At 37.0% G+C, this 66,210-nt stretch overlaps 1 protein-coding gene and 1 non-coding gene across 3 annotated transcripts; both read right to left on the bottom strand.

Annotated features, from left to right (window-relative positions):
- Nucleotides 1–6,406: 6,406 nt before the first annotated feature.
- Nucleotides 6,407–13,822, bottom strand: IFNE (interferon epsilon). Of its 2 annotated transcripts, XM_005660060.4 has the most exons (2): nt 9,284–13,822; nt 6,407–6,737 (listed from the first exon to the last, which is right to left on the bottom strand). In XM_005660060.4, the coding sequence occupies exon 1, from the start codon at nt 9,901–9,903 to the stop codon at nt 9,322–9,324; it is 582 nt and encodes a 193-aa protein (XP_005660117.1). In that variant the 5' UTR covers nt 9,904–13,822; the 3' UTR covers nt 6,407–6,737; nt 9,284–9,321. The 2 variants fall into 2 exon arrangements, with proteins under 2 accessions (XP_005660117.1, NP_001098780.1); NM_001105310.1 differs by lacking the exon at nt 6,407–6,737 and having other exon boundaries at nt 9,322–9,903.
- Nucleotides 13,823–34,700: 20,878 nt separating this feature from the next.
- Nucleotides 34,701–34,778, bottom strand: MIR31 (microRNA mir-31). Its single transcript, NR_128414.1, has one exon. It is a non-coding gene; the product is annotated as a microRNA mir-31 (primary transcript).
- Nucleotides 34,779–66,210: the final 31,432 nt, after the last annotated feature.

Raw genomic sequence — 66,210 nt, 5'->3', positions numbered from 1 at the left:
GAGAGGCCAGGGATCAAACCCGTATCCTCTTGGATACTAGTCTGGTACATTACTGCTGAGCCATAATGGGAACTCATGGATGTTTTTTTGTTTTGTTTTGTCTTTTTAGGGCCACACCCAAGGCATATGGAGGTTCCCAGGCTAGGGCTTGAATCAGAGCTGTAGCTGCTACCACAGCCACACCAACATGGGATCTGAGCTGTGCCTGCGACCTACACCACAACTCATGGCCATGCCAGATCCTTAACCCACTGAGAGAGGCCAGGGATTGAACCTGCATCCTCATGGGTGCTAGTCAGATTTGTTTCTGCTGAGCCACGACGGGAATTCCTGGACAGACTTGTTTTTAATTTGTGTATTAAAACTTGTTTCTCATTTCCTTTTGAATTTGGGCTTCATATCACTCAGGAAGAGCTTTCCCATCTGAAAATTTAAAAACTTTTTCATACACATTTTTTTCTAGTATTTAATACTTTGTTTTTGTTTCATATATTTATAACCATAAGTAGTCAGTGAATTACTATTTTCACTTAACAGATGGATGACCTAAGATGTAGAAAGGCAGAGTAACAAGCTCATAGCCATAAAGTGATGTATAGCAGAGCTGTTATTGACCCAGGTGATCTGCCTTCAGAGCCAACCCTTTTATTTCTTCCTATGTACATCAAATTTCATTTTCTGTATGTGGGAGACTTGGAATCTAATTATTTTCCCAGAGAGCATATTTTCCCAACATTTATTGAATCAAACTTTCCCCATTTAGTTTAAAAACAACCATTATTCAATTATTAGTCCTCATATATACACGAGTATATGCCAGGAATATTAAGGCAATTTATTTATTTTTGTGCCAGTACCAACTTTAAAAATTCCAATTAAAAACATTTTCTTTCTCTTTAAATAAAAATCTATACATGTCTCAATAAAAAAATATGTTTTTGCAAAAGAATATGAAAATACAATTCAGATTGTTTTTGGAATCAAAACTTAGAACAAAATTTAACATCCATCTTTCCCAGGCTCTTCTATCTGGAATCTGCTCACCCCATCCCACACCCTATCATTCCAGCCCCCGCACTGCAGAACTCCTCCAGACGCTTCCCCTTTATCTCTCTTTCTCTAAATCCCTAAAGACCCTCTCTTCAAATCTTCTCTGACTACATGGAGAGTTGTCTATTTTCTCATTCCTGCCACTGCTTTGCTGGATCCATTTTTCTATTCATCTCCCAATTGTTCTCTTCCTTTATATTATGAAAATTGTTCTATATTTTTCTGGTGCAATTTCTGCATTCCTTTCTATACTTTATAAATGCACATAGTGCAGTAGAGCATAGACCAAAAACTAAGTAGGGAAATGTACAGTCTTTCTCACTGCATACCTGAGAGGGAGAGGCTATAAATACTCATTCACTTTTTGCTTTGTTCCTGTTAATATTTCAATGTACATGAATTTGTATATAGCTTATATCATATATTTAAATAAATGAAATGAGGACTTGGAGCTGACGAGTCAGGTATCATAGAAGGTCTATGTGCAATTCTGACTCACAGCTCCCATTGCAGGGCACTGCTCAGCGTACTTGAGGTAATTCTGACAGCTGTCCTGGAAGGTTGGATCCTAGTCCCCTTCTCTTCCATTGACATGGCATGGACCTCAGTTTTTGTGGTCTGATCTCTACTCTTGAGAACAGATCCCTGAGTGTTATTCTCAATAGTATTAGGATAGTAAATTCCTCTTCTTTGTTCTGGGGCTACCAAGCCACATTGTTTGTATGGATATGAGAAAGAGTCAACATTCAACCTCACATGAAGATGCCTGGGGTCTCTTTCTTTATCCTTAATTTTCCTTATTTCCTTTTTATGAGTTTGTTTGTTTTTTTGTTTGTGTCTTTTGTCCTTTTAGGGCCACACCTGTGGCATATGGAGGTTCCCAGGATAGGGGTCTAATTGGAGCTGCAGCTGCCAGCCTATGCCAGAGCCATAGCAACGCCAGATCTGAGCCATGTCTGCGAACCACACCACAGCTCACAGCAACACCAGATCCTCAACCCACTGAGCGAGGCCAAGGATCGAACCCGCAACCCCATGGTTCCTAGTCAGATTCGTCTCTGCTGTGCCACGATGGGAGCTCCTCGAGTTCTTTTAATGAAGTCCCTCCTGCTTTCCACTCTGATATCCACCCAGAGACTATATTTACTAACTTTCATTTAGAGGCTCATTCCTTGGAAGGTCCTCTAACCTTCTAATATAGGTTCCTCACTGCACAGAAAGGCGGCCCACTCCTTTCCCCCTCTCTTGCCCTAATAAATCCCCAGCTGTCTACCTGCTGACGAGACTCAGTGAGGTATTTTTCCATCCAGGTTTTATCCCAAAGCGCATGAGACCCACTATGTTGCAAGGCTGAAAATCTGTTGGTGCTGCTGATAGAGGACATGGTGGCCTGGTCTTTTGTCCATGGCTAACTATCTTCCATCAGCCCTTGAGGGATCTGAAGTCTTTCCTATCTAGTACGAGAGATCGAGATTATCACTTGGTACAGAAGCTGTGAGGTCTCCTTCTTTTCCAGATTATACCCCTGAGTCTAAGCCCAGCTCAGGGAGAACTGAGGCTGGATTAGAGCTAGTACCCTGGTGGAGATATATCTCTTTCTTCAAAAATATGTTTTTATTAGGTATGGGTTTTGTAGTTTACTCAATGTATATTCAGGATATGAAATCATCATCCGAAATGCACAAATATATTTATATATTATATTCTACATTTTTCCCTCATGCACTGAAGATACCTAGCTTGAGGCATTTTAAATAGTGTGCCCTTGGATTCATACCAGTGTGGCTTGTGTCAGGGTCTTAGAGTGGGCTCAGAGGGATCCATTTGCAGGGATGACAAGAGGCCTCTTATGAAAAACTCATCCTGTGGAGTGGGAGTTTGGGGTTAGCAGATGCAAACTATTACATTTAGAATGGATAAATAGTAAGGTCCTACTGTATAGCACAGGGAACTACATCTAATCTCCCGGGATAGGCTACAATGGGAAATAATATAAAAAAGAATATATATACATATATATGTATATATATATGTGAGAGAGAGAATATACATGCATGACTGAGACACTTTGCTATATAGCAGAAATCTGCATAATACCGTAAATGAACTATACTTAAAACAAAAGAAGAAGAAGAACAGCAACAACCCATCCTGGAGTTCCCTGGTGACCTAGTGGTTAAGGATTCTGAGTTGTCACTGCTGTGGCTTGGGTTTGATCCATGGCCCAGCAAATTCTGCATGCCGTGGCCATGACCAAGAAAGAAAGGAAGAAAAGAAGACAAGAAAAAAGGAAGGAAGGAAGGAAGATGAATCTATCCTGAGGACCACAATCTGGTCCAATCACAATAATTCTGCTTTGGCCATGTGATGTGACACTGGGATCTCCTGTGGCTCGACCCTTATAATCAAGCGCCTGAATATTGTGAAAGATAAGGACAGTTATTGGGGAGGGTTTAAGCTGATTTTTTATTTTTAAGGTCAGGTATTAGTTGCACAAGACAGTACATGACAACCTGAGAGGAATGCTTTGGCGAAGAAATTTTTCCTCTGGAATCTTACATTCTACCCCATGTGTATATAATGCTGCATGTGGTTTCTGATGTTTAAGGCCTCAGATATGAGCCCCAATGCTCCAGGGAACTCTGTGCCTAGATCTTACAGGGCGAATCTACTGGTGGCTTCTCTAACACTCTTTTCCACAGGACTCTTGATCTTGTATCTTCTGAGACAATTTTCCTGTAGAACACTACAACTGAATTCCTATATATATCCAAACTCATCTCTTTGCCCTTCCAATTTCATTCTATGGTAGAAATCCACTTAGCCTGAGGCATTTTGGGGATATTATTTTATTTATTTCAGCTCTTGGATGCTATCTCACCTGTAGATTGTGTCCTCTTTGGTAACCATAAGTTTTTTGAAGTTTGTGATCCTATTTCTTTTCTGAAAATAAATTCATTTGTATCTTTTTTAGATTCCACATACAAGTGATATCATATGATGTTTGTCTTTTACTAACTTCACCTAGTATGATAGTTTCTAGGTCCACCCATGTTGCTGCATTATTTCATTTTTTATGTCCGAGTAATATTCTATTGTATGTATATACCACATCTTCTTCATCCATTCCTCTGTTGATGGACATTTAGTGGCCACCCATTGTGGACAATAACAAGTCAAGTTGCCTTTTGAATAGAACAATGGGAAGAGTGTTGTGCCTTATTTAACTACAAAATTGAGCCACTTAACCGTTTGTATGTAATGTTTTCATAATTTTTTCCAACATATTACGTTTTCTATATACTGAACAAAAGTTTCAAGTTAGTACCAGTGGTTTCTATATTACTTGGCAGTTGAAAGCATGACTAACCATTACCAGGCTGACAGGGATCAGAGGCCCATGGAGAGTGGATTCAGAAAGGATTGTCTAAGGACCAGAAGAATCAGAAGAGAGGCTCCTGCCTGGACTTCTGCCCTACATGGCATGGTGTTATTTTATTTTGCCCTTAATATACAAGGATAAAAACCACTCTTTCATCAGAGAAAGACAGATACTTCACTTTCTTATTCCAAGCAGTAGCTTATTCAAATATCCCACCCAGAAAAAGTAGAGAAACTGAAGATCAAAAATTAAAACTCTTAGCAGACGCATGAAAACAAGACTTTCTCATTTCTAGACACTCTCCTCACATATACAACCGCCCATGGTACGTATATACCCCCTTTTTTTTTTTTTTTTTTTTTTTTTTGCTGCACTTGCAGCATGTGGAGGTTCCTGGGTCAGGGACTGAACCTGAGCCACTGCAGTGACAATGCTAGATCCTTAACCCCACTGTGACACAAGGGAACTCCCTATCTCTTCTTTCTTATAACACTACATTTAAAATTTCTTCATTGATTTTATATATATATATATATATATATATATATATATATATATATATATATATTGCTTTTTTAGGGCCGCACCTGCAGCATATAGAAGTTCCCAGCCTTGGGGTTGAATTGGAGCTATGGCTGCTGGCCTATGCCACAGCCACAGCAACACAGGATCTGAGCCACAACTGTGTCCTACACCACAGTTCAGAGCAATGCTAGATCCTTAACCCACTGAGTGAGGGCAGGCATCAAACCCACATCCTCATAGATCCTCGTCAGGTTTGTTACTGCTGAGCTGAGACGGGAACTCCCTGATTCAATATTAGGATTGCCCCTGTTATATGCTCAAGAATGTACAAGGTAAACAGATAAGGAGTAATTTCCCTACCATGAAGTAGGTCATATTCTAGTTGGAAGATAAGTAATGGATTACAGTAGAATGTAGTTTGTGACATGATAAAAGTTGTGATCTAGGGGGGCACAAATAGATGCAGATAAGTCAAACTATAAGGGCTTCCTGTGAAGGGAAAATTTTTAAATGAGTCATGAATAGCATGAATGATATATTAACACATACTAGGGGAAAAAATTTTCCAGGCCAAGTTAAGAGAATGTAAGTTTGGGTTTTCTATGGCCCTAAATGGAAGTTCTGTATGCTTTGCTACTGGAGGTCAAGTATTGAGAAAACAGACTCTGCAACAAAAATTACCACACAAGGAATTTATTAGGGAGTACTATGGGATTAACACTTAAAGGAAGATAATCCAGGATGATTGAGCACAGGGTGAGCTGTAGTGCAGTTGCAAAGTGGTCTTAGCCAATCACAGTGGGGGGCTCTGAAGCCACCATGACCTTTGGAGGTGGAGTGAGGGGTCTGAGCCTTTAAACCTCCACATGGACCAGTCATTGGACACAGGCAGACTCGAGGAAAGGGGGGAAAACATGGACTAAGTGCCAAAATCAATTCCAGTAATGTACCCCAAATCTCTTTATTTACCAAAATCTACACATCTCAGTAGAGATTACAAGATCACTCACCATCTTCCACCTTGGAATCCTCTATCTTTCAGAAATTTGGTTTCCTTTATGCCCACAACATAATCTTTGTCCAAGCAGTTATTGCTAGGGTTGCAGTTTTCATTTCATTCAAACATAGGAAGATTAGAAACTCTTACAGAAAGAAATTTAGTTTGGAGTATTTTCCTTAAAAGGCAGTTATTGTCCTGGGATGTATCTGGGATATTATAATCTCTACATACATCATTTTTCTTTCTTTCTTCTTCTAAATGGCTGTACTTTCAGCATATGGAAATTCCCAAGCTGGGGTCAATACTTTCATCATTGTCATTATTATAATTCCCAGTGATATTGCACAATGCTGTTCAGTTGTAGAGAACACAATGCAGGCTTTAGCGTCAGACAGACTTGGGAGGGAATCTTTGCTCTGGCATTTGCTTAGCTCTGTGGCTTGCTGTGGTTTTCTTTTCTTTTCTTTTTTTTTTTTAAGGCAAGTTACGTACTTCACTTTTTTTTTTTTTTGTCTTTTGTGGTACCCACGGCATATGGAGGTTCCCAGGCTAGGGGTCTAATCAAAACTGTTGCTGCTGGCCTACAGAAGAGCCACAGCAATACCAGATCTGAGCCACGTCTGCGACCTACACCACAGCTCATGGCAATGTCAGATCCTTAACCCATTGAGAAAGGCCAGGGATTGAACCCTCAACCTCATGGTTTCTAGTTGGATTCATTTCCACTGCGCCAAGATGGGAACTCCACATATTTCACTTCTAAAGTCTTGTTCTCCTCACCTGAGGAAAGAAGATAATGATAATAACTGAAACGACCTTGTAAGATGAATTTGAGACTTGAATAACATGTTCAATGATGGATTTGCTTCTGAAAAGTTCCTGGTTGAAAGCAAACAAACAACATTCTACAGACATGAGAAGCAAATGATCTGTAAACACCATCAGGCTGAGCACGGTATTTCTCCTTTCTCCACTTCCCTACCTCCGTGTGAACTTGAAGGTAAGCAGGTCAACCCCTGGGCTGATATGTGAAATTGACAAAGACTTATTCCTGACTGCCCAGCCGCTGCTTCCTCAGCCCTTCCACCATTGTAGCTGAACTTGCTTCAGTCTCAGGATCCTATCTGGTTCCTTCTCCTTCCTTTCAAGCCAAATCTGGATGCACCAATCAATAGTTAATACACTTAGACTAATTAAACTGAAATGGGATATGTTCCTCGGCAAGCTTTTATATCCAGTGATGACTTTTACCTAGAATTATACAGTGAATCTGAAGCAGGTTATGACATAAAGTAGTGGAACAAGCACCAGATTTGGGGGCCAAGGTCCTGCTTTTTACGTTGGGCAAAAGTCGCTGTGACTGTGGGAAAGTCAACAACCTTCAGTGAATTTCAGTTTCTCTGGCCTCACTTTGTTCCATGACAATTTGGGGGTGCTCCTGGCTGAAAGAGCTGGAATCCCTGTATCACCAGCATCTCCTGGGAGCAAGAACCCTCTTCTTTGGCATGGACCCCCTGCTGTCTAGGCCTCCTGCTCCTATCCAGCCTTCCTCGTAGCCACCCCAAGGGCAGGCTGGCTCAGTTCTATTTTTTCTAACCTTCAATTAACACTTCCTTTCACCAACAAGACTTCTTCATACACACTTCTGATTACTGTGACTTGTTACACATTAATTTATTATTTTAATTTATAACATTTAAATGATTAAAAATTAAAATATAAAAATATGCTGTAATGCCTCTTCCACCCTGTCTTCCTCCTTTAGTCTCTCCCCCACTCCATTCCACCTAATACAGGTTATTATTGTAATTTCTTTCTTTCTTTTTTTTTTTTTTTGTCTTTTTGTCTTTTGTTGTTGTTGTTGCTATTTCTTGGGCCACTCCCGTGGCATATGGAGGTTCCCAAGCTAGGGGTTGAATCGGAGCTGTAGCCACCGGCCTAAGCCAGAGCCACAGCAACGCGGGATCCGAGCCGCGTCTGCAACCTACACCACAGCTCACGGCAATGCCGGATCGTTAACCCACTGAGCAAGGGCAGGGACCGAACCCGCAACCTCATGGTTCCTAGTCGGATTCGTTAACCACTGCGCCACGACGGGAACTCCTGTAATTTATTTCTTAAATATTCTTTATTTATTCATACATAAGTAGGGTAAAATATAAAATCTGTTTTACATTTTAATCTCATATTTAGCCTTTTATATATACCAGCATCTTGCCTATTTTTTACCTTTTTTTCAGTATAGGAAGAGCACCCTTATTCTTCTCTCCAGCTGAAAGTGTTCCTTTGTGTGAATATAATGGAAGGACTTGGGTGGTTTCCTTTTTTTTTTTTAATTTAATGGCTGCACTGGCAGCATGTGGAAGTTCCTAGGCTAGGGGGTCACATAGGAATTGCAACTGAGGTCTGCACCACAGCCACAGCAACACTGGATCGAGCTGCATCTGTGATCTACACTGCAGCTTGTGGCAATGCTGGATGCTTAACCCACTGAGCCACAACAAGAGCTCCAGTTTCCTGTCTTTTGATATTATAAATAATGTTGCAATGAATAATTCTGTATGCAGGTCATTTCACATAGATACAAGACCTACACTTGATGGATAAAAGACTATATGCATCTATAGTTTTAATAGATTTCACCAAATTGCCTCCACAGAGATGGTACCAATTTCCAGTGCTCTGGCAAATTATAAAAGCATCTTTCCTCAAAGACTCCATAAGAGCGTTTTTAAAATCAACCTTTGGGGTTTAACCTGTCTGATAGGTTATAAATGACATGTTATTCACTTTTAAGTTGTATTTGTTATTGTTATGAGTGAGGTTAAACATCTTTTCATGAATTTATTTTTTCCTCTACAAACTACTTGTTCATGTTCTTTGGGCTGACTTCTATTGTGTTGCCTGTAAGAAATACTGCCTATAATGATATTTTCAGATTTTGTGATACCAATCATTCCTAGCATTTCTCATGGTTCCTACCAATTTCTGGAAAATAAAGAAATCACTGGGATGGATATCCTATCATAAGGAAAGTATTACTAGAGTGGAGACATATCTCATTATATCTACTTAGCCAAGTTTTATGAAAATATACCCATTTGAAGAACAATTATGACATATTAATGAATCATTTCAACTCATGAAAATCTCAGATGAATAGAAAATACAAAGTCACCATTACAAAATAAAAACAGTTGTAGTCAATATGCATCATTTTAAAGCACAAATCAATATACATATACACAAAATCAAAGCAATATTACTATTTTAAGACAAAAAGAAGTAAACAGTGCTGGGGGAAATCCAACCACCCTTCCACCTACCCCTATGCTTTTAAAGTCTGTAGTTGGCTCCACATGGTTCAAGGTTCCATTCCTTGTTTGCTCAGTTTTCCCGTGAGTTGGAACACAAAGAATAGGCACCGGTTGATTTCTACTCGGACAATGGTCCAGGCACAGCTGCTGTAGTCCTGGTTTTCCAGGTAATCACGGATCCTTTGGAAATACATTTTAACCTGTAACGTAAGGTTCTCACTACACAAGGTGTCACTTTTCTGCTCTGCCTGCAGTCTCATGAGTGCTTCTAGGTATTCCAGCTGTTGATGAAGTTCAACAAGGAACTCTTCCATGTGGCTTTCCTCCCAACCATCCAGAGAAATAACTGCCCTGAAGAGGCTGAAGATCTGCTGAAGCATCTCATGAAGAATGGCCAGTGCTTGTTGTTTCTGGTACTGGTGAGGATTCATAGACTTCTGGGGAAGCAGGAAGTTTTTCCGGTGTGGCAGACACTGCTGAATTGATGAGGTCTGCAATTTATTCAAGAGTTTTAAACTCTCTCTGTTCACTCTCCTTTGTTGGGAAAGAACCAGTTTCAGTTCGCGGGAGAAGCCAGTGGAAGAAGCCAGCAGTACCAACATGATTTCAAAGAAAGACTTGTTGATCATGGTGAAGGTCAAATATTCCACTTATCTCAGTGCTGATTTGATAAAGCTCCAACTGTAGTGAATACTTGTCTTTAGTGCATCCCAGATTATTCTGGAAGGTGTTCTCTTCTGTAGTTTTGTTTTCTAATGCTGTCATATCTCCAAGTTTACACATTAGACTTTCTGGTTCTCTTTTCATAGTGTTCATGGGACATTTCCTCCACTTCCCCCATTGTGTCGGGTGTTTGAGGAAGTAATCAAAAGAACTTGCTTTCTTTGTATGTGCTCGCTGAGACAATTACAGACCAGTCATCCAAAATGTTCTTCTATTACTCTCATTGTTCATTATACATAAAGTTTCACTCAACACAATATGCTTTCTAAATATTTAGTCAAACTTATTAAAGTTCTCTTCTTGAGAATTTTTTTTTTAAAGAAGTCTTCCATGGAGTTATATTTATCAGAGGCTTAGCAGCACCTGTACTACTCTCAGGGGCAAAAATTAAAATCCATATAGGCTACTGTTAAACAAGAAAAATTTAACTGAGTAAATACAAAGGTTAAGTTGGCTCCACCAAGCTGTAGAAAAGGAGAAGTTTTTAAAGGGAGAAAAGGGCAGAAAAAAGAAAATTATTAGCAAAGAATGTATTGTTTCAGGAAAGGCTACCTTCCTGAGGGGAACAGAGGGGCCTACATGGCAGATGACCTCACTAGAGCTGACCAGGTGATTCTAAATTGACTGGTTAAAGGTTACATTCCTGGGGTGTTGAAACTACAATTAAGTTAGGTATTAAATCTTGGTATGCTGACATGGAGTTTAGCACAAGTAACTCCATTTTGGCTGTCTCCTTTTTAATACTACTAAATTTAAAACCACAAAAACTGTAAATTTGCACAAATGGTAGAGCAAATTAATCTTAAGATATGTATCAGCAATCTTAAATTGTTTTGAATCTTATCCAAGCAGCTTAATACCTAAGATTCTAGCCTGTGGAAGTAATATGAAAGGGAAACACTATCAAAAGAAGGTTATTTCAAAATTATTACAACTACAGAATATTAGAAACAGTTTATCAGTCCTACAATAGGGGTATGATTAAATAAATGCTGGTAAATCTACATAATGAAATGCTATGTAAACACTACAAATGATAAAATTATATGTAAGAAGAGTATGGGGGCAGTTGGTTAGTCTATATTCCCTACAGTACCAATAACAATAGTAAATCAATGTGACAACTTTATATTAGTAATGCTTCTTGAATTACAAATTTCCATTTTCATATTATAATTCCTCCAGAATAAACCCCAACATACCTTTTGAATCTTACTTCTCATCGTTGCTTCAAATGTAGTGTGAGGATACCTGAATTCCACATAAAATCAATGAATGGCTCACTATTAATACAATTAACACTTGTGTGTTGTGTGTTTATTAATGATATTTTTTTCTCTCCGAAACATTGCTTGTTACCTCTTTCTTCCCCAATACCTGTCTGTCCAAGGACTAAGGACTATTTCTCCTTCAGGGCTTAGATCTTTTCCCAAGAAGCTCTAATCACTCCTCTGGATTCTCCCACCACTTTGCACCTTTTAAGACACTTTTCTTCCTTTGTCTTATGTATGGCTGTTTACCTGTCTTACAACCTTCTAACGTTAAAACCTCTTCAGACTATGGAATAAATGCTTATCTTTTTTTACCTTCTATACAACTGTGGTATGAGCTTAATAAACCTGTGTTGACTTTGAGTGAATCAATGTGCTCTATCATAAAGTAATTGAAGACTTTGCATATTATACTTGACCATTTCTCTGCAGGCAGTTGGATGATTCCCAAATGTTGAAAAGAGACTGTAAACATGTAGAGTCTCTTTATCAACCAGCTTAGCTCTATGTTGGTGTCGCTTAGTCTCGTATTAATAAGCTGAAATAAACTGAGTTAGCTTGCTCCATGGGTGAATCTTTTCTTAGGCAAAAGTTTAACTACATCGATCAAAAGGTTTCTAATATTCTGGGTGCTGCAGAAATTTGAACTTCCAGATTTATTAAAGTCAAATTACAGAAATCTCTCATCTGAGCTAACAAGGTAAACAGGCTTTAAGCTGATGTCAAGGAGTGGGAGTTGGGAAGAAAAGAAAACTTCATACCAAGTTGGACACGGTAATAACTCTGTTCAAAGAGAGGCTATGTCATGTTAAACCCTGGGCTGGTGACAACAAACTTAACATCTAAGCTATGCATAGTTTGTACTAGATATTGTTCAGTAAAGCATGTCTTTTTTGAAAAATTTTATATCTTTTTATTTGATCAAAAATTACCTAGTAATTTAATTAAAGTTACTGGTTATTTGACATCTATACATAGTGTTCCTCTGCTTGGGACCATGGTGTCCATCAGGCTGACAAATGTCTGAATATTTCATTCAATTCACATCTCCTAGGGCGGCTATTAACTTTACAAAGAGACTCATGACCAAAGGGCTCTGTTCTTTCCTACTGGATTCTAGAGAAGACAACTGCTTCAGGTAAGGATAGAGAAAAAGAAGGCACTCTGTTACAGTTTAGCATATGAATAATGGAATTTGGATTTTGAAGTCAAAAAGACCTGGAGTAGAATACTCTCTTTACTATCCATCTACCTGCTGGTTGTGTGACTTTGTAGAGGTTATTTACTCAATTCCTTTCTGCCTCAGTTTTTTCATCTCCAGTTTGAGGTTTAGCAGATAAAAAGATTGTAAATAAAAATCTAGTATGATGCCTAAACTATGATAAATTATGGCAAATATTTGGTATTTACTATGGTAAATAACTAATGAGTATTAGTTTACCTAAATGACTAAATCAGCCACATTCTTCCTGAGGATTCATATACAGTTATGGCAAAGTATTTTTACAGGTAGAAGAGAAGATAGAAATTAAAAATTGGACATTTTTATCTTCTTGTGGATCTTTTGAGGAATACCTGAGGAGCTCTAACCTTCTGAAAGGGTCTAATCTCCCTATATCTGAATAATTTTTATTATGGCAGCAACTCCACTAATGTTTTTGAAATTTCTTCTCTTCTTTCTCCTCTTTCTTCTCCTCTCCCTCCCCCTCCCTCTTCCCTGATTCTATTCTCAAAAGAGACCTATGGTAATTTACAACACACAAAATAAATAATACTGTTTTGCTAACATTCTGATTAATCTGTCTAGACAACAGATTTCTGAACTGATCTCAACATAAATCTACAAATCTTTAATGCAGAGCTTCAGGAAAACTCTGTAAGGATAAATGACAATAATCTCTAATCTGCAGCCAAGAATTTCATGTTGTTCTCATTCAATTGACTATAATAATATAAAACTGTATTGTTTAATTTTCAAATGCTTGAGGATTTTCTAGATATTATTCTGTTATGATTTCTAATTTGAATTTTCTATGGTCAAAGAATATAGTTTAAATTTATTGAGATTTATTTTATAGCTCAGAATATAGTCTATCTTGGTGAATGTCCCATGTGAACTCAGAAGAATTATATTTAACTTTTGTTAGTTGGGCTGTTCTATAAATAGTAATTAGGAAAATTTGGTTGACAGTATTGTTGACATTTTCTATGCTCTTTCTATCATTGGTTCTATCAGCTATCAAGAGAGACACCTTGAAATCTTCAACTGTAATTTTGGATTTTCTACATTTTTTTTTCCAGTTCTATCAGTTTTTGAGGATATATATAGTCTTTTTTTTTAGGACCACATCCATGGCATATGGAGGTTCCCCGGCTAGGGATTGAATTGGAGCTACAGCTGCCGCCCTATACCAGGATCCAAGCTACAGCCACAGCAACCCAGGATCCAAGCCACCTCTGCGACCTACACCACAGCTCATGGCAATGCTGGATCCTTAACCCACTGAGCGAGGCAGGGATCGAACTGGCAACCTCATGGTTCCTAGTTGGATTCATTAACCACTGCGCCATGACGAGAACTCCTGCTTCGTATATTTTTAAACTCTGTTATTAGGTACATTACATTTAAAATGATGTCCTCTTGATATATGGACCCTTTTATTTTGAAATGTCCCTCTTTATTCTTGGCACTATTCTTTATTCTGAAATCAACTTTAACTCATATACTCACTCTTTCTTTTGATTAGTGGTTGCATGGCATAGCTTCTTGTATCCTTTTACTTTTAACCTATACATTTTTTTAAATATTGAAAGTAAGTTTCTTATATGTGGCATATAGTTGGACCTTGCTTTTTATACAATCTGACAGTGTCATCTTTTTATTGTAGTGTTTGAGCCATTTCCATTTAATGTGATTATAAATATGTCTCGATTAACATCTACCATTTTCTATTTTTCTAATTGCCAGTATGTCCTTTTTCCTTATTTTAGATTGATTTTTTTTTTTTTTTTTTTTTAGATTGATTTTTTTTGGCCACACTTGCAGCATGTGGAAGTTCCCAGGTCAGGGGTCAAACCCCAGGCCACAGCAGCAACCAGAGCCACTGCAGTGACAATGCTGGATTCTTATCCCACTGTGCCACAAGGAACACCTTCTTTTAGACTGACTTTTTAAATAGGTCATTATTTTTATTTAGACTGATTTTTTAAAAAAACAACTCCTCTTTATCTCCACCATTGGCTTATTAGCTATGCCACTTTTTTTTTCATTTTTATAATAGGGTTTAAATTTTTATTTTATTTAATTTATTTATTTTTTGGATGTGCCCACATCATGCAGAAGTTCCCGGGCTAGGAACTGAACCTGAGCCGCAGCAATAACTTGAGCCACAGCAGTGACAACTCTGAGTCCTCAACCACTAGGCCACCAGGGAACTTTTATATTTTAACATTTTATAGTTTACTTTCAAATAATATTATATATACTTAAAGATATTATAACAATATACTTCTACCTCATCCCTTTCATTCTTTGTGCTATTGTTGTCAGATATTTTCATGGGTTTTAAACCTCACATACACTGATATTATATTTGTCTTTTAAACAGTCAATTATATTGTAAGGAAATTTTGAAAATCTTTCTTCTATATATACTCATGTATTTACTATTTAACTAACCATACTTAACCTTTATCATATATTGACCCACATAGCTACCATTTCCAATGGTCTTCATTCCTTTTAGTAGATCTGAATTTCTGTCTGGTATCATTTTCCTTCTTTTTTAAAATTTATTTTTATTAAAAATTTGTTTTCTCCTTCTTGAATAACTTGCATTTTTTATGGCCACACCTGCAATATATGGAGGTTCCCAGGCTAGGGGTCAAATTGGAGCTGCAGCTGCTGGCCTATGCCACAGCCACAGCAATGACAGATCTGAGTCTAAGTAATTGATCTTATGCTGCCATCCTTTGGTTGAATTTAAAATACCTTCCAATTAAAAAATACATTACAGTCTTGGGTAATTCATAGATCACAAATTAGCTACAAACTCCAGAAGTCCCGTGTATAGATATCTGTATCTCTATATCTCAGTCTCAGTCCCTGTCTCTTTTCTTTTTAATATTTTTCCCTGCAATATCTAGCTACCCCTCTGAATCCAAACTCTGATTTATCAACTCAGTGAGACCACTAGTCTGTTTGGTTTTCTACCACCTTCTTGTGCTACAGCGTAGAAACTTTTTACACACAATAAGCAGTAGCAATAAAAGGGCTAATGATATTTATTTCCCTTTTCTCAAGGATCATTATCCTTGATAAGGGAAGGGTAAGGATCATTATCCATTATGCTTCCTATTACCCAATGTCTGAAAGTTATTGTTTCATATGTCTTTTCTTGTTTTTTAGTTGTTTAAAGTGGGAGGATAAATCAAGTCATTCATCATGTCTGGAAGTGGAAGTTCTCTCACCATTAATGATCTAAATTAGAAGTTGGCAAACTTCAACCAATGGGCCAATCCAGTTCACTGCCTGTTTTCTTAAATAAAGTTTTATTGGAACACAAAATATGACACTTTTATGTTATAATTAGAGAGTTAATTAGCTGTGACAAAAATGAGCCTTGTCAGTGACTTCTAAATTTATTATCTAAATGTATATTTCTATTTATTCACTTTTTTCCACAAATTACTTATTTACCATGACTGTTAATCCTAAGACTTTAATGCTGTAATTAGAATCCTGACTACCTCTGTGTTTAAAAATATGCCAAAATAGTTCATTAGTAAGAAAGGTATTTTATTTTATTTTTTAATTGGAAGGTATTTTAAATTCAACCAAAGGATGGCAGCATAAGATCAATTACTTAGAGCCTGGTATCAACATTCCCTGTTGGTGAGAGAAATCAAAATTTCATGGCATCTAGTAATCTAATAATATTGGTCAACAACACATTATTACTCTGACCAGCTGGATTTTTTGTATAATGCATAAGCTTACTAATCACTCTAAACTCATTAAGATACTTTCTGGTTAGTGCTGTTAAATATTTCTCTTTTGTGCCTCAACTACTCTAATGGACATTTGCTGTTTTCTGGCTATTCACTGACATGACCCCTGTCTTTTCTGGGGGCTATGAGTAAATATATTCTGGCCTCTCTGGCTACTCTTGGATATCTTGTGTTTCTGGCCAGACTCCTCAGTGTGATATATCTGGCCTTAATCCAAACTACTCAGTGCCTCATTCTGCCCTGGCCTCAGTGATTATTTCAGGCATAGTCATGTGCCCCAGTGTTCTCAACAAACCTCATTTTCTGAGCATAAACTTGCAAATTAAATTAACCATATTAATTTATCTATCATGGAATGCTGGAGTTAGAAGTGAGCTTAAATAGTATCTAGTTTCTGCTTCCCTTTCCCTTTCTGAAAAAATCAATTCTAAAGCCAATACATGGGCAGAACAAGTAAATACTGCCTGGAAGGGGCAGGGACCCATAGAGGTGCAGTGTGGAATGCTAGAGTTCGAAAAGGATGAGGCAGATGTTCATAGGAAGAGATAACCTGGCACGAGATTTTGGAGCCTGAGAAGAATAAGCAGAGTATCGGTGGTGGGTAGAGTGGGCAGTTGCTGTGAAGAGTTCTAGCCTGAGAGAGGTTAGGAGGGCAAGGTTTCCTATGGACAGAGATTCAAAGCACTGAACTGCAAAACATTTGAAATTGTATTTATTTATTTACTTACTTACTTATTTGCTTTTTAGAGCTGTACCTGCTACATATGGAAGTTCTCAGGCTAGGGGTCGAATCAGAGCTACAGCTGCTGGCCTACACCACAGCTCAAAGCAACTCCAGATCCTTAACCCACCGAGTGAGTCCAGGGATCAAACCCACGCCCTTATGGATCCCAGTCGGGTTCATTAACTGCTGAACCATGAAGGGAACTCCCGTTACGTATTTTTTAGATTAAATAACTCATTTTTGGGCTGTGAAAACTGAGGGTTCATAGGTCAGAGTATCCTTCTTTTTACGTACTATAATCACCTATACTGCTCTTCATGGTTTAATTTAATTATGCCAAGGATGGTAAAAATGTAGGGGGGAAAAAAGGGCCACCACTACCCATTATGAATGTATGCATATAGCACGATTCTTAAGCCCATGGATTCCATAAAGTGTGACATATTAGAGTTAAATTCCAACTCTACCATTTGTTTGCTGGTTGGTCTAGAGCAAGCTATTAACATTTCTATGTCTCAGTTACATTACGGAAAAGCCAAGGGTAATAATGGTATTCCATGGAGCTGTTGTGAGACCTAATTAAGATAATCCAAAGAATGTGCTTACCAGTGTAAGGCACATGGTCCATGCTCAATTATGACATTAGTATGTTATTTGTATTAGGCACGGCAGAGCTGACAGATTATAGCACTCTTTTCTACTGATCCTCAGGTAAGTACTTCAGCACAGCTCTCCAAGCAGACCACTATAAATCAATTACAGCTTGAAATAAGATGAAGCCTATCTTCTATCAATGGTTTTCAGTAAATGTAAATTAATTCAAAGAAAGAAGGACCAACTGGGTGCACATTCTAGAAGCACTTACACAATATGTCCTGGTCCTCATGATACTATTTCGTTTAACAAATTTTTATCGATTGCTTATTATCTTCCTATCATTGCCTTAGAACTGTTCAGTGAGCCAGAGATAAGATTACTAAAATATGGTTAAATTGAATTGGGTGGGGTGAGGAGGGAGAAGCAGTAAAATATAATCAAATTATATAGCATAATATAAAATAGAAGTAGATCAGAATAAGATCAGTTTGGAGCATCATTTCTTTCCATTTACTGACCTCCTTGTTGTAGAAATTCTGTATATAGAGCAAGCAGCCTAAGATCAACCTCTGAAGATCACCAGTATTTGAGGAATGAGTAGAAGAGGATATCAGCTACCAAGAGGACATAACGAATGATTAAATCAGTAGAAGGAAAACCAGTTTTCAGAAAAGAATGATGTCTAATAGTATCCAATGCTGCCAAGTGGATATGCAAAATAAAGTATTTGAAAGCAAATGTTGGAGTTAATGCCATTGACGTCATTAGTGACTTTAATAAACAGAATTTTCAATAGGACAGTCTGGGTGGGAACCAGATTTCAATACTTTTAAGAAGAAATGGAAAAACAAAGTAGGCAATGCTCATAAAAATTTGATCATATATGAAGAAAAACAGAATGGAAGCAGGAGTGAGATGTTCAGTCCTAAGAGGTTTTGTTAGTTTTTAGATTTTGATTTGTTTTTAAGGTGAAAAAGACTACCTGTTGTCTGGAAGAAGCTGGTGGGGGCAGGAGAAGAGAGAGGGGCAGGAAGAAAGGACACTAATGGCAGGCTTGGTCTTCAGCAGAAGCTAAAGAGGAAATAATAGACATCAATGGAGGTTAGGAGTGCAGGTTTGGAAGAGGAAGTTGAGTTTCATTCTGATGATTTCTATTTATTTTTTGGTGAAGTACATTAGAAAACTTCAAGGACCATCCCTGACATTAGCATGTGCCTTGGCACATGCTGTTTCTTATTCCTTGAAAGCTCCTCTTGTCTTCAACCCATCTTCACCTGGCTGACATGCCTCATGCTCTTAAAGCCCCACTCATTGTTCTCATCATAATCTGTGTTTATTAAATTTGTGACTGTTTTATTAATTTCTCTCTTTCCTAAGAAGATATTGACCAAGTCTCTGTTTTGCTTACATTGTAATCATATAGCCTACCACACTGTATTTCTAGCTTAGAATAGAGATTAAATAAAAATGGCATGAAGCAGTGTTTTATTCAACAGAAAAGGAAGAATTGTTCCAGGTTTGAAAAGAAGGGAAAGATTTAGGGTTGTGATAATAAAGAATGTGAGGGAGAGCTGGCTGATAGGGTAGGAGAGTGATACCGACCTGGTGTGATGGTAAATTTTGTGTATCAACTTTGTTATTAGGTCACAGTAATCAGATATTTGGTCAAACATTATTCTGGATGTTTCTGTGAGATTGTTTTTAGATGAGATTCATATTTAAATCAATGGACTTTGAGTCAAGCAGACTGTCTTCCATACTGCAAATGGGCCTCATCCAATCAGTTGGAGGTCTGAATAAAACAAAAGACTGACCTCCTCCAAGTAAGAAGGAATTCTGCAGCAGAGGGCCTTTGGACTCAAACTGGATCATCAGCTTGTCCTTGGGTCTTGTGCCTGCCAGCTATGCCTGCAGATTTTGGATCTGCTAGCCTTCATATGTATATTCTCCATACGTGTATGTGGATGTCACACATCCAACTAGTTGATTATTATATTTCTCTAGGTAGGTTGGTGGCCATAATAATGACATCAACCTACCTAGCTTTGAGCAGAAGCAGAGAAGGTTCATAGTCCACCTAGGATTGGGGTTTTGCCTGGTGGTATTCAACTGAATGACAGTGAAATGATTCCAAGATATGAGTAAGAGAGTCATAGAAGTATTGGACACTGGACTTGATAACAGGTGAGTCTAGATTATACCTAAATAATCAAGTTTAGTTCTTCTTAAACCCCTTTGATATCCCATTTTCTCTAATTTGAATACTTGGTGCGATAACAACGTTACTTGTGTATCCATTCATATGGCAATATTCAAATAACAGCCACTACTTACTAAATATATACTATCTATTAAACAGTTCTCAAAATGCTTTATATATTCAGTCCTTTACCTCTTCCTTTCTTTTCCTCCCAACCTTCAGCAGGATTCTTTGATAAAATATTGTAAAGAAACAGAGGCTGTTAGTATTACAACACATCAAAGTTATGAGACGTGGTCCAGATATCAAGAGAAAAATCTGTCCTATATATGCTCCATTCTGACAAATTAAAAGACGTAATTTTCTAAGTAAAAGGTACACTATAGCTCTTCAAAGATGAAAGCTTCAAAAAGGCAAGTATGGGCATCATGATCTTGAAGATTTTTCATTATGTGGCCAGTGGTGAACCAGCAAAGTAGACATAGTAGGGAAGAGAGGTTTAGACAGAGGGAAAATGAAGGGGGGTGGTGGTGTGATAAGACCCTGGACAACCATCCAAGATGTTTCTATGGACTGGAAAGTATCTCAATGGGAAAAGTTAAGAACTGATTTGTATTTCTTTGAATGCCAAGTATGTTCACTATTGCTTAATGATTAAGATTATTTTCTTTCTGGTAGCAGACAACACCCCACAATTGTCCAAAATGATTTACTTATCTAACACTTATACCTCTTACTTTGTGTGAGGCACTGTTATAGGCAAATTACTAATATTAATTTATTTAATCCATATAACTACTCTATGAAGTATTATTATTATCCTCAAAGTACAAACAAGGAAGCTGAGAAAGAGACATTAAATACAAATGTTATATTTATACATCACTAAGAGAATGCATTAATATTATTTCTAATATTTTTTAGTAGTTTGGAATTAATAAATACATACTACTATATATAAAATAGGTAAACAACAAGGTTCTCCTCTAGAGCACAAGGAACAATACTCAGTATCTGGAAAAGAATCTGAAAAAAGAAAATATATAAATAAAAAAGAAAAAATTCTCATCTTTATAATATGTCTGAGGGGAAGATCTTATTATCCCCACTTAAAAATGAAAAGAAAAAAATCTTTGATTTAGAGAATTATATAATATTTCCAAACACAAAGTCTTATACTTCTGGTCATGAGGGAGGAACAGAGTCAGTGATTACCTTTCCACTATAAACAATTAGAAAACTAGACAAAATACAGACAACAATTTTCAGTCACTGGAATAGGCAGGGGAAGACTTTGATCCCCAAGAGACAGGAAACAAATCAGGCCTTCTACTTGGAGAAAATTTCTAGATTAGGCTGCAGGGAGTATAAACCTCCCTGGACAATCTAACTGAGTTGAAGAAACAGATCAGAGTTTTCAGAGCCCAATGGAGCTAGAAATTGCAGGGAAGAGTACCCCAAAATGGGGAGCTATCCAGAGGGAGAGTTCCAGAAATTTTCATAGGGTACTCTTGAGTCTTTGGTGAATACTAATATGTACATGCAACAGGTGAAACCCTACAAAGCACAAGTACCATCTCTAGAGGAGGAAAACTATAATCATGGAGTTTTAAGTTAAAGAACACATTCAGGGTTGGAAATCATTCAAGTTACCACCAGCCACATGGAGAATACATAGGACATTCCATAAAGACCCTCTAAAAGACCATTCTAAAATGTGGAACTAAATTAGTCCTAAAATAAAGACTACTTTAGACCTGTCAAAGGAGCTTAAGAACAAGACTGGAAAAAACCAAATTAACCCACAATCAACATGATCGTCAGGACAACATCCAAAACTCTTAGAAGAAATACAACAAAATCCAGCACATTAAAACATAAAATCACAGACGTGATTAAGATGGCAGAAGAGAAGGGCTGGAGCTCACCTTCTCTCATAAAAACAACAAAATTCCAACCAAATGCTGAATAACCTTCAACCAAATGGACTGGAAACGTTCAAAAAAGATAACCTACTCCAGAAGACAAAGAGAAGGCCATATCAAGATGGCAAGAGAGGTGATTACATGATATAAGCAATCCCATACCTTCTGGGTGGGAAGCCCACACACTGGAAAGTAACTGTATCACAGGGACTCACCTACAGGAGTGAAAGTTCCAAGCCCCATGTCAGGTCCACACACTTGGGAATCCGGCTTGGGAGAAAGAGCCCCTTGGAGCATCTGGCACTGAAGGCCAGTGGGGCTTGTGCACAGGAACTCCATAGGACTGGGGGAAACAGACACCATTCTTAAAAGGCACACACAGGTTTTCATGTGCACTGGGTCCCAAGTCAAAGCAGAGACTCTATGGGAATCTGTGTCAGACCTGACTGCAGTACTTGGAGGATCTCCTGGGAAAACAGGGGGTGACTGTGGCACATTGTCAGGGGAGGGCATTGGAAGCAAAGCTCTTGGGAATATTCAGCCACCATATGTGTGTCTCTGGAGGTGGCCATTTTTGGAATATCTGGCCCCACCCATCAGTGCTGAGAAGGCCCAGGCCAAACAATAATCCAGGTGGAATCACAGCCCCACCCATCAATAAGCAGGTTGCCTAAAACCCCCCAGGCACACAGATGCCTCTAATCTCACTCAGAGACAAAGCCCCATGAACCAGAGGGATAAGAATCAGCCCCACCTACCAGTGGGCAGTCCTTTCTATCGGGAAGCCTATGGCAAGCCCCAGTACCAACCATCAGAATTAATAAAGGCTAAAATTTGATTGTCTGCAAAAAGGAGACAACACTAAAAGCCTGTAAAAATGAAAAGGCAGAGAACTATAATTCAGATAAGGGAGCAAGTAAAAACCCCAGAAAAAGAAGCTAAGTGAACTGGAGATTATCAGCCTCCAGGAAAAAGACTTTAGATTGATGATAGTAAAGATGATGCAAGACATTGGAAATAAACTGGAGGCAAAGACTGCTAATTTATAGCAAACACTGAGCAAAGATGCAAACTACAATAACTGAAATAAAAAATTCATTAGAAGCAACCAGCAGCAGAAATCAGGAGGCAGAAGAACGAATAAGCAAGGTGGAGGACAGACTAGTGGAAATCACTAATATGGAACAGAAAAAGACTGAAAAGAAATGAAGACAGTCTCAGAAAACTCTGGGACAACAGTAAATGCACCAGCATCCATATTATAGGGGTGCCAGAAGGAGAAGAGAGAGAAAGAAAGGGACAGAAAAAATATTCAAAGAGGTAGTAGCCAAAAATATTTGTAACATGGGAAAGGAACCACTCACTCAAATCTAGGAAGCACAATGAGTGCCATATAATATAAACCCAAGGAGGAACACCCTGAGACACATGTTAATCAAACTGACCAAAATTAAAGACAAAGAGAAAATACTGAAAGCATCTAGGGAAAAGGAACAAATAACATACAAGGGAACCCCGATAAGGTTATTGGCAGATATATCAGCAGAAACTCTGCAGGCCAGAAGGGAGTGGCATGATATGCTTAACGTGATGAAAGGGAAAAAAACCCCAACCAGGACTATTCTCCCCAGTAAGGCTTTCATTCAGATTTGAAGGAGAAATCAAAAGCTTTACAGACAAGCAAAAGCTAAGAGAATTCAGCAACACTAGACCAGCTTTACAACAAATACTAATGGAAATTCTCTAGGCAGGAAAGAAAAGGCCACAACTAGAAACAAAAACAACACAAATGACAAGGATCACCAGTAAAGGCTGTAAAGGTGTATATACTGTAAAGGCAGGAAATCATCCACACACAAATATGCTACCAAAATCAGAAATTCTGAGAAAAGGAGGGTACAAATACAGGACACTGGAATGTACCTGCAATTAAGAGACCAACAACTTAAAACAGTCTCATATATATAGAGACTCCTATATGAAAACTTCAGGGCAACTGCAAGCCAAAAATCTATAATAGATACACATACAAATAAGAAAAATCAACTAAAACACAACTCTAAAGATAGCCATGAACCACAAGAGGAAAGAACAAGATAAGAAGGGGAGAAAAAACAGCAACAAAAACAAATCCAAAACAGTTAATAAAATGGCAATGAGAACATACATATCAATAATTACCTTAAATGTAATAGACTAAATGCCCCAGCCAAAAGACATAGACTGGCTGAATGGATACAGAAACAAGGCCCATATATATGCTGGCTTTAAAAGACCCAATCCACTTCTAGGGACACACACACAAGACAAAAGGGAGAGGATGGAAGAAAATATTCCATGCAAATGGGAATCAAAAGAAAGCTGGAGTAGCAGTACTCATATCAGACAAAATAGACCTTAAAATAAAGAATATTAAAAGAGACATAATGATCAAAGGATCAATCCAAGAAGTAGATATAAAATTGTAAATATATATGTACCCAACATAGGATCACCTCAATAAATAAGACAACTGCTAACGATCTTAAAAGGAGAAACCGACAATAACGCAAAAGTGGGGGACTTTAACACCCCACTTACAACAATGGACAGATCATCCAGACAGAAAATCAATAAAGAAACACAGGCCCTAAATGAAGCATCAGACCTGATGGACTTAATAGATATTTATAGGATATTTCATCCAAAAGCAGCAGAATACACATTCTTCTCAAGTGCGCACGGGACATTCTCCAGGACTGATCACATTCTGGGCCACAAATCAAGCCTTGGTAACTTTAAGAAAACTGAAATCATATCAAGCATCTTTTCTGACCACAACATTATATGTCAACTGGAAATCAACAAGGAAAAAAACTGCAAAAAACACAAACACATGGAGACTCAACAACATGCTACTAAACAACCAATGGATCAGTGAAGAAATCAAAGAGGAAATTTAAAAATACCTAGAAGCGAATGACCACAAAGATAAAACACTCCAAAAACCCATGGTATGTGGCAAAAGCAGTTCTAAGAGGGAGGTTTACAGCAATACAAGCCTACCTCAGGAAACAAGAAAAAGCTCAAATAAACAACCTAACTTTATTTACATCTAAAGCAGCTAGAGATAGAAGAACAGACAAAACCCAAAGTTAGCAGAAGGAAAGAAATCATCAAGATCAAAGCAGAAATCAATGAAACAGAAACGAAGAAAACCATAGAAAAGATTAATGAAACGAAAAGCTGGTTCTTTGAAAAGATCAACAAAATTGATAAACCCTTAGCCAGACTTATCAAGAAAAAAAGAGAGAGGACTCAAATCAATAAACTTAGAAATGAAAAAGGAGAAGTTACAACGGACATCACAGAAACACAAAGGATCATAAGAGACTACCACATGCAGCTATATACCAATAAAATGGAAAACCTAGAAGAAATGGACAAATTCTTAGAAAAGTAAAATCTTCCAAGACTAAACCAAGATGAAACAGAAAATATGAACAGACCAATCACAAGTAGTGAAATTGCAACTGTGATTAAAGACTTCTAACAAACAAAAGTCCAGGACCAGATGGCTTCGGACATGAATTCCATCAAATATTTAGAGAAGAGCTAACACTTATCCTTCTGAAACTACTGCAAAAAACTGCAGAGGAAGGAACACTCCCAATCTCATTCTATGAGGCCATCATCACTCTGATACCAAGACCAGACAAAAATACCACAAAAAAAAGAAAACTATAGGCCAATATCACTGATGAACATCGATGCAAAAATCCTCAACAAAATACTAGCAAACCAAATCCAAAAACAAATTAAAAGGACCGTACATCATGATCAACTGGGATGTATTCCAGGGATGCAAGGATTCTTCAATGTCCACAAATCAATCTGTGTGATACACCACATTAACAAACTGAAGAATAAAAACCATGTGATTCACCTTAACAGATGCAGAAAAAGCCTTTGACAAAATCCATGTCTGATAAAAAATAAAAAAAACCTTCAGAAAGTGGGCATAGAGGAGACCTACCTTAACATAATAAAGGCCATATATGACAAGCCCACAGCAAACATCATTCTCAATGGTGAAAAGCTGAAAGAATTCCCACTGAGATCAGGAACAGGACAAGGATGTCTGCTTTCACCACTACTATTCAACATAGTTTTGTAAGTCCCAGCCACAGAAATCAGAGAAGAAAAAGAAATAAAAGGAATCCAAATTGGAAAGGAAGAAGTAAAACTATTACTCTTTGCAGATGACATGATACTATACCTAGAAAATCCCAAAGACACTACCAGGAAACTGTTAGAACTCATCAATGAATTGGGCAAAGTCACAGGATATAAAATCAATACACAGAAATTGACTGCATTTCTATATACTATCAACGAAAGATCAGAAAATGAAATTAGCGAAACAATCCCCTTTACCATTGTATCAAAAAAATAAAATACATAGGAATAAACCTACCTAAAGAGACAAAAGATCTGCACTCTGAAAACTATAAGATGCCGATGAAAGAAATCAAAGATGACACAACCAAATGGAAACACAAACCATGCTCTTGGATTGGAAGAATCAATATCGTCAAGATGACTATACTGCCCAAGGCAATCTACAGATTCAGTGCAATCCCTATCACGTTACCATGGACATTTTCCATAGAACTGGAACAAAATATCTTAAAGTTTGTGTGGAAGTGCAAAAGACCCAGAATAGCCAAAGGCATCCTGAAAAAAAAAAATGGAGCTGGAGGAATCAGGCTCCCTGACTTCAGACTACACTACAAAGGTATAGTCATCAAAACCTATGGTACTGGCACAAAGACAGACATACAGATCGGTGGAACAGGATAGAAAGCCCAGAATTAAACCCACGCACCTACAGTCAACTAACCTATGACAAAGGAGACAAGAACATACAATGGAGATAGGACAGTCCCTTCAATAAGTGGTGCTGGGAAAACTGGACAGCCACATGTAAAAGAATGAAATTAGAACATTTCTTGACACTATACACAAAAATAAACTCAAAATGGATTAAAGACCTAAATATAAGATCAGATACTATAAAACTCTTAGAGGAAAACATAGGCCAAGCACTCTCTGACATAAACTGCAGCAGTATCTTCTCAGATCCACCTCCTAGAGTAATGGCAATACAAACAAAAATGAACAAATGGGACTTTATTAAACCTAAAAGTTTCTGCACAGAAATGCAAACCTAAACAAAACAAAAAGACAACCTACAGAATGGGAGAAAATATTTGCAAATGAAGGGACTGACAAGGGATTAATCTCCAAAATTTATAAACACCTTCTGCAGCTCAAAATACCAAAAGAACAAAGAACCCCATCATAAAATGGACAGAAGATCTAACAGAAAATTCTCCAAAAAAGACATACAGATGGCCAAAAGCATATGTTCATCATTACTAATTATTAGAGAAATGCAAATCAACATCACTAGGAGGTACCTCTTTACACAGGCCAGAATGGTCATCATCAAAAAGTCTACCAACAATAAATGCTGGCAAGGGTGAGGAACAAAAGGGAACCTTATTACACTGTTGGTGGGAATGTAAACTGGTGTAACCACTGTGGAAAACAGTATGAAGGTTCCTAGAAAACTAAAAACAATATCCAAGACATGGAAACAACTTAAACATCCATAGCCAGAGGAGTGGATAAAGAAGATGTGGTTCCTATATACAATGGAACATTATTCAGCCATTAAAAGGAGAGAAATAACAGCATTTTGCAGCAACATGATGGACCTAGAAATTATGCTAAGTGAATTCAGTCCGACAGTGAGATACCAACATCAAGTGCTATCACTTACATGTGGAATTTTAAAAAAGGACACAATGAACATCTTTGCAGAATAGATACTGACTCACAAACTTTGAAAACTTATGGTTTCCAAAGGAGACAGGTTGCGGGTGGGGGGATGCGTTGGGGGTTTGGAATGGAAATGCTATAAAATATGGTTGTGATGATTGCTGTACAACTATAAATTTAATTGAATAATAAAAAATGCTATAAAAATATACACTACTATATATAAAACAGATAAATACCAAGGGCCTACTATGTAGCACAGGGAACTATCATCAATCTTGTAATAACCTATAATAGAAGATAATCCAAAAAGAAAAATATATATATATATGTATCTGAATCACTTTGCTGTACACCTGAAACTAACACAAAACTGTAAGTTAACTATACATCGATTTTAAAAAATGGTAGAAAAAAATTGTGGGTTTTCTCTTAATTTTTCGGTTTGTGGCCTTGTCACCAGTTACAAATTTACCTTCATTTTTACCTCATTTTCATTCTCAAGACCTGATTCTTCTAAGATCAGACCTTAATCTTCCCCAAATAACCTCCTCCCCTTTTCTCCCTCCTTCTCCCTCCACCATCCAGCAATAGAGTAAACCTAATTTTATTTATGATTAGTGCCCAAAGTCCAATAAAAATCAGAAAAGATTTGCAAGTGAAAAGGCAGGTAAAAAAAACATAGGCAGATACCATTCTTGGTCACACAAATTCCAAGTGCTTTCTAGAAGCTATTTTAATAGTTAGATAAATAATTTGGAATAATCAAGTCAATTCAGTCATTTTTCAGCAATGGTAAGCAATTAGATAGAACATATTTCCAAAATATGCAAACTATGAAGGTGGCCTGCTTCCCAGTAACTACATCATTTTCCTGTAATGCCATCCCAGTTTTGTTTCCTCATACATGCTGAATGCTCTCCTCAGTACACATCTTTCTTGACCTCTATATTTTGAATTTCAAATTTAGCAAATAATCTTTGCTGACATTTTTCTAATTTGCAGGTCTCATGGCATTTTAAGGCAACTTTCCCATTGCTAGTTTCTTTTTTTCTTTTTCTTTTTTTTTTTTGGTCTTTTTAGGGCCACACCCACGACATGTGGAGGTTCCCAGGCTACGGGTTGAATTGGAGTGGCAGTTGTCAGCCCACACCACAGCCACAGCAATGCCAGATCCGAGCTGTGTCTGTGACCTTCACCACAGCTCCCAGCAATGCTGGATCTTTAACCCACTGAGCAAGGCCAGAGATCGAACCTGTGTCCTCATGGATATCGGTTGGTTTTGTTACCACTGAGCCACAATAGAAACTCCCACTGCTATTTTCTGATTTAAGTTGAGACTTTGAAAACTCTCTAGGCTATTTATAAAGGGTTTTGGCTTTGGTTGCATATAAACAGATGCTGTGCCTGCTCTGTCCATGGAAAGTGCTACCTTTTGGCACTGAGGTTACACACCTAGCCCCGATATTTGCTCAGTTGGCTAATCAACTTATAAATGGACTTTTGTATCAAAGCCAAATGGACTTTGCTTTCAAAGACATAAGATGTATTGTCTTTACATCAGGGCAGTATTAGTAATTCTTGACAGCAACTAAGTATATGACAATACATGCAATGAACAGGCAAGTACATTAACTCTCAATACTAAAATTTTCTCATCTATGAATAACATACAAACTTTTCAGTTTGGACCGCACATTTAAGAAACTTTAGGAAACATCTCACCCGATTCGTAAAGCTTTCCTGTTGCTCTACAGCAGGCTCCTGCTCACTCAAAATCCTGTTTTCCAAAGACTGGCTACTTGGGAAGCACCTTCATAATCTTTGTCATATACTCTAACTATAATAAGGCAACACTTTATTTAATTAACTCCTAAAAAATTAAAACAAATTTACTTTCAAAAGCAAAGTCTAATGTGTATTTTCTAATATATGTTAAATACATAAAATATTTATATGGGAATAAACACATCTTCTAAGTTTCAGTGAAACTAGAAATAGTACTTTGGTTTGTTTTGACACATGTGGATGGAACAGGAAATCCATTGTAGTGGATGTTCCATGCTTCCCACTTTTTTGTTTCAGCATTCCTAAATGAGCAGAGCTGAAAGATGGGCCCAATATACACTCTCCTGTCTGTTTAGCTGCTACAGATATACTGGTAAATAATCAGAACCCTAAGAATTAAAACTTTATAGCCAGGTTTAGAATAAAGTATCTCAATTTTCTTAAAATTTCAATCATTTCAAAAGCAAACTTTTGCAGGGGTGAAGGGAGAGAGGGAGGGTTGGAAAGAATTTATAAATGGTATCTTAGGACTTCATATAACTTCCTACCATTTTTGAAGCAGTTTCATAATTTGGACCTCATAATAAGCCAATGAAATAGAAGAAAGGTATATGGGTAACTAAATTGTTATCGTCATTATTTGAAGGCCTGCAAGCTATTTCTAGGCTTAAAGCAAGTTAAGAGAAGCTGGAACTTCCAAAATAAAGCTAACTAAAATATCACCTTTCTTCTCTTTTGATTGGAATTAGTTAGCAAGTAAGTGGTTCAGGCTAAATGAGAACAAAGTTTTCCTTTTATCCAGGAGTTGTAATCTTTAAATCATATTTAAATTAGACAATAACACAAAGTAATGAAACATTGAGGAAAGCTTAAATTACTACTGAAAATCTTCAACTATTTTCTTTAATAGATTGTCTTCCAGTTTGCCTAAATGCTTGGTTTTCACAGCTGTATTTTCCTTCCTTCCTCTCCACATCTGCAAGCCACACCACAGCTCATAGCAACACCGGATCCTTAACCCACTGAGAAAGGCCAGGGATCGAACCTGTGTCCTCGTGGATACTAGTCAGGTTCGTTAACCACTGAGCCACGACAGGAACTCCACAAATGTATTTTTCTTTTTCTTTCTAATATATCATATAGTCTCTCCTACTGTTATCCTTAATTTACAAACCAAGTAACAGATTATAAACGATCTGCCCAATTCATGTATACAGTTAGAAAATGACAGGATTGGGACTAGAGCCTAGGTCTTTTTGCATTTCATTCTGAAGCTCTTTTTACTACACCATACTGTCTCAGAGAGGAAAAGATGCCCCAATTTAAAAAAAAAAATCCACAAAGATCTAAACTTAAGAAATAAATCAATTAAGATGTAGTAATCGTTTAGTTTATAGAAAGATTTACCAATGTAGGAGTTGTATAAATGTTGAAAATTCCCCTCCTGCACAATTAGAACTAGTTTCTAGCCTCAAGGAGCTCATATATCACTTGCAATTTGATAGAAATCTTAGAGAAGAATATATATTTAGAGGCAAAGGATTTGGGTCAATATCAAGTCAATCAGAAAAGAAAATAAAACATCTTGGAAACTGTAATGTGAACCAGTGGAGAAAAGATCACTGAAGTTAAAAACAACTCTGCAGAAGCACATCAGCAGCTCATGGTGCTCCTGTGTGTAGTTATACGGGCTGTTTATGTAAGAAACCTCAGAGTATGAAACACAATTATAAAACACTGTTCCAGTTTTCCATAAGCACAGATGCAGTGGGAAAGCAGGCTGCTTTTAAGACCATGCCCAAGGTCCAGACTGGGAATTATATGCACTTTTTAAAAAACCTGCCCTGTGACTTAAGATTTAAGATAAGTGTTCTCAAAGTGTGGTACATTATCAAACTGCATCAAAATAAGGTGCTTATTGAAATGAAGATTCTTAAGTCCCATCAAGACTTATTAATAAATCAGAATGTCTAGGGGATGGTTTGGGATCTGTATTTTTAAACAAGTTCTCCAGGTGACGGATAATGCCACACTAAAGTTTAAAAACCAGACTTAGAGTTACTGGATACTTTAGAATATTAATTTCTTAGCCTGTCATTTTGATATTCCTATATACTGTTTTGTTTCCTCTCCCCCCATGATCACTTGGAATCAAAAAGAAGGTTCAGGTGTTTAGCACATTACAGTAAAACACATTAAGATGTGGCAGATTGACTGAAGTAATCTCAGGGTTCATTTCCATTATGGATCCAGCTCATCATTGGTATTGAGGTCAAGGGTAGTGAATATCTCTTTTTTTTTTTTTTTCTGCTTTTTAGGGCCACATCTGTGGCATATGGAGGTTCCCAGGCTAGGGGTCTAATCGGAGCTACAGCTGCCAGCCACAGCCACAGCCACAGCCACAGCAGTGCCAGATCTGAACCACATCTGCAACCTCCACCACAGCTCACGGCAATGCCAGATCCTTAACCCGCTGACTGAGGCCAGGGATAGAACCCGCAACCTCATGGTTCCTAGTCGGATTCGTTTCTGCTGCGCCACGACGAGAACTCCAGTAGTGGATATCTCTGTCCATGAATGTACATGAGGGTAAGATGGAACTCCAAAAAAGGCAGAGGCCCAAACAAGCTCACAAAAACATGTTTTTAGAACAAAATTACAGGTTAAACAAAAGCATTAAATAACAGCAGTTCCTAGAATAGGCTGAATGTCCCAGTCTATTGATTCTGCACCAATTTTCTTTACCAGCAAGACAAAGAATAAGTAGCATGATGTGGATCTCAGTTTTTAGCTTTAGGCATTGTGTGTTCTTAAAGGTCTTCATGGGTAATACTAGCTTACATAATCACCCTCCAGGGCTGCTATTCTGTGCACTTCTTTCTGGCTGAAAACTTGAAGAATTCGAAGAAAACAAGGTGATGAATACACAAACTATATCAAGACTAAGATGATAAATCTGTAGATACTTCAGATTAGGAAAATAGCATAATACTGCTTTAGATACTTAATTATTGCATTGAATTTTAAATGATGTCTCTAACCTAATTACCCTCAGGTATCAACAGAAATTTTATAAGACTTGTAGACTAAAACTGCCATACTTTGTGCTATGTATTTTTGTCAAATTCAGAGCTCAGATTAATACACTCTACGACAAAAGGTATAATAAACACTTTCTGGATGTTATAAGACCATGAGTAAGTAATAATAAATGAGTCAAGAGTACTGACTTCTTTTATTTCTTGGAAAAGCATCAAAATTAAAATATAATTTAGTTTATTCAAAGCAAACCTGTTTTACTAAAACTTGAATGCTTAAAAACATGAACACCGAACAGTATTTATTAAATATTCTTATTCTATAAAAATGAATCTGTAAACAGTTGTTTTTAAAAGATATCTACAGACAATGAGCCACTCTAGAAATAAAAGGTAGAGGAATGAGAAATAACTGAGAAGAAGAATCTGAGATGCTGAATAATTAATTCCTTGGCCTTTCAAGATCTGTGTCAAAACAAATAATTCCACGTGGACTATAGTTTTCACAGAGCTCTTACAAACACTCCATAGCTGATTACCTGTTTCTTGCTAAAGAAAAGTTAACTTTCTTTTCTTGGTAGTAAAAGAACATTTGTTTTGTGTCCACGACTTCTACACATACCTCAGGAATTTGATACACTAACTTTTTAGACAAGAGGTAAGAATAATCTGGCTAGAATATCTCATTTCTTTGTCTCAAGAATCCTGAGAGTTTAGTGGTATTATCCTAATTTTACAACTGACATATCTATAGCTCAAAGGTTGAATGATTATCAAGAGCACACCAAAGGAAACACCAGTGGTGAGAACTGAATATAAGTTTTATTCTGAAGCTCATGCTTTTCCCACCATTATGAGCTGACCTCCATGAAGTGGACCCAAAGAAATATACAATCATCCCTTGGTATATGGGGGAGAATGGTTTCAAGAGTCCCCATGGATACCAGAATCCGTGGATGCTCAAGTTCCTTATATAAAATGGTGTAGCACACTTGGCCCTCTTCACCTGTGGTTTCAACCAATTGTGGATCGAATTTCAGTCTGAACATGGATGGCTGATTGCATATTGTCATGGTTTTAATGAGTTAGAGTTGCATGCTCAGAACTAAACATCTACTTCTTATTTTTTTTTTTTTTGCTTGCTTATTTATTTATTTATTTATTTATTTATTTATTGTCTTTTTGCCTTTTCTAGGGCCGCTTCCTGCAGCATATTGAGGTTCCCAGGCTAGGGGTCTAATTGGAGCTGTAGCCACTGGCCTATGCCAGAGCCACAGCAATGCCAGATCTGAGCCGCGTCTGTGACCTACACCACAACTCATGGCAATGCTGGATCCTTAACCCACTGAGTGAGGCCAAGGATTGAACCCGCAACCTCATGGTTCCTAGTTGGAATCGTTTCCTCTGCACCATGATGGGAACTCCAATTTATTTTTTTTTAATTACTCAATGAATTTTATTACTCTACTTATTTCTTTACTGCCTACTGATGAGTCAGAGTTTCACCAAAGCCATTTGTAATGGGAAGGGACTGACATCTCTCAGATAAAGTCAGGGTGGAGTCTCGAAAATATGTATTAAGGTCCTACTGTGTGTCAGTCTCTGGGGATACTATAGTTGATGAAGACAAACAAGGTCCCTAACCCTCAAGGAGCTTACATTCTAAAGAGAGAGATAAAGATACTAAACAAGCCAACAAGTGTGTTTCAGGTAGTGGTCAATATTTTGATATATATATATTTTTTGGTCTTTTTTTTGTCTTTTCTAGGGCTGCACATGTAGCATATAGAGGTTCCCAGCCTAGGGGTCTAATCAGAGCTGTAGCCACCGGCCTAAGCCAGAGCCACACAACTCAGGATCCGAGCCGCGTCTGTGACCTACACCACAGCTCACGGCAAGGCCGGATCCTTAACTCACTGAGCAAGGCCAGGGATCGAACCCGCAACCTCGTGGTTCCTACTCAGATTCGTTAACCACTGAGCCAAGACGGGAACTCCAATATTTTGAAAACACAAAGCAGAGTACAGGTGTGAAGGGCGACTAGAGGATATGATAGCTGTTTTAAAGAGTGTGATCAGGAGGGCTTTCCTGAGGAGGTGGTATCCTCAAAGAGACCCAAATAAGGAGAAAGAGGCAGGACCATCCTGGATACATTCAAGGATCAGCCAGAAAGGCCAGTGTGGCTAAAATGGAGTGACCAGAGTGTGGCAGGAGAGGTCAGGGAGGTGAGCGGTACCATGTCATAGAAACCCACATCCAAAGAAGGGCACACATCTGGAGCAGTGCATGGAGGAGCAGCACGCAGGTGGCCATGGCTGCTGTCAGACAAGAAAGATGGCAATATGTTGGCATAGCAGGTTCTCAGTTTAACAGCTATGCCAGCATCTTGCCTCCTCTCCAGTTCCAAGTTACAGGAGCAACACACCATGCCTCTTCAGTGTTTTACTTTTCCAAAATCTTCCCTTCCACCTGAGAGAGGGAAAACACACTCATTAATTGAAAATGCAAACTAGTTTCTGAACATTACAACACAAGCTTCTTAGAGCATCCAATTTTCAAGATAGAGTTAAGCACAGGAAGGTTGTGGCCAGTTTCTTTTTTCATGGCCTTTGATCTAAAATGAGCCCCAAGAATGTTTACTGACTGCTTGTGAAACGATGGGGGGAAAATTCTGACAAAAATTTTAAGTCCATAAAGTCTAAAGTTGATGACAGTTAATTACAGGCTATTACCACTATATTTACAGCCCATGGTACATTCCAGTAACTCAGTACAGTTTTATTTTTACTCTAATAACTCTATTGGTCAATTTCTGCCACTCAGATTCACTCAAACAATAATAAACTATCACCCTGCAATGTGTAGTTCATTGCTTTATGTGCTCTTAAAACCAGTGCTCCTTTGAGCCAACAATTCCCAGCTTGGAACCTAATCGGCAAGTACATTTGCAACAGCACCATGATATGTCCAAAGATGTTCACTGCAACACTTTTAAATAGCCAAAGAACTGAAAACAAGTTGTGTCCATCAATGATTAAATATTGGCTAAATTACGACTGTAAATTATGATACAGTTTTACAATAAAGTATTCTCCCGTTCTTAGAAAAGATGAAGACACAAGAATAGTGACATGGTGTATGAGAACTTTTGTGTAAGTGAAAAACTATGCATAATCACACACATAGCCTAGGGTATACTGAATTTTTTCTTGAAGGGTACATCATTTATTATTTTAAATAATGATTTATTATTTAAAATAATTAGATGATATAGGATTATAAATTGTTTTCCTCTTCACATACATTTCAAATAAAACATTAATATTATTTATCAAAAAATGAACCCAAGATACACCCATAAAGATAAAATATTTAGTTACAAAGTTACCAAGATACAGATAAGGAAAAAAAAAAATCACACTCACTTACACTTGCCTAATATTAATTGCATTTGCCAGAAACAAAATTTCACTGTTTCCTAAGTCTGGAGCTAAGTATATACACACACATTCACTTATACATGTGCACTATGGATATCAACAAGAGGTTATGAAGGTTCTATTGCCCAAGACCCTATACGAATTTGTCCTGAGGCTAGGGAACTGGTGGAAGAGGTACTAGTTGACTTCCTAGAATACAATTCAATTGATCATGATATACATTTTTTAAAAAAACAGATTCCTGGAGATTTTGATTCATTCAATATACCAGAAGGAATCTGCATTTTATTTTATTTTACTTATTTTTTGGCCATGCCCACAGCATACAGAAGTACCCAGGCCAAGGATCCATCCTCACCACAGCAGTGACCAGAGCTGCTGCAGTGACAATGCCAGATCCTTAACCTGCTATGTCACAAGAGAACTCCTGATCAGGATTTATTACTGTAAAGGTATTTAGGAACTTTTTGTTCATTCTTGGTTCATTAAGTACAGAACACTGGTTCAAAATTAATGCTAAATACAATACAGATTAGATTACTAAATCAAGAATATTTGATTAAATCAAATTTATCCCAAAAGTTTAGTCTTTTAAAAATATTTCTAATATTCATAATTAAGAGACAGGTGTAGATTGCATCATTTACACATTATATATCTGAAAACAATAATTCCTTGTGACTTTCCAGATTCATTTTGCACAAGCAAAAGAAAACGGAATGCTAGCCACTATCTGATTTGGCAGCCAGATGCAGCAAATACAGAGACACCTGAGAGGTCACACAGCCTATTTAAATAAATTCAAAGGGTAATGATAGGATTATACATAACTTGCCCTACATTCCTGTTCCTTATTTACCTGCATTTTTTTAAAGGAAGAAATGCACTTTTGTAAGCTATCAAATAATTGCTCAATTTATAATTTAAAAAAGCAACAGTCATCAAAACTGCATAGTACTGCCACAAAGACAAACATATAGATCAGTGGAACAGGATAGAAAGCCCAGAATTAAACCCATGCACTTACAGCCAACTAATCTATGACAAAGGAAGCAAGACTATACAATGGGGAAAGGAAAGCTTGTTCAATAAGTGGTGCTGGGAAAACTGGACAGCCACATGGAAAAGAATGAAGTTAGAACACTCCCTAACACCATACACAAAAATAAACTCCAAATGGATTAAATACCTAGATATAAGACCAGACACTATCAAACTCCTAGAGGAAAACATAGGCCAAACACTCTCTGACATAAACGACAGCAACATCTTCTCAGATCCACCTATCAGAGTATTGACAATAAAAAGAAAAATAGGAGTCCCCGTCGTGGCGCAGTGGTTAACGAATCCGACTAGGAACCATGAGGTTGCGGGTTCGGTTCCTGCCCTTGCTCAGTGGGTTAACAATCCAGCATTGCCGTGAGCTGTGGTGTAGGTTGCAGATGCGCTCGGATCCCGCGTTGCTGTGGCTCTGGCTTAGGCCGGTGGCTACAGCTCCGATTTGACCCCTAGCCTGGGAACCTCCATATGCCTTGGGAGTGGCCCTAGAAGTGGCAAAAAGACAAAAAAAAAAAAAAAAAAAAAAAGAAAGAAAGAAAGAGAAAGAAAAAGAAAAATAAACAAATGGGACCTACTCAAACTTCAAAGTTTCTGCACAGCAAAGGAAACCCTAAACAACACAAAAAGACAACCCGCAGAATGGGAGAAAATCTTTGCAAATGAATCGACTGACAAGGGATTCATCTCCAAAATTTATAAACAACTTCTGCAGCTCCATACCAAAAAAACAAAAACAAACAAAAATGGGCAGAAGATCTAAACAGACAGTTCTCCAAAGAAGACATACAGATGGCCGAGAAACACATGAAAAGATGTTCAGCGTCACTCATTATTAGAGAAAAGCAAATCAAAACCATGATGAGGTACCACCTTACACCAGCCAGAATGGCCATCATCCAAAAGTCTACAAACAATCAGTGCTGGAGAGGGTGTGGAGAAAAAGGAACCCTAGTACACTGCTGGTGGGATTGTAAATTGGTGCAACCACTGTGGAAAACACTATGGAGATTCCTCAGAAAACTAAACATAGAACTCCCATTTGATCTACCAATCCCACTCCTGGGCATCTATCCAGAGAAAACCACGACTCGCAAAGACACATGTACTCCAGTGTTCATTGCAGCACTATTTACAATAGACAAGACATGGAAACAACCTAAATGTCCATCAACAGAGGAGTGGATCCAGAAGAGGTGGTACATATGCACAATGGAATATTACTCAGCCATCAAAAAGAAGAAATGCCATCATTTTTAGCAGCATGGATGGACCTAGAAACTATCATGCTAAGTGAAGTCAGCCATACAATGAGATACCAACATCCAATGCGTTCACTGACATGTGGAATCTGAAAAAAGGACAGACGGAACTTCTTTGCAGAACAGATGCTGACTCACAGCCATTGAAAAACTTATGGTCTCCAGAGGAGACAGTTTGGGGGGTGGGGGGATGTGCTTGGGCTGTGGGATGGAAATACTGTGAAATCAGATTGTTATGATCATTATACAACTACAGATGTGATAAATTCATTTGAGTAATAAAAAAAAATGAAAAAAAAGTATAGAAAAAAAAAAAAAAGTCTAGAAGAAGACCATATCCTTCCCCTATTAAAGAAGTTGTTGCTGTTGAAACTTGGGTCTTGTTAATTTCTCTGATGCACCCAGTGAATCATGGCTGCCATCAGGCCACTGGTAAAATGCACCTCCTCACCATACACGCCTCAGATAAATTTCTTGCAAAGATACAGCCTAACCATGAATTATGTTACAACTGTAAAGCAGAAAAAAATATGGGTACCTGAATACAGGCTTTAACTGTTAAGATTAAACTTTGAAAAAGACTGCCAATGAAATGCCCTGGAGAGAAAGTGGGGCGATTTACAATTTTTTTCTAAAAGAAGAACAAATAATTTTTTAAACATCTCAAACCTACTAAACCTTTTAGCAGTATAATTAACAACATAAAGTTCAAATTATAGAATTTTCAAACTATTGTAGCAAACTAAATTCATCTTAAGCAAAAAACTTGATTTCATTTTGTGAATAATTGATTTACAATCATTCTGGCAGCAAATACAGTGTGTCCCAGACATGTGGGGACAGTTAGCTATACCATCCCCAATTAGTACAGAGATATAAAGACTGAGTGTTCTCCAATCACAGAAACTAAAAAAAGTAGTGTAACTAATACTTAATGTATTTTGCCAGAGCTGGAATACAATCTACTTAATGCTGCATTAAAAAAAAAAAAGTTTTCTAAAAATGGCTGGAGATAGGGGGCTGATTATGTATAAGAGCTAGACTGTCCTATTTTTCAAGTACAGTATTATGGAAAATTTGTGGTCCAATCAAGAACATAACTGTGGGGAAAAAAATAACATTCACCGAATGTGTTGGTATTGCTTTTGGGAACAGACAATTTGACAGGATATGCTTAAAGCTACTCCCTAACTGATAGAAGCCAGATGTGTGTCTGCCCTGCATCTGGAGGATAGCAAGAAAGGGTAAAGTTATTATATATATATATATGTAATTTCATGAATATTTATTTCTTTATATATATTTAATTATATATAACTATAAAACCATAATTACTACATATAAATATATAACTAAAAATAAATTAAAAACATATTTTAATTCAGAAATATGAATAAAACACAACTGAAAATCTATTATTGGGCATCAAAAACAACCACCAAGCTATAACCATTAAATTGAAAAGGAACTGACAAAAAAGAGTTAGGTTTTTATTCCTTGCCCTCCCTACTAGTCCCTGTTTTCCTGCTGGAAGAGCTTATACTCTCATCTGACAGTCCAATGTCCACCTCCCTACACACACAGGTACTGTGGTACTTACCAGGCTTGCTCTCCTCAAAGAGCCCCATTCCCCAAAATTACAGTCCCTCTACCCATTCTAAACTGGCTTTTCTTCTTTGCATAAATTCTCTATGGGCATAAGAAGGAAGAAATTGATCTTTTCATTATATGAGTTTAAGACAAATTATAAACAGTTCAAAGTCTTAAGCCTTCAAGGGGACCTAACTTCTAGAAGATATGGAAGATGTTTTTAATAGGGAGTCTCTATACTACAACTTCTTGCCTAGGACAGGTCAAGTTTAAATCATTTACTATTTCTCCAAAGTCACATTATCCAGTGAGAAAGAAAGGTTGGGGGCAGGAGGAAGAAGGAACTCTCTTTTTTGAGAAAATGGCATGTGCTTTTATATTTTTTCCCCTATTTAACCTTCAGAAAGGTGGTTGCAGTGGGCATTATTATTCTCTATTTATAAAAGATTAAGCTGTGACTGAGAAAGTTGAATTATCTGAAATAAACAGCTCGAAGTTAACCTACCAATAATTCCGTTACTTTAACATTTGTTGGGCATCTATTATATGCCAAGCATTGTATTGAAGACAAGGTTTCTGTCCATAGTGAGTTTCCCAAGTTGGGCACTGAGGGAGGGGTGTGCCCTTAACACAATATATTTCAACTTAATTGGTAAGTCTATAATCAAGTTATGCACAAAGTGCACATTCTCTTAGTATAAAGATAAAACATGCCATTGTGATGAATTACAATTATGGCCTCAATTCTCCCTGTATTCACACCCTGGCCATGAACTTTGCAGTACACATTCTGACTTGAGTTAGCCGTGTACTTTGCTTTAGTCAACTTGATGTGTTAGCAAAACAGGATGCAAGCATAGCTTTAAAAGCACTGTGAGACTGGGCATGCCTGCTCTCTCTTGAGCCATAGCCATCATTAGGAGAACATACTCAGCCAACTCTACTGAAAAATAAGACAAATAGAGCAGTCTCCCTGGTTATGCCAGCCAAGGCCAGCCTAAATCAGCCAAGAGCCTGCGAACTTCAACATGTGAGCACACCCAACCATGAGGAACAGAGCTGCTTAGCTGACCACTCCAATGTGTAAGCAAATAAACACTTTTGCTGACCTTCTCTGGTTTTATTTTTTGGTTGTTTGCTATGCAGTATTATTGTTTGATGACAGATGACATAACTAATGTTTAAGTATGTTTAACACATAGGTATGTGTTCTGAATTTAGGTTAACTAGGTCAAAATTATTCTGAGAACAGTGTAGGCCCTCCATTTCGCTAAAGGCACAGTAAAGTCAACTGGCCCCCAAATTCATTCTGGCACTCTGCTGGTAAATTACAGGATTTCAGTGAATATTTATTAATAAATGAGTAAACTTTGATTAAGCACTGTTTTGCGAGGTAGGAGGCCAGTCTCATTTATCTCTGCATCCCCAGGATACATTGTGATGAAAGGCCTTTAGCATAAAGGTCATTCAGCATTTGTTGAATAAGAGAATGGTAAGGATTTGGGTTATTTTATCAAGATCAATGGGAAAGTGCCATAGAGCTGTAAGGAAGCAATAAGAGAAGATGTGTTTTTTTAAATTTTTTAAAGTTTTAACACTTTTTTTCTTTTTCTTTTTAAGACTTGTGGTTTGGCAAGATGACTCTGGCTGCTCTTTAATGATGAATGAACACAAGGGGCCAGAAAGGATGCAGAGACAAGCCAGGAGCCACCAAGGCTGTCCAGTCAGATGGTGGCAGCTTGGATTAGAAGAAAAAAAGATCCCAGATATACTTGGAAGGCAGAACAGAGAAAACTTGCTTGAGGACTTGAGGGCCTAAGGAAATAGGGGAATCAAGAAAAAAACCATTTTTCTGGCTTGTGCTCTTGGATGGGCAGAGATGACTTTCACTTAGATAGGAAACTCTGAAAGAGGACAAATATTTTAAAAATGTAGACTTCTGATTAGAGAGATCTTGAGTTAATCCCAGTATAAAGCCACCATCTGGAACTTCAATTTAAAGAATCTGTGGCATCAATTTACTTGAAGATTGATGTTCCTTGAACACTAAATCATACGCTGTTGGACTGAAAAAGTTCATTTACCTTATGTGGCCAAAATGATCTGAGGGAAAGCCATGCTGGGTCTTTCTTAGAGGGCAAAACATAGTCCTGCTCCGAAAACTTCTTGAACTATAATTAACCTTTAAAGGAAATTATGCTTAAGGAAGAAAAAAGCATATGTAACATACTTAAAGTCAGTTTTAGAGACTAAATATGAATCCTTTCCTGCTTCATAAATTTTCCATGGACCTAAAAATTGAGCTAGATTTTATAACATTCCATACACACAAAGTATTCACTCTTACCTTGCTCCTTTACATTTGTCTTAAACTCCATTTTCCTAGAAATTCATTTAATGAAATTATTATTATTATTTTTTATGGTCACACCCATGGCATATAGAAGTTCCCAGGCAAGGGATTTACTATGAGCCGCAGCTGTGACCTATGCTGCAGGTGCAGCAACACCTGATCCTTTAACCCACTATGCAGGGCTGGGGATCCAATCTGTACCTCCACAGCAGACCCAAATCACTGGTTAAGTCAGATTCTTAACCCACTGTGCCACGTAGGGAACTCCTAATGCAATTTTTGAAAATGTAATTGTTCAAGGGAGTTCCCACTGTGGTGCAGTGGGATAAGGATCCAGTGTTGCCGTGCTGCAGCTCGGATTTGATCCCTGGCCTGGGAATTTCCATATGCTATGGTACAGGTGAAAAAGAAAAAAAAAAAACTAATTGTTTAAGGTCATGATTCAATTATCCTTTTGAACACTGTTATAACCACCACACTCTGGTCTACATCAGTGTAAAATCATTGGCTTAGATGGATAACTAGCATCTTTTACTAAAGACTTTGGTCCTTAAATCCTTAAAAACTTGTCCTTTATTAAATTAAAATGTTTATTCTACAATAGGGTCAATACTTTATTTGAGTATGAGTCATTCTACTTTCTCTTGATTTCATAGCCACAGACTGCCACCCTAATCCTACCTAGTCATCTAAAATTGGGTGCTGTTGGCCTTAAAGGGGCCAGGGTTATGAAAGACTGGGATAGATCTGTGCAAACCTATCAACAGTCCTTGAAAGAGACCAGAACATTCTGATAGTGGGTAAATTGTATTTTCATGCGTGAAAATGTAGAGAATGTGGAGTCATTGTGAGTCACAGGAGATGAATGAGTTATGAGTAATATATGGTATCTCCCAAAGTCCAGCCAAGGGAGACCCCTTTAACCACGGGATAGCCACCGCCCTTAAATATCTGGTAAGAGCACATCCTAAAAAACAAAATCTTATAAAAATATTGAATCACTATGTTGTACCCCTGAAACAACATACTAATGTAATTAGACTAACCTTCAATAAAAAAAATCTTTATTGTGGTTGAGTTTCCCATTAAAGTCATATTCTAGATCCTCTAAAGCCTTAACTAAAGGGAGGATGAATTTAGAATATACTGTCAAACACTTTACATCTATTATTTTATTAAATCCTAACTCCAAACTGGAGTTGTTGAGAAAATTATCTGTTTTATGCATGAGGAAACTAAATCTCAGAAACGTTAAGTAACTTGTTTATAATCACATTGCTAGTAAGCAGTACAGCCAGAATCAGCATGTCTTCCCCTGAAGTCTGTACTCTATCTGTGCTCCCATATTAAATTCCAGCTTTATTGACTACTCACCAATATGGCTCTCCCTTTGTGTCTAGCTTCATCTCACCATCTCCCTAGCCTGCCAGATACAACCCCAGCTCCACTGTGTTCATACCATTTCTTTTGTCCATGAAATACTCTCTTAAATGATCATTATGCTTCATGATTCTGAAAGGATCCGTCCAAATGAAGCATTCTGAATTCAAAGGAATGATACACCAAACTGATTCACAGCAAAACTATAAATGATGCAGTTTTCCTCTATGGCAGTAATACTTGGGATATTGTCTAAACATATCATAAAAATATAAAACAGGGAAATCTACTCAATATTCTATAATAACCTATATGAGAAAAATCAATATATGTATAACTGTTTCATTGTGCTGAACACCTGAAACTAATACAATGTTGTAAGTCAACTGCACTCCAATAAAAAAAATTTTTTAAGACAAAAAAAAAAAAATGCTAGAGGTCACCTGTGAGCCAATTACCACCAAATTCAAACACAGAGCACACATTACAGGGGAACCTTCTGTAATCCAAAAACTAAGGGCCCTCGAATCTCTATCACCGTAAGATGTATAACCTTAGAATGCAGAGTCTCCAGCCCTTTTCAAGTGTTGTTCCCCAAAGTCTATCAGCACCCTCCTAACATGCTCCTTGTGTACCCTGCAAACCAGAACTGATCTTCAAGGCTGCTCAGATAGTGTCTTGCTGCTGCTGCTGCTGAATGCTCTATTCTAACAAAGGAACAAAGGAATACTAAATTATATTTACTGGAGGTTGGTTGTTTTTTTTTTTTTTTTTAACAGTCCTTTGTGGGTAATTTTGGGGCTGCTGGAAGGCACACTGACATACTGGGCCCAATATGATTTGAGTGCATGCTTTTGCTGAGGTTTTTTGCTCTAATTAAAATTAATGCCCTGAACCACTAATAATGACAGGGCAGTTTTCAGACTCAGAGACTACCAAGGCTCCCAAAAGAGCTGGATTTCAGAAAGGTGCTTTAGGAAGGAATATGACCCAACCATGTCAAGAAGACTGGAGTGTTGTTCATAGGGCATAGGTCACAAGTAACCTGTGGTAGAGGATGGAAAGATGGACAGTCTGTAGGAGAGAACAGCGGTGATAACAGCAACAATGCTTGCATTTGTTTCTACTCTGTGAGGGCCCTATTCTAGACTTTTAGATTTATTATTGGATTATTTCAGTCCTCTCAAAAGCCCTGAAAGGTAAACATCATCATTCCCATTTTATTCTCTTTATAGAGAATGTGCAGAACTGATGCTTTATAACCCAAATGTGATTCATGAAAAGGAGTTCTACTTTGTTTAAAAACAAATTAATACCACGTTTTTCCAGTTGTGCTGCCTTTTCACTAAATATATCTCCAAGTTTTCATCAGGCTAAAATTCTTTAATTTTAATATCCATCAAAGGAAGATAAATATTAATAGATGTTAAACAAGAGCAAGAGTAAATGTGTGTATTTTTAGATATTTCCTCTAAACAACTCTGGCGCTCTGCAAATACTTCTAAAATGAATAAATCATTTTCCTAATAAATGCCTACAAGAATCTCAAATAAGCTCAAGAAACAAAAGAGAGAAGAAGTAAGAAGAACAAAAGAAAACCTGGAGAAACAAAGATACAAGGTCAGCTTTAGTGAAAAGGAGGCAAGTCCAAACAGTAATGAACTTGGCAGTACTGAAGGGGCTGCCCTCTGGCCACAGTAGCAACATCATACTTAAACTGTCATCACTCGCCTTTTATGCTACTCTTTCTGCCAGCATTTGGTAATCTGATATAACCACGGAAAAAAGTGCTTATCCCCCCAGACAGTGAGGAAGCCCCTGCCCTTGGGATTTTAGTTTCTCATGGGATGGGATATAGTACTACAAATATATTTTTTTTATTATAGTGAAGATTCATTTACATATTTCTGTTTCTGCTTGTACTGACAGGAATTACATTTTTACTAAAAGCCCTATGTCTTGATTACTGATGTCAGCCTGAGAATGTTCACCCAAGAAAGCAAGAAATGCAAAATCAAAATAACTCCACTTCCTGATGATAGTCATTAATTAGTATGTGGCATTCTAAGGCAAATAACCACGTGTTACACTTTTAAGACAGAAACAGAGGAAGAACGTTTGCTTTAATTTACAATTGGCTTTCTCTTCTGGAGACATAAGTTGTGTTGGTCTTTTAGCAATATAAAATTCTTAAGGAATGGAGAATGCTTTAAGTAATTTCAACTTTGAGTCTGTCATGTTTGAAATCCAGAGAAAATGCAAACTATTCAGTTTTCTCTATATAAGTATCTGCTCTGGCAAGGAAAATGACTTTTTAAAGACCTGAAACAAAGAATTAGGCTGGATTTTCCTGGGAAGAAACAAATAGGTGATAAGTCACTTTTCAAACACAATGGATGGTTAGAACAGAACCATAGATACATGGACTTCAAAAGAAGGTTAGTAAAAAGAAAATGTAAACCAAAAGAATACAATTCATTGCTCTTCATTTAAAACATTAGGTAATGAACATGGAAAGGTATTCCTATCATAAATTACAGAGGTTCACATTTAAGCTTTCATAATATTTATTGAAAGAGAGAAATGTATACTTTTTAGAAATATTCTCTTTAAACTATGCCTTAGAATTCTACTAAGAATTTATTCAGTAACTTAAGATAATTCTGAGCCACTTCAGAAACACTAAAATCATAACCACTCTAATTACAATTTGCATTTTTCCCGATAAACTTAAAGTTTAAGAACTACATTTATTTTTCTTTCATATATATAACTCCTTAAAGTATATGATGGAATTATCAATGAATAAATCATAGGAAAATACAACTCTATGGCTCCAATCACATTTTGAAAGCACACGTATTTGCTTCTCAATAGAGCTGAATTACTCAATTTATTTCTGATTTATGAAGTATCTTAAAAGCAGCATAATTATGAGCAATGAGCAGTTTTGTCCCAATTTCTACAGTTTTCTTCCAGATAAGAAGCTAACTTTCCAATTTGGAAATTCTTCAAATTTCCTCTAAATTGCAGTTAGTGACCGGGAGATAAGGTAAAACTCTTGAAGGTACAGACTACTGCCTGGGGTTGGAGCTAAACGACCCCTTCTTCTGTATGGGAATTCTAGTGCTTTCAAAGCTTCCAGCAGAACACAGGTTCTCAGACCTTGCTGTTTACTAGAATCCTTTGACTTGAAAAAGCTACTGATGCCTGGACGCCCATAGCACAGTGAATAAATCAACATCTCCAGAGATAGGGCCTGAGTAACTGTATGTTTATATAAGTTCCCCATGTGATTATAATATGCAGTTAGAAAGCTTTCAGCTAGATGGATGATTACATCATGCAGCTTAACAAGCTGGTGAACCAATAATGTTGAGTGGAGAAAAAATGAGGGAAAGCCTCCATGATGAATTAATAATGACCTAATGACCACAGAAAGCTCTATCTGTAGGTATAAGAGGATGGAGTCAATAATCAGAGAATCTAAGACCTAGGTGTGACTCTGTCACCAGAAAGCTGTGTGCCTTTCAGCAAATTCTCTAAGTCTCTGGGGGTGCAGAATTGGAGGAAAAGGCAGAGTGGAAGATTCACCACTCTTAATAATAGCAGCTATACTTTTGCCAGTTTTGTACATTTTGCTTCTGCAGGATTCTGTTGTTAAAAACAGTTTGACTATGGATGATCTGCATGTCCCCTAAGGTCTCTTTTGAGGTAATTTTATAACATCCAGGGTGACATGAATATCAGGAATTGGCCTACTGGTCCAGCATTAAAAAAGAATTTAAGATAATCACAGTGATTCTTCTGTTCTCTGTGGTCCTACACCCCCCACTCTTCAGCATGGATCAACTCCATGGGCAGGAGGAGTTTATCCAAAATGATCTTCCATCCTCAGAGGCCTTCCCTGTCCTTGCATCTCCCAGGTGCATAATATTCCCGTGACTTCTCCCTCCCACCACTGCACCAGATTGCACTCCTTTATGAGTCAATTCAGACTATCTGTAAAGTAAATGTAGTCAACACTCACCCAGATTACAGCCTACATACATTCGAGGCCCTAAAACATTTTTTTCTGGAGATGAATTTTCATTATGGAATAAAGAGGCTATACATGTTCCAGCTGTCTTTTAGGTTTACCTCTCCCAGTCAACTCTTCACCTGAGCTGTAACAGACTAAATAAACAATTTCCTAGTCCTCTGACTCCTTATTAGAGACAGCACCAAGGAGTCCTGATGGGAGCCCCAACGGAAAGAAGAAAGGGAAGTAGGATATAAATTCCCTGTGCTTGCTCTATGTGGGACTGCCACAGATCAACTGTGACTCTCAGTCCAAAGTCACAGGTCTTCTCAAAGTGGCCCTCTTCTTGTTGGTGAGGCCCACCCCTCACCCCTTTGCTCAGGAGTGCAAAATGTCTCTCTTCTTACAAGTCCTTCTTACTCTGCCCCTCTCCTTTAAATAATTCTTTTATTGAACCCTACCTGAATTATCCTAATTTGAGTGATCTATTTCCGGATAGGTTCCTGATATATTTGCTGACAAAAGATGTTCACGTTTAGATATTTCAAGAAATAATGAGAGATGTATGCAAAGATTCAAGACTGTCATTAATAATTTTGAAAAGATATCCACAGCCATGACTAATTAGAATAGATGTCACCTGTGTCCCAGAGGCCTCCTACTCTGCCAGGCATTACTCCTTAGGTAGTGGACCATGAGAAGTCCAGCAGGGGTGGAGAGACAGGACTCAGGATGGCTGGGTGGTGACCACTTTTCAATCAATATAGAATGATTTCAGTATTTTAACAAGTATAGCCATACCAGCTGAATGTTAGTGAAACCTGTATATAATGCTGTTCATTGCAGAATGATTTATACGAGCAAACAAACAAAACACTGGACAAAATTTATATGCCAATTACAAATTATAGTAGGTCCATGTCTTAGAAGAATGTTTACCAATATGTGAAGATAATTACAAACTATTTTGTAAAAAGCAGTTATAAAATAGCATAGGCTGTAAAAATCCCAATTTTGTTTAAATACATGTATACATATATTTATCTTAGTAAAGAGTTGAGAGCATATATAAAAATTTTAATAATATCTATCTCTGAGGAGTTAAATAATAAATTGTAATTTTCTTCATTAAAAATAAAAGTGTTTTCCAGGAGTTCCCATCGTGGCTCAGTGGTAACGAACACAAGTAGTATCCATGAGGGCACGGGTTCAATCCCTGGCCTTGCTCAGTGGATCCAGTGTTGCATGAGCTGTGGTGCAGGCCACAGACTTGGCTCAGATCCTGTGTTGCTGTGGCACTGGTGTAGGCTGGCAGTTACAGCTCTGATTCAACAGCTCTGATTCGACCCCTAGCCTGGGAACTTCCATATACCGTGGAAGCGGCCCTAAAAAAAAAAAAAAAAAAAAAAAAAAAATTAAAACAATGTGTTTTCCAAAATTTCTGCAATAAAACTGATTTAATTATTAGGACAAAAATAACTTTTTAAAAAACGGAACACAGTTTTTTTAAAAAAAAGGAGTTGCTACATTACATTTCAAACTGAATCTTAAAGACCTTTTAGTGATTATGGTGAGGATTTTCACTTCATTCCATCTCAACTTAGATTTATTGCTTAACCTTCATAGACTAAAAGAACTAAAGCAGTTCAGCACTGATGAGCTAACAACCAAGTAAAGAAAGTGGACAGACTGAAAAATAACACATTACTATAGTACAGGCAAGAAAAGAAACAGCTAAAGATTTTTAAATATAGGGAAAGGACAGATGATTTTTTTCTGGAAAGAGGTCATGGAGAGCTTCACAGAGGAACTAATGACGGAGCAGGACTGTGAAGACTAAACAATGGTTCAAAAACCAGATAAGGCAGAATAGAACTTTTCTAGGAGAGAAGCAGTCCATGCAAATAATCTCAGCATGAAACAGCCAGGAACTAAACAGAATTAGCTCTGCTCTCTTTCTCCTAAAACAGAAATTTGTAACAATCTTGACTTTGAGGGCAGGGAGTAGGCATTTATGAAAAACATACTATATGACAAAGATTGAGCTAGTTCATTTTTGGTTTTTTTTAAATTTTGTTTAAACCGAGATCATATTACAAGAAAGAAAACTGAGGCCCAGAGAAATAAGGGCTAGTTTAGATACCTCTGGAATTATACCTTCATGGGTAGTTATTTGCTTTATGTTATTCTTATGTTTATATGCAATCTTTTTTCCCTCTTTTTGTATTGTATTCTATCAGTTGCTCTCATTACATGGAAAGGATTAAGATTAATTAATGGTGTTCAGGGTTTTGGATTTACCCACCAGAGCACTTCCTCATCATAATAAAAATTAAACATTAACTCTCTGCGTGCGTGTGTGTGCCTGTGAGTGTGTAGACGGAAGGCAAGAATGGGATATGTCATAAACGTAAGCAGTTTGGAGATCGAGTAAGCAGGAAACACTGTGTGTCATGCTGCAATAATCACCTTAAAGGTAAACCTTCAAAGAAAACAAATATTTTAAGAAATTCAACATATGAATTAAATTCTTTTAAAATTACAGAAGGTCTGGATCTGGTAACTATTGATAAATACTTGTATTTGTTGCTTTGAAAATGCTTTCTAATGTTAACCATTTTAAGTCACTTATTTTTTTATTAGAATGGGTTAGTTCTGAGGTTATTAATTTTTGCTACTTAACAAGGATGGAAAAAGTAATTCTTTAATAACAGGACCAGGTGGGTCGAAATCTACAAATGTTTAATATAAATATCAGTCAATGTCACTCTCCAGCCTCCTGAATTATGCAGAAATCAAATTAAACCCAGTTCATCTCTTACCATTAAGGGACTTCATTTGGGCATAAATTTATTTGGCTAAGACAATAAATGCAGTTTTTCTTCAGCACAAACTAAATTACTTTCTTAGATGTATGTTGCTTTACTCCACTTAGCTCCAGTCTTTGAAGCCCAGGCATTCTTTAAAGAATCTTTTAATAATTCTATTATAGCGCAATTATAGCTCAATCTTATACCACCTAACTTCAATGGGATATTCTCTACGAAAAAGCAAGCTGACTTGAGTTCCTTTATACTTTTAAAAAGTTAATTAATATTCACTAAGCACTTTGAAGATAAAACGTGTCAAGAGTAATAATTATTTTAAAAAATAAAATCATAGGGAGCTACCATTCTACAATTTTTTGGTGCATCTTTATTACTTTTTTAATCCATGCTTTGATATCCCCCAAAGTCAGAAGGCAGTGCAGATATAAGCATGTAGCCTGTACTTTCTTTCAAGTAAATGCTAAATCAGGCCAAAAAAAAAAAAAAAATGCACTTTTCATACCACATATTGCTCTCTAAAATTTTCAGGTATTAAGCACATTTAAAAGCACTATTCTCGGTGTGAAGGAACCACTGTCTCAAAAAGCAGCAAAGGGGAAACTTTTAAGTTCCAGCTCAGATTCTGAAGGCCCTGTGATCACAGTCACAGTTCTCATAAATCCTAGCCTGGAGACACAGACTTTTATGCCGACCCCTCCACTCAACCACAGTGCTACCTCCGTATTACCGCAAATAACCAAGTGTTAGCAACTAGCCTATTTTCTCTATGTATCAAATTGTCAAACACCATACTTCACAGACGGGCTGTGGAAATTTGATAAATTGTATAATTAAATGTTTAACACTTTAAAAAGGATGATCTCTCCAAATACAAACTCCTAGTGGGATCCAAAAGTGAAAACCCAGTCACTAGAAGAATCTAGTGATTTCCTTGTAGGAAGTAAAAAACTGGTGAGGCTGAGGTTAGATGCCTGCCCTTCTGCCAGTACCTCTGCATACTAAGCCTTTGCACTGTGTGGCCTTCATACAGTGCGCGCGCCCACGCGTGTGTGCGTGCATGCAAGTGTGCGTGTATTTATCAAGTCAGTACATGGTGATTGTTCATGGAGGTCAGAGACACTTGCCGAGGAAGTGGGAAACATTGTTGAGACTGAGAACATCAGAAAACTTGCTCTAGAATATTATTTAGGAGGTTTGGCTTCTAGAGAAAATAGTTCACTGCATTCAGCTTGTCAAACCCTTGACAGTCTTCCAATTCACTAACCTGATTGGCATAAAATGCCCACTGGCAAAAGCAAAAACCAAATTGTTTAAATTTTCTCTCCACTTTGATGGTGTCAAAAATTTTTTTAAAAGATTTTAAAGGATGACCAACAGGTTTAAGAAAACTTAAAACATTTAAAATTCTTAGATCTACTTAGAAAACCATGTTATTTTGCATATTAGTATTTATTTAGCTTTTGTCTGTACCTAGCAGGCATGTCCTAAAACTATAACCAAAATCCAATGAAAAGCACATTTCTTGTAATGATCTGAGAGAAGCTGGCAAAGTGTATAAAATTTTAAAAAGTATTTACTCCTTTAGGACTCATAATTGCAGTATTTTGCCAGGAAATCTGTAAAAATTTCATATCATCTGTATTAAAGATCATGCTTATAAAATATCAACCCTTAAAAAGTAAAATTAAATTAATTCATAGATTTCAATAGCATAAACCATTGCCAATTTGAAATTAATTAATAAAAATATCCCCAAGTCCAGGAAGATGATAAAATAGCTATATTTTGTGTTATTGGAATGACATTTCTTTTCTTCAGTAGCTATTAGAATTTTAACTGTGGTGATGAAGTGTTTCACATTACACAGAGTGGCAATTTCAAAACCTTCTCATAAAGTTAGTATTTCTCTGTCTTTTATGCTCCTAACTAACCAAGCAGAACATTTTCATATAAAAAGTTCAGCAAAGCTATGAATGGTTGGACAAGTTAACCCTTGACACCAATCTACAGAAGAGCCAGCAGAAAAGAAAATACAGAGCAAAGTCATTCATGGATAGATGGCAGAAAACTCTTGGAATGGTGAGAAAAATCATCATGTAGCATATTTTGCCAGGGCAAACAAGGTCAGCTCTGGATTGGTCATTCCCAGGAAACTGAATTAACTTCCACTTTTTAAAGTGCCCATTCACTGAGGTGCATTTTCCTAGGAGTTTTTATAAAATTCAAGCATAACTAGTGCCTGTTTTGACAAATATATCATCTCTTTGTGCTCGCCATACAAGTATGGTTTCTCACTTGGAACTTGGTTGATTACTTCTTGAAAAGAAGTCTGACCATCAGAAATTATTGAGATATAAAAACAGAAGAAAGGGTGGGGGAAAAACTGTAATTGTAATGTATACATGTAAGGATAATCTGACTCCCTTGCTGTACAGTGGGAAAAGAAAATTTAAAAAAAAAGAAATTATTGAGATATAAAAACAAAGGCTTTTAGGAGGTGGAGATTGGAAGCATCAAGGACAGCATAGTTTTAATCACTGGTATTGTAACCACTCAAGCCAACTGGAAGCTGAAAAGTCTTGGAGATATAAACTGGAAGAAAAGTTAACAGGGATACTATAGATCATGACTCAATTAAAGGAAAAATTATAGAATCTTAGGATGTGAAAGCTTGTATGGAACCTTTATTGGACTAGACTGGATAGTCTAATTGCCTTATTTAACCAGCTCAGAGAAGTAAATGCAAGTCCTTTGTGAGACCTCTTAACCTACAAGAAATACCAAATTCACATTAAATGTGCATGATATACAATTTGTTTATCTGGTGTGTGGCATGAAATGTAATGGAGAGTAAGCCAGACTATGGAGGAAATGGCCTTGGTGCACCCTTTCTCCTCTGTCACAAAGCAGGGAGCTACAAATATATAGGTAAAGCGTGAAAGACTTAGTTATTCTGCAATTAAAGGTCCTTTTGTGACATTTTGCTTTATATTCTCAAACAATACTCTCGTCTGTAATTTCCACATATTCATGTGAAAACTGCTTAAAATAAAAAATACACTCCAAATCTGACTTTTTCCTATAGGAGAGGAGGTTGAGGAGAACTTTTGAGGGCCACTTATCACATGCTAAGGATTTTTTATAGTAGCTGTCAGTAACTCTTGATCATCACCCTATGAAACATGGCATTACATCCATTTCACATAAAACAGGACTGAGGTTCCAAGAGGTGAAGTGACCAGCTGAGGGCCAAAGAGTGGAGAAATGGCAAAACCAGGATTCAAATCCAGTCCTGTCTTGCTCCAAACTCAAGGTGCTTTCAAAATATTTTAAAAGCATGTTTAAAATACCTAATTCTTGTCCAAGGAACAGTCAGGCTAGCCATGCAGCAGGGTTTTCCTTAATTATAAAGAATCATCATGGGACTTTAAAGTGATGATTTTGTGCTTGAAACCAGCATTGGAATAAAAGAAAAGAGAGGTCTTTCATATTAGCCTGTTTCTTACCCTCTTTTTCTCAACCCTTTTTTCTCATAGTTTCCAAAGTCCTCCTATGGAAACTTCTCTTATCCTTATTATAGACTTTTCTTTATTTCTGTACACTTTTGGAATGAAACAGAACCAACAGATGCTGGTCCAAGTGCCAAAATGGTGTTGATAGCTCTTAATCATTCATGGTGGACATGCTTCCAACATGTGATATGCAGCAGCATCTTTACTTCTCATGTTTAACTCTGATGCTTTACATATTCTTACTATGTGATGTGATGATCTGACCATTCAATAGAAGAGCATATATCTATGTAACCCTAAGTAGTAACCAAAGAATTCTGAAGCACAATCTTCTGCATGTATGTGTGAAAAATAAATGTATGTGTGATGGTCACAGAATCCAAGTTTTAATTTTAAGTAGCTTCTCTGGGTCACGCAGCTCTAAAGTGGCATGGTCTACAATATAATGCAAGTTTCATTCTAGTCCCCATGCTTCTAATTACTTGGCTACTTTTTTTCCTGCGGAACTGACTATAAGTAAAATTATTAACCACCTCAGAAAAAATACTAAGACTCTAATGAGAGCAGACTCAAAAGAAAAACATACCATGTATGGAAGAATGACTCCTCGAATGTATGAGTTGTTCTGTTTTTGATTAACAGGGCACAAATTGTGAAACACATCAAGTAACTTCAGAAAAGCAAAACTAGTATGAACACAAAGAAAAAGTAAGTGTTCAGGTAACTACTAGAATCACATTTTTTTAGGGGACCTATTGCAGGAAAGGCATTTTACATCACGACATGTCACACAATACATATATAACAAATGCAAAAGTTTCACAAAGCAATACTTGTAATCACTATGTGCAATGCATTCTGTTATTTCAGTATTTCCTTTCTTAAATAATGCTTATCATGATGCACGTAATTGATTTCATGATACGCTAAAATGGGTCAGACCCACGCTTAAAAAATCCCTGTGCCAGAGGACTGTCAAATCTTGTGCTGCCACTGCCTTTATCTTGTCCAAGGCAGACAACACTAATGGGTCACAGCATTCTTTCCAGTGAGTTCAGTCAAGTCTTAGGACTCTTTCCAAACTGGTGTTTTCAGCACCAAACATCAACTGGAGTTAGGACATAGACATAGCACATCACTAAGTTCCAAGAGGATAGGGTGCAGAGGTAAAGTAGCTCTTCTTATTTTCTCTTTGTATTCCTAGTTCTTGCTTAGTGAAGAACACAGTAGTCACTCAAACATCCACTGAAAAGATGAATCAGTAAATGGCCACTAGGATGAGAGGGTAAGCTTTGGCTTTTAAAGTTCTTATGTGAATCCCTTCTCTCTCTCTGCTACCTTGCTATATCTTTAAATGTAAAGCTTTCATGATTTAATGGTTTTGAGTACCGTATGTTCCCTCCTTTCTTTCCAAATCCCATTCTTATAATAAAAGTTATCTGCACCAGGCTACTTGATGTTATCTCTGTTACCTTCAAAGACAAATGGTTTGCATTTAAAGATTTACCAAAAGGAATTATGAAGTTGGAAACCACAGTGGAGTTCCTTGATACACTGGTCCTGGAAGGGAGGACAAAAACTAACACGTCAGGACCTGGGCTGGATATTCGTGCATCTGTGTTCTCATTTCAACCTTTCAGTAATACGATCAACTTCATAGCAGTCCCCATCTTTGGGGAACCAAATCCTTAGAAAAAAGAGGTGAGGTCACACAGTAAATGTTTGGCCAAGCCAGTATTGAAACCTAGGTATTTCACTGCTCCTTTTATTATACCTCAGTTGCTCCTTAAAATGGCATATTAAATTACAAAGAAACAATAACCAGAAGCCTTGAATCCATTTGAAGTGTGTGAATTTAACAGGTTACCACACACTGGAAAAATAAAACCCAATACCTTAGCAATATACTTCATCATATAACTTTATTTTTTCTTTGCCAAATCTTTGTGAATTATTCATTACTGGGTATGTTTTTCTTGGCAGCTATTGATCTTGGCTCAGACATAAGTTCTTACTGCAGAGTAATTCAAATGTGTTAAGTCCTCTATTACATAGAGAAAAAAAACAAGACTCGTGTGTGTGTGTGTACTTATGTGGGTCAAGTCCAAGGGGAAGTATAAAATGGAAATAATACATGATTTGGGGGTGGATATATGTCAGGCAGTTAAAAGAAGTTACAGGCAGAAGCACAATTTTAGCCTTTAGGCTTTTACCAGAAGTAGTGTAAGGAAACAGAGTAGAAGAGAGCAGCATGGGTCAAGTTTAACTCACATCCACCCCCACATGAGTGTACACAGCTTGTTATAGTCACAGAATCTACAATGTGTAATTTGCCCAATCATGATCATGAGTCACTGTAAAAGTTACTAAGAAGGTCATTTGAAAAAGTAATTTCTGCTATAAGTTTACAGCAGTGGTTCTCAACCAGAAGCAATTTAGGGGGCATCTGGTACTGTCTGGAGACATTTTTGGTTGACACAACTGGGTAAGGGACAAGGATGATGCTAAACATTCTATAATGCACAGGGCAGGCTCCCACAACAATGTATCATATAATCAAAATGTCAACAGTGTCAAGCTTGAGAAACCTTGGTTTACAGGTGAAACTGTTGACTGAGCAACAGCTGCCTCTCTGGCCTCACTCTCCTCATCCGTAAAATGGAGATGATAATAGTACCTGTTTCACTGGGTTGTTGTGAGGATTAAATGAGTCTTATTATGTAAAGCATTCGGAACAATGCCTAAGGCACAGTAAGTGCTTAGTAAATGTTGTTATCACCACCACCACCATCATCACTATCATCAAAAACTCACCATTGTGCAAGGCAAGATTCCCCAAAGTATGAAATCATATTAGGTAAGATTCCGGGGGGTGGGAATAAAAGGATTCTATAATTAAATAAACCTGGAAAACTGTGCTTAAAATCAGACAAGTTTCTACGTTACAGAACTTCTCAGAATCTTTAATAAGCAATACTATATGACATGCAGAATTTTCACAACTGACCTGAGTGAAGAATCCTATGTAGAATCTTATAGTATCAAACACACTTTAAGGAGAGGTTTGTGTGGTGAAAGGGCAATGCACTGAGCATGTACAGACAGGATTCAGCTCTTGAATCTACCACTTACCCACTCTAAAGCCTCAATAAATCCCCTGACCTTCTCGGCCTCAGCAATCACCAATGCAAAAGGGAATTTGGGCTCTTCCAGTTCTCACAGGCTCCAATTCTCCTGCACACTGAATATCACTAGCAGACCTCAAAGTCATGCATTATCAGATAACAAGAACACCATGGTCAAGCAAAGTTGAGCTGTGGCAAAACCCAGGACAATCGTTCACCAAACTCCTATTATTGAAGAAGCTCAAACATCCAATGTCAGGAAATCAAGATAATATGATGTACACTACAAACACCAGTTTATTTGTTGCTGTTGTTTCTGCAAATGCACCCTAATTTTTAAAGCAGAGAGCGGGGCTAGCACAGAAGTATATGGAGACAAAAAAAATTCTGAACTACTCAAAATGCTCACCAGTATAATCTACTTAACTATTTCTTGTTAAATGCTAAATAAAATCAGCAGAGAACATGAGAAGACAGGATTGCCACCTCAAGGAACTAAAACTCTATTTGGGGAGAAGCATGCACATATATTAAGGCATTCAAATGAGGGCTCTGAAAGAGGTTCAAACAAAAGCCCACGGAGAAGAGTAATAGTTACTGTCATTTTTTGGTAAGTAAAATGTGCAATGGCAAAACACAAAATAAGCCTTAAAAATTAAATGTAAACATCAATCTTCTTGTTTGGGTTTCCAGATGAACATTCTTATTGACTGGTGTTCAAGCATCATCTACAGGTACCTAAAGTGGAATGTCTGAATGTGTCTTGCCATTCCCTGTGATCTTCACGCCTCAGAGTGCATTTGTATGATCTGGCCTGAATCTGTCATGCAAGACAGAGGTGGCACTGGGTGAAGAGATTTGTGCCTTGTATTGTCCAGGGCATTGTGTCATTATATTCCAACTTTAAGCTACTTTAATTTGCATAACTGAAATTTCTCACTATCAGCCATGGCTATCTAAGCAGTCAGTGTACAGGTAATTCTTTTAATCCTAGTACCTGGTGAAGCACACAGGCCCTCCGGCAGAATAATAACCTCAAAAAAACACTTTATCCTTCTTTGCACCTCTGGATCCCTTCTCAGATGAAATGCATAAAATAAAAGTAACCAGATGACAAAGGAAACCAAGTATACTGAAGTAGCTAAATATCAAAACATATTTTAATATGGTAATATATGATTCTTTATTAACATTAAATAATAAGACCCAGCAGTGTATCTTATAACTACCATTATGTCAAAGCTGTGTCATACATAAACAATATTCCCAGATGTCCTCAAACAACTGAAATGTGATATGAAAGTATCTGTGATTTCTACTGGTGATAAAGTCATAGGTCTTGCTAAATTACTACTATAACTTTTTGCCCCCATTCATAATTGAGGGAGATGCTAAGTTTCAATTAGAGGGTAGTGCAAATAAAATGCAAACAAAGAAAAATATTTTTGCATTTAAATTTATAATCCCTTGAATTCTATCCACAGGTCCTCTAATAATCCACGGACTCCAGGTTAGGAAGCCCTATATATTAGGAAGCCCTGTATTGGGTAATGTCCTGAAGTCTCAAGAACTTTGAGGAAAGAAAAGAACAAAAAAGTAACTCATCACATTAATTTCTTCTTCTCACTGGAAATAATTTCAAAAAGGTCTCTCTGTAACAGTAAATAATCAAGGTGTACTTACAAAATATAAGAGCTCATTTGAGTCTCACCACAGCCTTGTGAGGAGGAAGGTATTAGATAAGCATTCACCCCAAGGAACAAATGTGGAAAGTGAGGTAGAGAGCTTTTAGAAGACCTGTCCAAGTCGCACAGCCAGAAGTTAAGTGCTGAGCTGGGACTCAAACAGAAATCACAATGTTAAAGTCCACACCTAGTCTGTCTCTCCTGGGTGGTATGTCAAACGTTGAGGTGGGGGAGGGAGACAACAAAAAAGAATGTTAAAGACTCTTCTGTCTACAGCAACCTACCCAAGGAAGTAACTGCTAGTTTGAGCAGGTGACTGATAAGCAACATCCACTCATTTCCTTGCAGTTCACTCTCATACATAACTGTGCATAAATAGGAGTCATTTTCTAGCATGTCACAGGTTCCAGCAACTAAATCAGGTCCCTTTGACCCACAGAACTTGTTATTATTTCTGGAAGTGTCTTGTGTTTGTCATATTGTTTCTATTTTTATTACCTTTTTGATTCCAAAGATTTTTTTGAAATATTTCTGGTGACAAATATGTCTGTTTTGGTTTTTTTCTTTAAATGCTTTAAATTTCAAGTGACTTTCAATCTGTATAGTCCCTGTTTTCCATTTCAGATGAAAAAACAGAAAATGACTTCCTACTTGCAAACTGCTTTAGAATTTCTTTTTATCAAACATCTCTCTTTACCAAAGGGGAAAGGGGGGGAAGGATAAATTAGGAGTCTGAGATGAACATATACACACTTCTATATATATGAAATAGTCAACAAGGACCTACAATATAGCACAGGGAACTATACTTAACATTTTGTAATAGCCTATATGGGAAAAAAAATATGTACCTATAGCCGAATCACTCTGCTGTACACCCAAAACTGACACTATATTGTGAATCAGTTATACTTCAATTTAAAAAAAAAGAAAAATAAGCAATCGCCTGATACCAAATGGGTTATAGTGACGACCTACTTACCTTCATCTGTATTGTGAATTCATCTCAGCACCCGAATTATCCTAGCCTCTGGGAGAAGGACAGTGTCTGTGACATTTGCTCAAAGAGATCCAGAGAAAGAGATGAATACCAGGGCTTTCCTTCTCTGTGCTTTCTATTTAAAGCATGCCTCACTCTCTGTGATGCATTATACCTGTGGTATATGTGTCCATACCTGACAGACTGAAAATACCTTCACATGAAAAAAAAAATCTCTCCTTCAAAATGCTTGGATTTGGATTTAGTAGTGTCCTAGAATATTACTTTATATCATTCTCCTCTTAATTTCTTTCCCCATGCACATACAAAGTTTGCTTTTCTGGAATATAACCACTCTACTCAGACAGGTCTCAAAAGAGGAATTCAGATGAAAAAAACAGAGAGTTTTAACTGCTTTTATCATTTAAATATCATTCTTCCATCCTGCAATTTGTTTTTTACATTTTTACTTTCATCTCACATAAATTTGTCTAATTTTGTCCTTAACATTTTTGCATTTACCTCTGAACTCATTTTGCTAATTTTTTTGCTATTAAAGTTCCCTTTGTTTCTCTGCATTTTATTTATATACTTAATTATTTATTTTTAAGGCTGCACTTTTGGCATATGGAAGTTCCCGGGCTAGGGGTCAAATAGGAGGTACAGCTGCCAGCCTACACCACAACCACAGCAGTGCAAGATCAGAGCCAAGTCTGCAACCTTTACCACAGCTCACAGCAACACTGGATCCTTAACTGAGTGGGGTCAGGAATCAAACCCATATCCTAATGAATACTAGTCAGCTTCCTTTCCACTGAGCAACAACTGAAACTCCTGTTTCTCTGCATTTTAATCCCTGTTTTCTTCAGCCTGCAAACTGCCTCAGTCCACTCTTTAGCCCTCTGCTCTTGCTCTTTTACTGTATCCATACGCTGAGTTTCAGACACTGAAAAATGTTACCCTGAAAGGGGCGTTTGCAATTATCCTGCTCAGGAGTGCAGGGTCTTTAACTTCTACCAAATAAAAACAAAGTGTCCCTACCTCCTTTGCCATCATAGAGAGCAGTGGAAGAGCCTGAGGGGAAGGGAGAATACTGCTAAAGGAAAAGCTTAGGTCCATGTAGTGCTAACCTGGGTATGGAAGTCGGAGAGAGAGAAAGAGGAGGGTGTGTGCATGGAATGGCAGTGTCCTCCCCTGAAGTGCACCCTGAGGTCTCTAGAGGAGGTACAGGGACAAGAGGCACTTGAAACTTTGCAAGCAGAGCTTTAAGATGGACCACACTCAAGAGTCTCTTAGGTAGCCATGAAATGTCCCCTCGGTTTACACACAGACAGCCCAGGTGACTTATCTAAAGTCAACCCTAAAGATTCATTCCTGGAACACAGTTCCCTTCCTCTGTGGCTCTCTGCCTGGGCTCAGACCTTTACTTCAGAACAAGCAAACAGCCATTTTCACCTCATTCCTTTACTCTTCCTCTGATGGGTTCAATTACACAAACCATTATCTCAAGCCAGGCCTTATTTATAGCTGGCTCTGAAGATTTTTCTTCAATCCTCACAATGCCACTCCAATAGGCTTTGTACCCCCACAAAAGGTCAAGTGTGATAGTAAAGAAAAGTGAATTATCATTTATTTAACTTTCACAACAATTAACCAAGAAAGATGCAATGATTCCCACTTCACAAAAGAGGAAACAGAGGTTCAAGAAGGTGTAGTGACTAGTCCCCGGCATCACAGTTAATGGTAAGCTACCCAAACTTGCCTATTACATGTCAACACACAAATGCATGTTATGACTTTCATGGGCAAAGACATGCTATGTTTTTACTCATTCCTTCACATTCATTATTTCAAAAAAAATAGTCACTGGACACCCATGATAGGTTAGGTATCCCAAAGGTTTTAACTATATTCCAATGTTACAGTTCCAAAAAACAAAAAACAAAAAACAAATTGTCTATGTGATTCTTTAGAAATGATTTCAGAGAAAATTTACAGTCCATCTAAAAATCAGGCTTAGTACTTTAAAGACACTACCTATATCTTTTGACTACACACATTACGACCTATATCAAATCTATGTCTTTTGCCAAACTTGGACACGAAAGGCTTTGAAGTAGTTCTAAAAGGGAAAGAAAAATATGTGCTATAACTGAGACCATTCAAAATGCTATACCAGTGAATCCCAAACAGTCTTTTACAAGAGATCCACAAATATTCTGCTTAATTACTGCGAAGTATAGCAAAGCAAGCAAGAGTAGAGTGGTGGGAATAGGACAGATTTTGGTTTGAATTGCAGAGCCACACCCCTTAGCAGATGCTTGAGCCATTTAATCTCACCAGGCCATGGTTTTCTTGTCTGTAAAACAGGAACGATCATGGCGCCTAGATTGTAAGGTTGCTGTGAAGATTGTTGTAGGTATACAGATAAAGCATGCGAACAAAGCACAGCACACAGAAAATAATCAATAAAGACAGCTATAATTGTCATTACCATTATTGCTTTGGGAATTAGAAAAGTTGGACTCATTTTAATATTTGCTTTTGAGATAAGATCTAGATGAAGTGGACCACCATAGCGGTTTTGGAAAATAGTTTTTGTTAGTTCTAGACAGTAACTTGGACATGTGTTCTGAAATAAAAGCAGACAAAAATAAATTATGCTGTTCCATTTATAGTTTAATATTCTCAATATAAATTATGTTTTCAGGTTAGCTAACAGTTCTCCAGCACATCTATTTTTCTGAAATATGCAGCTGTTTTATCATTTTCTTAAATAAATTTTGCAAAAAAATATCTACTAACACTTAACGGTTAATAAAATGAACACCTTCAGAAGGAAGATTTACCTTTCAAACAAATGGTTTAAAAATTAACTGATTCATAATTATTACCTTTCCATTTTCATTGGTCTCTTTGCTACAATGCATTAATTTTTAAAAAAGAAATGCAGAACATTAGCTTTTACCAATTACTAAATACATTTATTTTAAAAGAAAACTGACCTCTGCTAAATGTTTCGATCATCTTTGTCATGACATTATTTACTGTGATTTCTCCAGACTTAAAAAAAACCCAGTTTCTTTTATCTATAAAGATATTTTGTTGGAAAATCACAAAACTTAATCTTGTTAAATATTAAATCAGTTGATGTAATATTTAACAAGATTAAGATGTCTTATATTTTCCTCTCTTTGATATTAAACTAGAAATTTGTTTCCAAATGTTAAAAAGCTATGATAAAATTTTAATTGTCCAATTATCAGAAGCAATTAGAATGCTGTTTACCACACATCAGTCCAGATACTAACTCGTAATTTTTTAACTTCAAATTATAATTCAAACTACTGTCTGTCATGACTGACAGTTAATACGCATATAGATATTCAATTGAAGTGGAAATTAATGTTACTCTTTTCATTAAAAAAACCTAATCTCAATTCCAAAAACAAAAATAAATAATAAACATTATAATTATTATCATTATTAGGGTACTGGCAAACATGCAACAGCATCAGTGTTACAAGAATATTAAAAGTTAGGCTATAAGCTATAAATTGCTTCTTTTGTTTTTTAATTTAACATAGTTCCACTCTTTACCATAAAAAGGAAATCAATTTTGAGTCCTGGCACAGAATAAGTAAAGGAAATGTCAAGTATTACCAGTTAGTTACGTGAAAACCCATTCTAGTTAAAAGCCAGTTAAATCCTAATTTAAAAAGCTTCGTTCACTACATGAAGATTTTATGACTGAGACCTCTCACATCTTTATTGCTTTAGTCTATTGTTTCTTGTTATTTTTTTTTTAAAGTTAATTAAGTTGAGATAATAGGCAAAAGGTCAGATTTAAAGAAGGGAAAAATTACCAGAACCCCACAGGGTTATTCAATAATGACTTTATGACTTGAATTTCTACTTAAGCATGCACTGTGATTCAAAAATCTCGGACTACTTTATTTTAGTAAGATCTTAACAGTTTAACTTTGGGGAGACCAATTCTCTGCTTACATCAACTTTCAGACTCCAAAACAGCTTCACCTCATATGTCTAATAATAACTGGTCTTGATTAATCATTGCATGTCACATTTAGATCACTTAGAAAAGCACACATATCACAAATTTCTGGAGCAGGCCTTTCCGGGCTGATTTCTTTATCATATTTCATACATACCCAATTTACTAATGTGGCCAAAGTCCACCTGAAATTTTACAGAGATAACTTAAACTGTCGGTTGTCAGACGGCACTGGCTTTTAGACATAGTTCTTTTCCTTTCCTGCTACCCTTCTCAGAATCAGCATTACTTCTAAGCAAAGAACTTAGATTTACAATACAAAGAAGAAAGTCCAACAGAGAAGTACTTCAGCAGTAGTGGAAGGGCTTTTATGTGACCAGTGCTATATCATCTTGGTCACATTAAGATTTACCATTGTACTTTTCCCCCTCTTTCAAATAGTAGAGGCTGAAGGAAACACCACTCCTCATCCCCCCACACACCAGAGAATTACAATGTAAACTATAAGTAATTTAAAATGAGTGAAAAACCTAAATGCATCCTTGAGCCGCGGTCTCCTACATGCTACCCACCCTTGAGGACTTCAAATCAAATCCTATTCTCTGCCTTTTTTTTTCTTTCCAATTAGGTTGAAAGCAATATGAACAAGGCTACTGCCTATACACAAATGGCACTAATTTTCCCATTTGGGTATGTCTTTTAACTTCAGCTGTTATGCCCTTGGCAAGGAAGTGGAGCTGAACTGGTTAAGACTAAAAGATTTCGTGGGTTTGATTTGCTGTGGATGTGAAGTTGGCTTTGCAAATGGCAGAGGACTCCCTTCCTTGCACTGCTAACTCACGGGAATCAGTGTAAAACGTCTGCAGGGAATTCGACTCTCAGAGTTTCTCTTCTGGTTCTGAATTTGCCTGGACACAAGCTTACAAGACAGAACTATGATCAACCCACGTAGCTTGTTTTTCGAATTTTCTCCTCACAGTCTTTCATCTCTTGGTACCCGATCCTTTGTTAAGAGGCAGGGCGGATAGATAACTGGAAACTGGGCTAAAAACTACTTAACATGAATGCCTTCAAGGCCAATAAAAATTGCATTTCCCGTTCCTAAAAATATAATTTGTAATTAATATAACCATTCTTATTTTACTCAAAGGATTGGTGCTATTTGCGATGTTAAAAACAGGCCCACAAAAGGGGCCTTTCTCTTCAGATGGAAATTACTTATTTAATTAACTTTTATAACTATTTAATTTATAAATTGGTCTCAAATGTTTAATAACTTCTATAATTCTCAATATAGAATAGGCTGCATATTTGATAAAGCCACGAGTAAGGATTTTCAACTGAGATTTATTTTTTCTGGTGTTTACCGTATATTTTAGTACACTCAATAACTACATACTGGCTAAAAAGTCAATTATATAATAAAGTAGATTCTAGAGAATCTTGTTAATGTGTATAAATTTTGATCCCAAACTCTTCTTTTTCGCCCTTTCCTTGCTGCAACCCAAACACAAGTACACCATAATCATGCATGAATTTTTTTTCCCTTTCATCTCAATCCTTGTCAAAATTATTTTGATAATTTCCTGGACCCTTCACATAAGAAGTGGAGAAAGCCTCAATAGTCATGAATAAAGCAAGCACCCTAGGGCACTTATACCATACCAATGAAATAACTGATTTACTTTATATTCACATTTTTAAAAAGAGGACAAAGTTTAAAAGTCCTCAGTGAAAGTCCTTACAATACAAATATCACATTTCATTGTTTCTTATTTAAGACTGACATACTCTAGATACAAGTTTTTTTTTTTTCTCTCGTGTACAGAAACATGTTTTAACAAAAAATAAACTTTCTTGTTCCCATACAAATTTTTCAAACACTTGGAAGATTACTCCCAAGGAAACACTCTGTAAGACACATCAAAAAAATCTACTGAAACATAATAATTGATTCTTTGAGTCTTAATTCACTATAAGATCCCAAAGAATTAAAAAAGAACTATAAAATTATTATTCTCTAAAATTCATACCATTATATGTCTTCTAAAATGTCTCCAAAAGGCCATTTGGTCAAAGCTAGATTTCAACCTTGAAATGTTAATAATCAGGAATTTAATCTATTTCTTTTTTACAGTTTAAATACGTTGAGACCTCATGGTGTTTATAGGTTAAAACTACTTAAAAACACGAAATGAAGAAAAACTGGCAATTACATGAAAAATTTAATGACATTTACTATCATTAAATGTCAATGTCCTAATAAGCAAAAGCCATTTTACAAATCTATTAATAAAGAAAATTGTTCATGTAAATGATTTAAAGTACTCTGGATTATCCCAAACAGCTACCAAAAAAATTTAACTGTAACTTCAATTTTAAGGCAAACCAAAATAAATATTTTGAATCTGAGGAAAAAATCACATGCAGAAATTTTTTTCTATTTCATTCATTTTAATACTGTTCACTTTAGTATTTGAGATTTACAAGAGTTCATTTTCATTAAAATTCTAATAGTACAATACAAAATGTTAATGTTAACCTTTTAATTTTATCTCCTCAAGCACTTTATAGCTTCTAGACTAGTT

The sequence above is a fragment of the Sus scrofa genome, chromosome 1 (genome assembly GCF_054392235.1).
Source record: "Sus scrofa isolate SSC_HxYL_T2T_F1_AM1 chromosome 1, Sscrofa_HxYL_maternal_Yorkshire_Landrace_v2.0, whole genome shotgun sequence".
Lineage (NCBI taxonomy): Eukaryota > Metazoa > Chordata > Mammalia > Artiodactyla > Suidae > Sus > Sus scrofa.
This window is presented reverse-complemented; position numbering and strand designations above follow the sequence as displayed.

Coding starts and splice junctions, on each gene's coding strand:
- IFNE (XM_005660060.4), bottom strand. CDS start 9,903: ATGATCAACAAGTCTTTCTTTGAAATCATGTTGGTACTGCTGGCTTCT.